The following is a 72089-nucleotide window of genomic DNA, read 5'->3' as shown; positions in this document are numbered from 1 at the left end:
ATTGACCTATCACATTTTAAAATTTTCTCATATAAGTCCTATTGACTAAATTCACATGCAATCGACTAAATCAAAGCTTGAAATTTTCACACATTCATGATTACATATTCTAGACAATAAACATCACATTCAAACCTTTCGGTGACTCGGTTTAGCGGTCCCGAAACCACTTCCCGACTAGGGTCAATTTTGGGCTGTCACAACTCTCCCTCACTTAAGAAATTTTCGTCCTCGAAAATCTTACCGGTAAATAGGTTTGGATATCGTTCTTTCATCGAGCTCTCGGGTTCCCAGGTTGCTTCCTCGATCCCGTGTTTGAGCCACAACACCTTAACCAACGGAACCCTTTTATTTCGCAACTCTTTCACTTCACGAGCTAGGATACGAATGGTTCTTCTTCATAGCTCAAGTTAGATTGAATTTCAACTTCTGAGGGATTAATCACATGTGACGGATCGGATCTATAACGTTGAAGCATTGAAACATGGAAGACATCGTGCATCCTTTCAAGTTCAGGGGGCAAAATCAATCTATATGCAACCGGCCCCACTCGTTCGGAAATTTCGTACGGCCCATTGAATCTCGGGCTCAACTTGCCTTTACGGCCAAATCTGAGTACCTTCTTCCAAGGTGACACTTTAAGAAACACTTTATCTCCCACCTGATATTAATGTCCTTTCGTTTTAAATCCGCATACGATTTTTGACGATCTGTGGCTACCTTCAGACTTTCGCGGATTACCTTTACTTTTTGTTCGGCATCTTTAATCAAATCAACTCCGAAAATTTTACTTTCACCAAGCTCGGTCCAAAACAATGGCGTACGGCATTTACGACCGTACAAAGCCTCATAAGGTGCCATCTTAATACTTGATTGAAAACTATTGTTGTAAGCGAATTCAATCAAAGGTAAATACCGTTCCCATGTACTACTGAACTCGAGGATGCAACATCTCAACATATCCCAAGTATCCGAATTATCCGCTCGGATTGACCATCGGTTTGGGGGTGAAAAGCGGTGCTAAAATGCAGCTTGGTACCCAAAGCTTCTTGCAATTTCTTCCAAAATCGTGAGGTGAATCTCGGATCTCTATCCGACACGATAGAAATGGTACTCCATGTAATCTCACAATCTGAGAGACATACAATTCGGCTAGTTTATCCAATGAAAGATCCGTACGCACGGGGATAAAGTGAGCCGACTTAGTTAGCCTATCAACAACAACCCAAATCGCATCCTTCTTACTTGCGACAATGGCAGTCCGGACACAAAGTCCATTGTGACTCGGTCCCATTTCCACTCGGGTATCATGATCGGCTGAAGTAACCCTGAAGGCACTTGATGTTCCGCTTTCACTTGTTGACATATTAAACATCTCGAAACAAAGTCGGAGATGTCTCGTTTCATACCATGCCACCAAAACCGAGTTTCAAGTCGTTGTACATTTTCGTGCTCCCCGGGTGAATTGACATTCGCTACAATGGGCTTCGTTCAGAATCATCGGAATGAGTTCCGAATTCCTTGGAACACACAAACGACTTCTAAACCTCAAACAACCATCATCATCAATCTGAAACTCCGATTCCTTTTTGGAACACACTCAGCTCGTTTTGCAACCAATTCATCATCGACTTTCTGAGCTTCACGAATTTGATGAGTCAATAATGGTTTGGCTTTTAATTCAGCTACTAACACATTGTCAGGTAGAACAGACAAGTGTACATTCATCGCTCGCAAAGCAAACAGTGATTTCTGGCTTAAGGCGTCCGCAACCACATTAGCCTTTCCCGGGTGGTAATCAATGCCAAGCTCGTAATCTTTCAACAACTCAAGCCAACGTCTTTGTCGCAGATTCAAGTCTCGTTGAGTCATCAAATATTTGAGACTTTTGTGATCCGAAAACACATGGCACTTCTCACCAAACAAATAATGTCGCCATATTTTCAATGCAAACACAATGGCGGCTAGTTCGAGATCATGGGTCGGATAATTTCTCTCGTGTGGCTTCAATTGTCTCGACGCATAGGCCACAACTCGACCTTCTTGCATCAATACGCAACCCAACCCAAGTAGGGATGCGTCACTATAAATGACAAACTCTTTACCCGATTCGGGTTGCACCAAAATTGGAGCTTCAGTCAAATGAGTTTTCAGTTGATCGAAGCTTTTCTGACATTTCTCCGTCCATTCGAACTTAACATCCTTTTGAAGTAGCTTCGTCATTGGTGTGGCTATCATCGAGAAACCTTTGACAAATCGTCGTAATAACCGGCGAGCCCTAGAAAGCTCCGACTTCGGTAACATTTCTCGGAGGCTTCCAGTTAAGTATGGCTGAAATTTTGCTCGGGTCAACTCGAATACCGATGCGGATACCACATGACCCAAGAAGCTAACCTCTCTTAACCAGAACTCACACTTACTGAACTTAGCATATAACTGCTTATCCCGTAAAATTTGCAACACTAGCCTCAGATGCTCAGCATGTTCGGTCTCATCTCTTGAATAGACCAAGATGTCATCAATAAACACAACTACGAACCGATCCAAATACGGCCTGAAGATCTAATTCATCAAATCCATAAACACCGCAGGGGCATTAGTGAGCCCAAACGGCATCACTAAGAACTCGTAGTGACCGTACCTCGTTCTGAAAGCAGTTTTGGGTACGTCCGAATCTCGAATCCGCAACTGATAATAACCCGATCTCAAATCTATCTTTGAAAACACCGATGCTCCCTTTAATTGATCGAACAGATCATCAATACGCGGTAACGGATACTTATTCTTTATCGTCACTTTATTCAGTTGACGATAGTCAATGCACAACCTCATGGTTCCGTCCTTCTTTTCACGAACAATACTGGTGCACCCCAAGGTGAGAAACTCGGTCGAGCGAAACCTCTATCCGTCAATTCTTGCAACTGAGCTTTCAACTCTTTTAACTCGGTTAGTGCCATACGATACGGAGCGATCGAAATTGGCGTAGTTCCAGGTACAAGCTCAATACCAAACTCTACCTCCCGAACAGGTGGCAAACCTGGTAACTCTTCAGGAAAAACATCCGGGTATTCACAAACCACCGGCACCGATTCGGGTTTCTTTTCTAACTCCTTGTCATCAAGTACATACGCGAGGTATGCTTCGCACCCTTTCCTTACATATTTCTGGGCCAACATTGATGATATTACAGCTGGCAACCCCCTTAAGTCCGCAGACTCAACTCGGATTATTTCGTTATTTGCGCACCTCAAATCGATAGTCTTGCTTTTGCAATTCACAACCGCATCATGCGCGGTTAACCAATCCAAACCAAGAATAACATCAAACTCGTCGAACGGAAAAGCATCAAATCGGCCGGAAAACAGGATTCTCGGATTATTAGAGGGCATCTCTTACACACTTTATCAACAAGTACGCATTGACCCAAAGGGTTTGATACTCGAATTACGAGCTCAGTAGACTCAACAGGTAGAGTCTTACTGGTTGCTAAGGTTTCGCATACATATGAATGAGTAGAACCAGGGTCAATCAATGCAATCACATTAGTATCAAAGAGAGTGAAGGTACCAGTGATGACGTCGGGAGGATGCCTCCTCTCGTGCGCGAATGGCATATGCTCTAGCAGGAGTACGGTTCTCGGCTCGATCGGCCGTATCAGAGGCCCCCCTCTGACTACCACCCCTGCCTCCTAAAATTCTCGGTGGTCTACCTCTAGATGTCATCCACTAGGTCTTGCACCTTGAATCTTATTCTTCTCATCCAGCTCCGTGCAATCTCTAATGAAGTGGTCCTTCGAACCGCATCCGTAACAGGCCCTGCTAGTAGACTTGCCCCAAATTCACCTAGGTGTCGTCTTCCACATTGGGACATTCAGGTTTCTCGTGACGATTATTGCCCACACTAGCTACCGAAGTAGCTCGGGAGCCCATCGATGGTCTTGCCCTGATGGAAATTCCCGCAGTCGCCCTCGACTTATTAATGTCCTCCCTGAACTTCTTTACAGCTGAGAACGGAGCTTTACCCGTCGATCTTTTACGATAATCTCTAGCTTCAAATTCAGCCTTCCTCTTCTCCTTTCCAAGTTCTTCCGCCTTGCAGGCTCGTTCGACTAGTGTTACGAATCTTTTATTTCCAAAATACCCATTAGTAGCTTTAAATCTTCATTCAATCCTTCCTCTAATCTTTTGCACATAGCAACCTCATCAGCTACACACTCCCGGGCATACCTACTGAGTCTTACGAATTCATGTTCGTATTCAGATACAGTCATACGGCCTTGCTTGAGTTCCAAGAACTCCTTACGCTTCTGATCAATGAACCGTTGGCTAATAAATTTCTTTCGGAATTCCATTTGAAAGAAGTCCCAAGTTACTCGCTCGTTCGGGACTACGGAAATCAAGGTCCTCCACCAATAGTAGGCTGAGTCTCGCAACAAAGATACAGCACATTTTAGACATTCGTCGGGTGTGCATGACAATTCATCGAACACCCGAATGGTGTTATCAAGCCAGAACTCGGCCCTTTCGGCATCATCAGTTACTATGGCCTTGAACTCCTCGGCCCCACGCTTCCTAATCAAGTCTACAGGTGGCCTACTCAGCCTCACAGGATCAGCGACTGATGGCATTACAGGCTCTTGGGGTGGATTATTCAAATTTGGGAATTGTTGGACAGCCGGGTTGGTTCGGGCATATTGCGCGACCCACTCATTCATCATGGTAAAGAAGGCTTGTTTAGCCCCCTCACCTTGATTATTCGCAGATGACTGAGGTTCAACAGGCGGCGTCCCTTGTGCAGGAGCAGCCGCTACGCTCTCAACGTCATCCGCTAGGGTTCTTTCTTCACCGGGGTCCATTTACTAATCAAAACAAAAAATTTCAACCGTCAGAAGTCATCAACATTTAAACATTAACATTCGGCATGTATAGCTAGACTCATACGCGCTATGGTAGTCCTAGAACCGACTAAACATAGCTCTGATACCAATCAAATGTAACACCCCGAACCCGAAACCGACACCGGAGTCGAACACGAGGTGTTAACTGACTTTAATCCCTTATAAATTTATTTTCCAGACACTGCCCAATCTGTGTACTAGTCGTTTTAGAAATCATATCTTGAGTTTCGTAACTCGAAAATCAGTTTCGTATTTTTCCCAGAAACTAGACTCATGTGCCCATCTATGTATTTTTTTCTAGAATTTTTGGTCAGGCCAATTAGTACAGTTTATTAGTCAAAGTCTTCCATGTTGCAGGGGTCGACTACACTGACCTTTTCCCATTACGACTTGGATATCTCCCTCCACGGGGCTTCAATACTGATGCCGTTTGTTTCTATGGAAACTAGACTCAGAGAGGAATCTGTACATATATGGTACGACCCCTAATTATCTCTGGTTAATTTATAATGAATTTCCAAAGTCGGAGCAGGGAATCTAGAAACCGTTCTGGCCCTGTCCCACAAAAATCTGATTATCTCTTAATATACTGCCCATATGATCTTTTCGTTACTTCCTCATGAAAACAGACTCATCGAGCTTCGATTACATAATTTATTCATCAATTAATTCCACTCCTATATTTTTAGTGATTTTTCAATCTCATGACACTGCTGCTGCCAGCATCTGTTACGAAAGTAACTAGGTCCATTTCATGCCTACCCTTGATCCAACTCAATCGAACATTCGTGCCATTTTCACATGGCTTAAAGTTTACATGCCAAATTTCAAACACAACGTAATAGCTTATACATGCCAAAATGTTCTTCTAAGCCAACTAAGAAGAAAGTACCAAAACTTGCTATCCGGTGTGATGACTTCGATGACGGCCTGACCCCGCAAAAATAGATGAGTCCAAGCAACCTATAATGGGTGACAAGGAAACACCGAGTGAGTTTATAACTCAGTAAGTCATAAGCAATGCACTACCATCCATCAATAACATTATCACAAGAGGAAACAAAATGGAACGAGGCAATTTCTTCCATCCATACCGAACCATACCATAGTTTCTCCAACCTATCGATTCAGTTTCATATCAATTCATGCATTCACATTCCATATACTCATCAATAGGACATTGAAGCATTTTCATAAATCAATTTATTTTCGTTACAATCAAACGACTAAACGGCCTTTCACCCATCCTACGATAAATTTTATGTACGTGACTTCAAGTATATTTGTCACATAGGTTCAAACTTACCGAGCTCAACACCAAGTATAAGCATAGCACCTATTAGCCATGTACTCAAGACACTTACCCGATCCGCTGTCCGCGATCGACTCAATAGTGTCGCACACATAGTGTCCATAATGATTCATGAATGTATATTGAGTCCGCACACTCAGTGCTATATAATCAACTCGCACACTTAGTGCTACGTAATCAAATCGCACACTTAGTGCTACATAGTCAAACTCGCACACTTAGTGCCGCATGGTCAATTCGCACACTTAGTGCATCATATTCATTTCGCACACTTAGTGCAACATAGTCAAATCGCACACTTAGTGCTGTACAATTTAATCCCGCGCACTTAGCGCCAATCTCATGGTCATAAATGGTTATACCCGCACGTTTAGTGCCGAGATCAACAACTCAGTACATCTTACCTCTTTTCTTTTCATTCAACAATTTCATCATCACATACGTACATGCATATATATATGTATATTTATTCATTCCATTCAGCATCAATACATAAACATTATGACCATTTGAAATAATACCAACTACATGCTTAATGACTTACCTTGTGTTGGGTAAGACGGTTCCAACTCGGCTACTCAGTGATCTTTTCTTTGCCTTTGCTTGATTCTCCTCCTTTAGCTCCTTGAGCTTAATCAATAATTCACTAGTTTAACCATCTTGTTAAACATTCATAATTCAATTACACATGCTTATGTATGTTTGTATATTCGGCAACCATCCTCACTAATTACTCATGTTGATGGCCGAATGGATGTATGTGTGTACAATGTCAACTATAGCATCATGTAATTCCACATATGACTACATTTCTTAAGTTCCACATCTTAATGCCCATTATACATAATCAAATTTAACATCATATATATATTTACTCATGTGGCCGAATATACATACTCCCATATAATATCAAGTACTCACTTTAAGTATATTGCCGAATATACTTAATCATACACACACCTAACCAAAATAATTTCTAAAATCTTTATATCATTTATAATACATCTAATTATCTTTTTTCACATTATCAACTCAAATCACATACATTATTTACTATAACATCTTTACATTCGGCATTGGTGTCAACCATAGTAGCCGATTCTTCCTACTTTGTACCCATGCATCTATTAATCCTTAGTTGGTTCAAACACTTCACACACTAGGATTCATCAAATTTTTAACAAGAAATAAAATCTCTAATCCTCAAACTACCATGGCCGAACCTTCATGGAGTTGCTAAGACTCCTCATTTCTACTTCTCACACACTCTCACATCCAAACCCTTTTATTAAACACCCAAAGTCAACCATCTCCTTACCTCATCACCAAAGACATCAAAATACCAACCAAGAACGTAACATTCATGGCCGAATGTCATCTCCATCATTTAACAAAGTTTGAACCATGGCTAGGTAGATTTTGAACTTACAACTTAAAATATACATGAATCTCAAAGAATAACATTAAACATACCTCAATCTAGTCACATGCATGGCCAAACTTCCTCCTAATCCTCTTCCTTAGGATTTTCGGTCAAAAGAGGTTGAAAAAGGATGAACAAAACCTTTCTTTTCCTTCCTTTAGCTCACGGCAATGGGGTGTATGCATGAGACCATTATTATTTTTTTTCTTTTTTTTCATCACCCTTCCTTTCATTATTTAATTATCATGCTTATTATTTTATTTTCCTTACCATACATCACTAACACAACATGTTGGTGACATGTTTCCACCCATAGCATGGCCGGCCACTACATATTAGGGAGGGGGAATTTGACATGCAAGTCCCCTTTTTCTTCCACATGCACTAATAGGTCCTCATGCATTGACCTATCACATTTTAAAATTTTCTCATATAAGTCCTATTGACTAAATTCACATGCAATCGACTAAATCAAAGCTTGAAATTTTCACACATTCATGATTACATATTCTAGACAATAAACATCACATTCAAACCTTTCGGTGACTCGGTTTAGCGGTCCCGAAACCACTTCCCGTCTAGGGTCAATTTTGGGCTGTCACATACCCCGTGTAATCTCACAATCTGAGAAACATACAACTCAGCTAGTCTATCCAATGAAAAATCTGTGCGTACGGGGATAAAGTGAGCCGACTTAGTCTGTCTATCAACAACAACCCAAATCGCATCTTTCTTACTTGCCGTCACTGGCAACCCAGACACAAATTCATCGTGACTCGATCCCATTTCCATTCAGGTATCATGATCGGCTGAAGTAAACCCGTAGGCACTTGATGTTCCGCCTTCACTTGCTGACATACTAAGCACTTCGAAACAAAATCGGAAATGTCTCGTTTCATACCATGCCACCAAAACTGACGTCTCAGATCGTTGTACATTTTCGTACTCCCCGGGTGAATTGACATTCGGCTACTATGAGCTTCGTTCAAAATCATCGAAATAAGTTTTGAATTTCTTGGAACACACAAACGACTTCTAAACCTCAAACAATCGTCGTCATCAATTTGAAACTCTGATTCCCTATCCGAAACACATTCAGCACGTTTTGCAACCAATTCATCATCGACTTTCTGAGCTTCACGAATTTGATGAATCAACAATGGTCTAGCCTCTAATTCTGCTACTAACACATTGTCGGATAGAACAGACAAGTGTACATTCATCGCTCGTAAAGTAAATAGTGATTTACGACTCAAAGCATCCGCAACCACATTAGCCTTTCCCGGGTGATAGTCAATGACCAGCTCATAATCTTTTAACAACTCAAGCCAACGTCTTTGTCGCAGATTCAAGTCCCTTTGAGTCATCAAATATTTGAGACTTTTGTGATCCGAATATACATGGCACTTCTCACCAAATAAGTAATGTCGCCATATTTTCAAAGCGAATACTATGGCAGCCAGTTCGAGATCATGGGTTGGATAATTTTTCTCATGTGGCTTCAGTTGCCTCGACGCATAAGCTACAACTCGACCTTCTTGCATCAATACACAACCCAACCCAAGTAAAGATGCATCACTGTAAATGACGAACTCCTTGCCTGATTCGGGCTGCACTAGTACTGGAGCTTCCGTCAAATGAGTTTTCAATTGATCAAAACTTTTCTGACACTTTTCTGTCCATTCAAACTTAACATCTTTCTGAAGTAGTTTCGTCATTGGTGTGGCTATCATCGAGAAACCTTTTACAAACCGTCGGTAGTAACCGGCAAGTCCCAAAAAGCTCCGAACCTCAGTAATATTTCTCGAAGGCTTCCAGTTAAGTATGGCTGAAATTTTGTTCGGATCAACTCGAATACCCGATGTGGATACCACATGACCCAAGAAGCTCACCTCTCTTAACCAGAACTCACACTTACTAAACTTAGCATATAACTGCTTATTTCGTAAAATCTGCAACACTAATCTCAGGTGCTCAGCATGCTCGGTTTCATCTTTTGAGTAGACCAAGATGTCATCAATAAACACAACTACAAACCGGTCCAGATACTGTCTGAAGACCCGATTCATCAGATCCATAAATACCGCAGGGGCATTAGTGAGCCCAAACGGCATCACTAAGAACTCATAGTGACCGTATCTCATTCTAAAAGCTATTTTGGGTATATCCGAATCTCAAATTCGCAACTGATAATAACCCGATCTCAAATCTATCTTTGAAAACACTAAGGCTCCCTTTAGTTGATCAAACAAATTGTCAATACGCGGTATCGGGTATTTATTCTTTATTGTCACCTTATTCAGCTGACGATAGTCGATGCACAACCTCATGGTTCCGTCCTTCTTTTTAACAAACAATACTGGTGCACCCCAAGGTGAGAAACTTGGTCGAGCGAAACCTCTATCCGTCAACTCTTGCAACTGAGCTTTCAATTCCTTTAATTCTGTTGGTGCCATACGATACGGAGCTATCGAAACTGGTGTAGTCCCAAGTACAAGTTCAATACCAAACTCTACCTCCCGAACAAGTGGTAAACCCGGTAATTCTTCGGGAAAAACATCCAGATATTCACAAACCACCGGCACAGATTCAGGCTTCTTTTCTAACTCTTTGTCATCAAGTACATACGTAAGGTATGCTTCGCACCCCTTTCTTACATATTTCTAAGCCAACATCGATGACATTACAGCTGGCGACCCATTCAAGTCGGTAGACTCAACTCGAATCATCTCGTTATTTGCACACCTCAAATCAATAGTTTTTCTTTTGCAATTTACAACTGCATCGTGAACGGTTAGCCAATCCATACCGAGGATAACATCAAATTCATCAAACGGCAAAAGCATCAAATTGGCCGGAAAGCAGTAACCTCGGATTTCTAAGGGACATTTCTTACACACTTTGTCGACAAGTACATAACAACCCAAGGGATTTGACACCCGAATTACGAACTCAGTAGACTCAACAGGTAAAGTCTTACTGGTTGCTAAGGTTTTACATATATATGAATGAGTAGAACCAGGGTCAATCAAAGCAATCACATTAGTATCAAAGAGAGTGAAAGTACCGGTAATAACATCAGGCGAAGAAGCATCCTCGCGTGCACGTATAGCATAAGCCCTAACAGGCGCACGAGCCTCAGATCTGGTTGTAGCATCTCTAGATCCTCTCTGACCGCCACTAGCATTGCCCGTGTTTCTAGACGGTCTACCCCGAGCAGTAGTAACACCTGGTTTCCCACTCTGATTCACATTTTGTTCAGACAGTCTCGGGCAATCCTTGATAAAATGGTCAGCTGATCCACATTTATAACAGGAGCGGTCATGGAATCTACAACTCCCCGAATGCCATTTACCACAATACTGGCACTCCGTTCTGTCTCGACGATCGTTTCGAACACTGGCGACCGAAGTGACTCGTGTACTCATAGGGGGTCGGTCACGATCTCATCTAGAAAAACCTGAAGTGTCTCTAAACCGGCCTAAGTCATCTCTAAATTTCTTCGATGACTATTGGAAGGGCTTTCCCAAAGATCTCTTACGAAACTCCTTTGCTCCCATATTAACTTTCCTTTTCTCCTTACTGAGCTCCTCGGCTTTGCAAGCTCGCTCGACAAGTACCACAAATTCTCGGATTTCTAAAATGCCAACATACAGCTTTATATCATCATTCAGTCCATCTTCAAAACGTTTACACATCACAGCTTCTGAAGAAATGCATTCTTGTGCGTACCGGCTAAGCCTCACAAATTTTTGTTCATAGTCGGTAACCGACATAGAACCTTGTTTAAGCTCAAGAAATTCCTTCCGTTTTGGTCAATGAATCTCTGACTGATATAATTCTTTCGAAACTCGGTTTGGAAAAACTCCCAAGTTACTTGCTCTCTGGGCACAATAGAAATCAACGTATTCCACCAATAGTAGGCAGAATCACGTAGCAAGGAGATAGTACACTTTAAGCATTCATCGGGTGTGCAAGATAGTTCATCAAGTACCCGAATAGTGTTATCCAACCAAAATTCAGCTTGCTCGGCATCATCGCTGTCCGTAGCTTTAAATTCAGTAGCCCCGTGTTTTCGGATTCTGTCAACTGGGGGCTTATTTGACCTTATTTGGTCAGTTACCGGAGGTATTGTAGGTGCGGGGGTGGTATTAGTCGGGAATGGAGGTTGTGGAACAGCCGTATTAGTTCGAATGTATTGGTTGAACCAATCATTCATCACGCTATAAAAAGCTTGTCTAGCTTCATCATTCGGATTACTAGCAATAGGTTGAGAGTCCGCCGGCGCTGTCCCTTGTGCGGGAGCAGGCGCTACACTCTCAAGATCATCAGCTACCGCTCGGTTGGGATCGGGATCCGTTACTATAAATAAACACATTTTCAATTGTCAGAAATCACCACACTATCAAATAATCACATAATGGCATGTATAGCTAGACCCAAACGTATTACGGTAGTTCTAGAATCGACTAAACCGTAGCTCTGATACCAATAAAATTGTAACGCCCCGTGTTCGAGACCGTTGCCGGAGTCGAACACGAGATGTTAACAGACTTGTTTCATTGTAAAACACAGTTCATTTAAAATTTCCAGACCAGCTGGCTAACTGCGTCACTGTCACCTTAAAAATCATATCTCGAGTTCCAAAACTCGAAAACCAGTTCCGTAAATTTTTTCTAAAACTAGACCCATAAGTCCATCTAAAAATTTTTTTCTAGAATTTTTGGTCAGGCCAATTAGTACATTTTATTAGTTAAAGTCTCCCCTGTTTCAGGGTTCGACTGCTCTGACCTTCATGCATTACGACTTATATATCTCCCTGTACAGGGCTTCAATACTTATTCCATTTGTTTCTAAGGAAACTAGACTCAAAAAGGAATCTATACATATATGGCATGACTTCTAATTATCTCTTGTTAATTTATAATGAATTTCCAAAGTCAGATCAGGGGATCCAGAAATCTCTGGCCCTGTTCCATGAAAACTTAAATATCTCTTAAAATACGACTCATATGATAGTTTCGTTTCTTCCATATGAAAGTAGATTCATCAAGGTTCGATTACATAATTTATTAACTATTTAATTCCATTCCTACTATTTTTAGTGATTTTTCAAATCCACACCACTGCTGCTGTCAGCATCTGTTTTTATGGTAGACTTTACCTATTTCATAGTTTCCATGATTCAACTAGCCCTTTAGCATATATAGCACAAAAATATGATCATGATTAACCATTCCAATGCCCAATCATTGCCAAGCATATCCACACCTCTCAATAACCATATACATACAAGATGATTATAACACTATGCTCAAAATATATAAGCCATTTTCGCATGGCTATCCAAATATATACAACACCAAAGTACTTGACTAATAACACAAGGGCAGTCCTATACATGCCATTTTCAGAGTTCAACCAAAAGTGTACCAAAAGGCATTGATAGTGTGGACGACTTCGACTTCGACCATCCCGAATCCGATAGCTGACGAACCAAAATCTATAAAACAGAGAATCAAAGAACGGAGTAAGCATTTAATGCTTAGTAAGTTTTGAATAATGAAATTAGTTTCGGCTAAGGTATAACATTCATATAGCTAAATGAATAACTTCATATATGCATATTTTCATAATCATACTTATTTTACCCTTCAACCAATATATTCATACACAAGGTATCAAACCTATCTAAAGGCCGAAAATTCGTTAATCAATTTAACGGATACTATTTAAAACGAATCGACTTTTCCGATGCATGTACGAAACATACCTTATCGTTTGGATTTTATGAGCGTATTAATTGAAATTATTACAGCAAGATCGCTCACTTCCAAACCCAAGCATCTTCGGAATTTAGCCGGATATAACTACTCGCACAAGGCCTTCGGGTCTTAGCCCGGATATGGTCACTAGCATAAATGCCTTCAGGACTTAGCCCGGATATAGTCGCTAGCACAAATGCCTTCGGGTCTTAGCCTGGATATAGCAACTTGCACAAATGCCTTCGGATCTTAGTCCGGATATAGTCACTAGCATAAAAGCTTTCGGGACTTAGCCCCGATATCATTCGAATAACCATGCACATATATCAATAAATCATGACACATCCATATTTCATTTTCATTACCAAAGCTCAAACACAAGACACTTATCACACTTACTAATTTCAGCTCAATAGCCACATACAAAGAGCACAATTTTAATTGGCTTTATAACATGATCTCTATACACATTCGGCTACCCGTCATAGGTATAAACTAATCACCTCAATATATAATTCAAGTAGAATCATTATATCACCGTCTACTTGTCATACTTATATGTCAAGACCTAATCGAATCATAATCTAAGTTTCATTACTCGAAAACTTACCTCGAATGTTGTCGAACGATTTCAACGTCTATTCGATCACCTTTTCCTTTCCTTTGTCGGATTTAGTTCCCCTTTGCTCTTGAGCTTAATTTAACAAATAAATTGATTTAATCATTTTGAACATCAAGGAGAAATTCAAGGTACTTAGCCCATGTATATTAGGCATTAGAGTCATATATGTATGAAATCATGAATCAAATTCAACCTACTAGCCAATATTCTCCTTTAGTCGATTTTCTAAGTCAAGCTAAAGCCATCAATATGCTTACCTATAGCCGAACATACAACATCAATCTATGTATTCATTCATGTGGCCGAATATGCATGTCTATGGTGAGGCCGATTGTACACTTAATACATTCTACAATTATGGTCACTTGTATTGACTAATTACCATTTTGTTTCAAGTTCAAAGCTCGGCTAAAACACATATATACACTAGTAATCACATACTAACATTTGCACTTCACCTTAATAGCTAACTTAGCAACCCTTAATTTAACATATAATTGTTCATAGCACAATTTAAGCATCCTCTCCATTCCATCAATTCAAAACACATACATCACTCAATAATATTCCAAGTCATATTCGGCCTTAGTACACACTTGTTAGCCGATTTTTTTCTCTATTTAGCAACTAATGCACATATGTGCTCATTTGCTAGACTCTACTTCACCTAACTACCATTTCTCATCCAAATAACATGAACAACATTTACTCATGACATCAAGCATTCTTTAATTCGGCTATCACTAGTATAAGCTCCTTACCTTAATATTAACCTAAGATGACCGAGTGCTATTTAACCCAAGTCATCAAGAGTTTTATTATTTAACACCTTAGATATCCATTACAAATCACTTAACCGGCCTTTGATCAAGACTTTAAACAAAATCTATGTTCGGTTATCACACACATGGTGTTATTAGTTTAAAGTTTTAACAAGATTAATTTCTTTCATCAACAATCTTTTTGTTTCTTTATCCATCAAAACTTAAGGGTAAGAAAGAAAAAAATCAAGTTCTTCTCACACATACCATAACCGAAAGTTCCATCCAACCCTCTAAATTCAACGTTTTAGTATGGCTAGGTAAGAAAAACATGATGATTAACCTGAACAAACTAAGATTTCAAAAGAAAGATTAACAAAATTTACTAACCTTCTCTTCATTCAAAAGGCCGAATGCCCCCCCTCTATTTCTTCTTCTTGTACGGTTAAGAAGAACAAGGTGATACCCTTTTTCTTTTCTTCACCCTTTCTTTCCTTATTTTAATACTAACTCTTTTATTTTATTCTTTCCAACATGAAACATTAACACACCATGCTTAAAATATGCTATGACCCATAGCATGGCCGGCCACTAGCTCAAATTTTGGGCAATTTGACATGCAAACCCATCATTTCTATAGCATGCATTAATAGGCCACTTTACATTTGCCTAGCACATTTCTAAATTTTCTCACATAAGTCCTATTTACTAAAATTCACCTACAATTAACAAAATTCAAATATGAAATTTTCACACATGCATATATACATATAATAAGCATCAAATATGACAGTTAATTATTTTTATGACTCAATTTTGTGGTCCCGAAACCACTTCCCGACTAGGGTCACATTAGGGCTGTCACAGCTATAATGCTTACTCCCTGCCTTTCCTTTTTCCTATAGTGTCGCAGATGTTAGCTCGAGTTGGAGGTCGCCGGAGGTTAAATCACACTATCAAACTATTGATCAATATATAAAGGTTTTAAAGTATTTTATGTCTTTGGCATGTATGGAGACTCGTTTAATTATTATTAAGTTGCTAGGAATTGGCTTAAAATACTTACCTATGTTATTTGAAGGTCTCTATTGTATAAAGTCATTTAATGTAGATAGTCTTGATTATGTTATTAATTAAATGAAGCAATTTACGAATGTGCATGCTTGCCTATGTGTGTAGTTGAATTAAAGCATGATATGGGCCTTGTAAGCTCTTTTTAAGGAACATCTTGAATGTGTTTGAAAAAGTTTTAAATTAGTGTGAAATTATGAATCGGTTTTTATACGATGATTAGTGATTAAGTCCGGTAATGCCTCGTACCCTGTTCCGACATCAAACATGGGTAAGGGGTGTTACATTTAGTGGTATCAGAGCCAGGTTTAGTCGGTTCTCAGGCTTACCTAGTCTGTGTAAGAGTTAAGCTATGCATGCCATATTACTACCTATGATAGTGTGATGCCTCCCGATCCCGATGAAATAGTTCTGTTGAGACAGAAGTGTTTTCCAACTGAGCTACCATCGACAGTGTAAAAAGGTGTTAAGTAAGTTCGTATAATTTGGTGGATATATTGGTGTACTTAAATTGATCTTGGCGACTTGTGATGATATGTGTGAGATCAAGTGTAAAATGAAATAGACATAAGTGGAGAAATATAGAAAAGTGAAAAGAAACGAAAGTTTACCTCGTTATAAACTCATCCATGTTCGTTTGACATTGACATGATATTATGTGCCAAACTTATTTGACTAAGTGAATGTGATAAATAGATTTACTCAAATTTGTGGAATGTATGTTTGAGTGCATTTGTTTTAAAATATGAATATGTGTGTAAGTCTGTCTAAAGTGAATTATATAATTGTGATAATATTAAGATGAAATGAGACTCGTAAAAGGTAAGAGTACTAGTTCATGATGTTTATGTGATAATGAATGAATCGTGAATAAGAATTTCTCTTGGAATATGAAAGATGAGATGAAGGGAAAGTTTATATTATGATAAGTGTACATGTTGATTGGCAATTATGTGATGCTATGAGTGTAACTTGTGAAATTAAATGAATGTTATGAGTAATTCTATTTGAGAATTATGAACTCATGTATAAGTGTATTTGTTTGTATAAGATGATGGGAGGGTTGTGTAAAATGAATATGCATGTTGAGTTATTTGAAGCAAATTATATATATATTGATGAGTGTTAAGTTTTATGCATGAATATATAAGAGGCAAGTTAGAAGTGTTACAGCCTCACCCCCTTCCAATAAGATTAATTGACAATGTGATAGCATTTGAGAATGGTTTAATAAATGAACTCAGTTGCAGAAAAGATGTCAGGTTAATATGAAGATTTTCTGAATTCTAAAATGTTACAGTTAAAGAAAGATTAGACTTAGTAAATTAACTCATCCAGGTATGATGCTTAAAGTATATGATTGCTGGATTTTTTTAAAAAATAAATTCTGATTGTGAATGAGATAATGTGGATTTAGTAATGTTAAAATTAGACAGAAGAATAATGATTGAGCTGTATTAATAGTTGAATGTAGAGTTTTTGGTTAAAAAAAGTGAAAGCAAATGTGAGAATTGGAAATAGTTTTCGATTAATATAGAGGTCATACCGAGTTGAAACTTAGTTATATTGGATTTCAATTTGATAGTAGGGTGATTTTGAAAGTACTGCTTTGAAGAAAATTTGTTTGGAGATGTTATTGTTATATTGGATTTCAATTTGTTTGGAAATAGTTTTCGATTAATATAGAGGTCATACCGAGTTGAAACTTAGTTATATTGGATTTCAATTAGCATGGGGGAAGTCATGGCTAGGGTTTTCAAGCTTTCCAAGCTCAACAGTAAGTCCGTTCTAGCCCCGTTTTTCAAGTTCTTTATGATTTTGGAATCCCGGTAACTTGATTAAGCTTATTCTAGCAATAATTTAAGCTAGGGTTCATATTTGGAAAAATACCCATAGGTGAAATGTGTTTATTTTGATTTTTTATGGTAGAATATGAAGGCTGAAATTATGTTAAACAACTTTTGCTAAGCGGTTTTAAGCAAAAATGAGTAAAACGGCTTAATCGGTAAAAGTTGTTATTGTTAATAACTATGTGTTAGAGTGAGAATTTGATGCTGCCATAGAAGGGAAAATGATCAGAATGTCATAAAACATAACAATAAGGGATGAAGTTTAATTCCCGAGCCTAGGGGCAAAAGTGTAAATATGCAAAACTTTAGGGGCAAAATTGTAATTTTTACAAAGTTTGAGTTAAGAATTTTTTTGAATAGTGCATTAATTAAATAAGTAAAATATGATGTTTTAGATCCCGAAAAATGAGATTTGAATCTAGAATGGGAGAAAAATAAAAAATCGGGAAAGTTCGTAAAATGGCCGTTTTAGTATCGAGGTAAGTTCATATGTATAATAAGCATTAATTTATGCATGTTTCAATGTAAAATTGATATATTTACTATGATTGCCGAGGTGTTGAAAGTAAGTATAATTATGATGATTTAAATGTTCAATATTAATTCGACATGGAAATGAGAAAGTATGTAAGTTTGTATGTAAATAATACATTATCTTTATTATGTTTTTGTATTTCAGCATATTTTATGTATTGTAGCTGATTTTTAAATCATAATTGACTATTGGAAGTATGGAATCAAGTATTAGAAAGAGAGAGAAATCCCGATTGAACCTTCGGAAAGATTGGATGATATAGATGGTATGTAGCTAGGTCACATGTATGGTGCTGAGTGCATATCATGTGTACAAGAGAGCTACGAGACATTATGATGTAGCTAGGTCGCATGGGTGATACTATGTGTACACCATGTAGACAAGAGAGCTACGGGATATATGTAGCTAGGTCGCATGCGTGGTTCCAGGTGAAGGACACCATGTAGACAAGAGAGCTACGAGATAAACTGGCTAAGCCACATGGGTGGTACTAAGTGTTCACCATGTGTACAAGAGAGCCAAAATTATGTGTACAATCGAGCTAGGTCACATGAGTGGTGCTAAGTGAAGGCCACTATGAGTACAAGAGAGCTTCAATTTTAAAGGTGGGCTGTGTGCGATACCATCACATATCTGTTATTATTCCGAAGCGTTCAACTTGGAAATTGATTAAATGAAATTGTGTATGACTTTGTGATGATAAGTGTAAGTATATACGTGTGTAACTTATGAGCAATATGCTCGATATGTGATTGGAAATTGGAAAGATTGTTATGCGAAAGTGATGAATACCGTTGAAGTGTGAAAGATCAAAATTGACAATAAAACTGTTCTGGATAGTTGCAGTGACGTGAATCTAAAAATTTACCAAAAATAGTAGAAATTGAATCAAAGACTTAATGAGATATCAAATTAGAGCTTAATGAGTTTATTTTCATATAACAGAAACAGAGCAAGCAAAGGAATTCTATATTATGAGATATTTAAGTTTTTGAGAGACTGGTTCAGAATGACTACGTGATCCCCTGTTCTGACTTGGAAAAATCATTAAAAATTTTAAAAAAATAATTAGGGGATATAATTTATATTCTTGAAATACTTTGAATTCTGTACTAGGATAAAATTGATTCGTAGTGAAGAGTGGTCAGAACAGTTGAGCAGTGAAACAGGGGTAACTTCAATGAATAAAATGTACTAATTGTCTAGACCAAAAATTATAAAAATTTTATGGTAAGAATATATGTGAATCTAGTTTCAAGGAAAATTAATGGTTTGTAATTTGGAGTTCTGTAGCTCCAGAAATAAATAATTTAGTTGCTAGTACTCTGCTAGACAGCTTATTTTGAACTTGTTTATGATTGTAATAGTGAAAGTATGTGTGTTTGTGATGGTAATATTCCGGGAACATATTGTGACTTTGTTTAAAATATGATAATGTATTGTTTATTAATATTTACATACTTACTTACTAAGCTATACTTCCTTTCCTTTTTCCTATAATGTCGCAGATGTTAGCTCGAGTTGGAGGTCGCTGGAGGTTAAATCACACTATCAAACTATTGATCGATATATAAAGATTTTAAATTATTTTAAGTCTTTGGCATGTATGGAGACTCGTTTAATTATTATTAAGTTGCTAGGAATTGGCTTAAAATACTGACCTATGTTATTTGAAGGTCTCTATTGTATAAAGTCATTTAATGTAGATAGTCTTGATTATGTTATTAATTAAATGAAGCAATTGACGAATGTGCATGCTTGCCTATGTGTCTAGTTGAATTAAAGCATGATATGGGCCTTGTAAGCTCTTTTTAAGGGACAGCTTGAATGTTTTTGAAAAAGTTTTAAATTAGTATGAAATTATGAATCGGTTTTTATACGATGATTAGTGATTAAGTCCGGTAATGCCTCGTACCCTGTTTCGGCGTCGAACACGGGTAAGGAGTGTTATAGCACAAGAGTAGAGATCACATTGGATAAGTAATCCCAACATTCGTCGATCATAAACACCTCTACATTATTCTCAGATCTCAGAACTACCCTCTTAGTAGCATAATCTAAACTGACTCGATGCGTCATGAGCTAGCCCATTCCCAAAATTAGATCAATTTCACCGAACGGTAGCTCTATCAAATTAGCCGGAAACACAACCCCTTGTACCTCCAACAGTAAATTCCTATACAGCCTATTCACCCAAATGGATTGACCCAACAGACTCAGTATAGAAATCTCATCAGACGTGCTCTCAACAGGAATCCCCAAATTTATAGATATAGAACTAGCTACATAGGAATGTGTTGACCTTATGTCTATCACTACAAAATAAGGAACATCAAAAATAAAAAATTACCCGTAATCACATTAGCGGCTTCTCCGTCCTCACGACATCTAACAACATAAACCAACGCAGGCTGTCTCACCTTAATCTGATTAGCACCTCTTCCCGGTGCTCTCTGTCATCTACCCATACCATTACCACCCCTGGCTGGACCACAACCCCTAGGCGGCTACTGAACTGTCCTCTAAGGCTGAACAAAACTCGAAGGTGGAGCTTGCATCTAACTAGAATGATGTAGACAATCTCTAATACAGTTCTCTATCAACCCACATCGTAGACACACTCCTAAACTCCTCAAACACTCGATCGGGTGGTGTCTACCACAGTCACTACACAGTTGAGCCACAGCAGCTGCAATGGGAACCCCAACTTTAGAAGGCTCATCAGATCTAGCCCACTTTTAGGCCTATTAACAGAACTAGCCTCTTACTCTTACTTCTCTCTAGGTCTCTATTCTAGCACTTAACACGCTTAACCTTTTCGGCGATCTTTACCTTGTCCTCCAAACGGCAAACTCCCGCTCCCTTTGCGGAGCTATCAGAACTCTCAAACTATCTCTTAGACTATAACACTCCAAACCCGGCCTAGACGTTATAACCGAATCTAGAATGTTATGAAAAAGGGTTAAAAATCCAACCTTATCATGTTAAAAACCTCGTATACTTTATTACTAAAAGAGTCCATATTTTAGAAAAACATATTATTATGCTCATTAATGAAAGCATAAATTGTTTGCTCTTTCAAGTAAAACGATAATTTGCAGCAGAAATTTAAGTCATTACATTTTGAAAACTGAGTTTGTGATCTCATAAATATTTGTTTTCATAAATTTTTTTGTTGAGCGTCGCAAGAAACTTAAATCAAATCCAAAGCATACAACAAAACCAAAAAGTCTAGAGAGTTCCATATTTACAAAACTTTCAAAATAAACCAAAAATTTAAATAAACTTTTTAAATAAATGAAATTTGGAAATGTGTGGACACCTCTGAGCCTTCGTCGCATCGACCCGCCTAACCTGAGGATTACCTGAATAGAACAGACAAACAAAAGGTGAGTTTTAAAAACTCAGTGTGTAACTAAATGGAAACATAATAATACTCATATTTTTCGCATAACAAAATAAATACTGGCATAAGCCCGTAACAGAATCAGATTAACAACAAAATCATACAGATATGCAAGGTCCTACCCCCATCCTCTACACACTAACTCTGACCATCCCAACACACCACGTCGGGTATAAAACACCCATCCAGGCCTACACACCACATAGTGTCCATACAACACTTATCAGAATAATTGCAGCCATGCTGCCAGACTAATGGCTAAATATCGCCTAACAGAATACTTCCTCCACATATACATATCCCACCCTAAACATATATACAGATATACAGAATAATCAATAATATGCATGCTTATACATAACAAACATAATACACGCATATGCGTGACAAAGTAGATCATACATATCTTGTCTCATTAATCTCGTACAAACCTTATTGAAGCCATTTTCAGTCTAACAGAATAATAGGTTTCATGCTTAAGGGTTTGTTTTGCCCATACTGACCCTACGGAAGGCCCATAATCTATCAGAATGATGCATACAAACCTAGGGAAAAATTCTAAAAATTTGGGCCCATATGCCCATGTGGCCGACACAGCTTGGCCTATAGCCCATACGCCAGTGTGGCCCACATGCCAAATTTGGCCTAATTCTTGTGACCCACACGGCTACACACACCCGTCACACGGTCGTGTGTCGCACACGGCCTACTACCCGGCCAGACACACACTCATGTGGCGTCGACAGGCCAGATTTTTGGCTTTCACCGAACATTATTTTCTTGCATTTTCGTTACACCCCAAGTTCATTTTTGAAGTGAAAGCAATTCCAATACCTCCAAAACCTAAAAACTCTATTCAAACAATCAATTCAAAGTATTGAAACACCATATTACCAAAACCCCAATTGACATACTCGAAAGTATTACTCAATCGAAAAGCTCAATCACTTACTGAAATAGATATGATAATCCAAACACACTACATGATGGAAAACAAGTTTTGGCCCCCTTGATTAACACCTACACGAGAGTTCACCCGAATCACACCCAAAGTATGAATTCATATTACAAAAATCGAAAGAACTCTTACCAACAATTACCCGGATAAACAGACCACCAAGAGAGAAAACATTTGAAAGCAAAACGAAGCAAAACCATAATAATTGCAAAAACAGTAAGGCACCAAAAGAAAAGAGAGAAGAGAAAAATACAAAGAAAAAAGGAAAAGAGCAGTAATGAACGTGAACAAGAGAATTGAGAATTTTTTTGGAGAAAAATAATAATAAAATTAAAAATTAAAATAATTAAATCACTAATATCTTAACTCCCACTATCCCATTAACTAAAAAATCCCCCCAAAATCGACCCACTAACTCTCACCCACCACCAAAAACTTTGAATCTAGTCGAACTTCTACTACACAACCGACACACACTCACAGAAGCAAAAATAACATCCTTGCCTCACATAGGGGTTCGAACATGAGACCTTAAGGCAAGCTAACACCTTACCACTTGAACCAGTAGGCTCATTTTGAAATGAGCTGACCGAAAATATAACATAAGCCCACCTAATAGGGGTAAGGCTAGGATCAAAATTAACAGAATTTTCCAAAAATGGGACTTGAACCCAAGACCTCTAACACACATACCAACCACTTAATCACTGAAGAAGATACTAACTTATGACAGAATTCACTAAAACAAATTTAAATAATTCAGGCCGTTAGATAGACCATCCTCAAAACGGACACATTTCTCATACTTAGTCACCACTATCCCACGAGCGTAATGACTTAATCTCAGAAACTCAGCCTCATACTCGGTCACAGTCCTATGCCCTTGAGTGAGGTTCATGAACTTGCGTCTACAAGCATCCACATAACTCGCCCTTACATATTTACTTTAGAAGGTGGTCTTAAAATATTCCCAGTTGATCCGATCTGGTTGAGTACCCTCTTCAACCATTAGCCACCACTGACATGCCTCATCACGAAGCAGAGATACTGCACCCTTCAATTTCTGCTTAGGAGTGCAGTAAAAATCATTCATTATTCTCTTGGTTGCCTCCAACCAGTATTCAGCCACAGTTGGGGCGACTCCATTTACACCTCTAAATAGCTTAACACCATTAGACCAGATTCATTCAGTTACTAATCCACAGCTCCTAGAACCAGAATGAGGCCCAACGACCCTCTCCAATACTCTAAGCATGGATTGGGACAATGCATCTTCCCAAGTTGAGCGACTTTTATACTCGATCTCAGTAGTAGGTGTAGACGGTGTCTCACTCGTATCTAGCTTAGGAATACGACCCATCAAGGACGACTCAGCTCGAGTCCTTCTAGGGTGCTTACTACACCCACAAGTACCATGGCCACGCATCCAAGAGCACACATCGTATTCACATTTTATCTACATTACGAAATTTTCTGAATCAGTTTCAGTATTTATTAGTAGTATTTTATGCTTCAAGTAATTATCAGATGTAGTTTAAAAAATTTCAGAAATTTTCAGTCTCTAATTAACTCAGTGCAATTTTAATCATTTCAAAATTTTCAAACTAAAGTATTTCTAAATTAGAAGTATTTACAGGATCAATGCAGGAACTCAGTATACCACATACTTACTTTTTAGATTCAAAAATAAATTGTAATCAGAAAAATAGTTTTTTGCATATACAATTTTGAACCCAAAATTTTCATAGCCCAAGTTTTGCAACCTGACTCTAATACCACTAAATGTAACTCCCCAAACCCAGCCTAGACGTTATAGTCGAATCCAAAAGTGTTATGAACAAAAAGTTATAAATCGGACTTCCTTTTTTTAAAATCATTGTAAACCATTGTTACTTAGTAAACCCGATTTGTTAGGAAAGTGTGTTGTTGTGCTTATTTAACTTAAAATCATTGTTTTTTTATGACTTTCAAATAAATAAAATATTTTGCAGTGAAGTTTCTTACAATGTTATAATTTGATAAATCAGTTTGTTTCCTTGAAAATAGTTATTTTCAGAAAAACTGTCGTTTTCATAAAAAAACGTTTTATCAATCGTGATGCTAGAAAATCAAAAATAAAAAAAAAATCCGAAACCAAAAATAGTCCCAAAAGTCCAGAGAGTCCAAATTATACAAAACTCTAAAAACATAATTTTAATTAAACAAATTATGTAAATAGAGTTTTACGAAAAAGTGGTCACATCCGAGCTCCCATCACATCGACCCGTCTAAGCCTATTGGTTACATGAAAGTAACAAAAAAATTAAGAGTGAGTTTTTATAACTTAGTGTGTAACGCATATGTAAACATAAATTCAGATTCAATCACATGGCAGAATAGATACATACATAAATCTTTTATAGAATCAGAATTATAACAGAATCATATAGATATACAGATATGCATAATCCTACCTCCATCCTCTACACACCAACTCCGACCATCCCAACACACCATGTGGGGTATAAAACACCCACCTAGCCCTATACACCGCATAGTGTTCATACGACACCTTTCATAATAATCGCAACAGTGTTGCCAGTATATTGGTGAGATATCACCTCACACAGAATACTTCATCCTTATAATACATAACATGTCCTATAGCCAGATACAGACATAATATCAGATGTAACAGAATAACAGATACCAGAACGTTATCACATGCATACTCGTATAACAGATACTCTTATACATAACATAACAGATCATACATACCATATTACATAATACTTATATAGATGTTATTTACATCAATTTCAATCTAACAAAGTAGCAGATTTCAAACTTTATGGCTTATACCACACATACCAACCCTACGGAAGGCTTAGAGTTGATCTAGACGACATGTACGAATCTATGGAAAAATTTTGAAATTTGGACCCATACGGCCCAAAATGGCCTAGGTTGTATGTCTCACACGGCTAGCCACACGACCGTTTAGAGTGGATAGGCCTCAATTTTGGCTTTCGCCGATAGCCCTTTTTTGAGTTTCTTGTTACACACCTGCTTCGATTTCATTACAACTGCACACCCGGAGTAATAGTACTTAAAAATCGACAATAAAACACCCAAAATCATTCTTTAATACCTCAATTTTAATCGAATAACTACTTGACTACAATGCACTCATAAGGAATTTCAACAAAAATGATTGCACTCGAACTATTTCAAACACTTACCTTTAATTGTGGACAGCACTCGCACAACTACTAACTCACCGGTAGATTATTCATTTCGTGAGCTTCACCTAAAACCAACCAATTGATTAACATTAACATAAAACCCACCACACCTCAACGCTATCGAAAAATAATGAAGAAAATTCTATAATACAAGAGAAGGAGAACAAGACTTACACCAACCAAATAGCAACCAATATAGTCGAACCCTTTACCGATTTGAACAGCAAGAACAAGGAAATAAAACACTTAAGACCAAAAATCAAAAAGAAATTTTCTTTTCAAGATCTCACGTGTAGAATGGAAAAAGAAAAAGAAAATAAAAATTGTGGGGAAACAAAAAGAACGTGAGGAAGAAAAGAAATTTTGAGAAACAAAATAAAATTAGAATTAAGAAAAATAATCCCAACTCTCCGCTAACAACCCAATCCCACCAAAACTGACATACTGATCCTCATCCAACTACCTCCGAATCTCAATTCCACCAAACCTCTACTATACAACTAGCAAACACACTTAGAGGCAAAAATGATTGGCCAATACTCACTCGGGGATTCAAACACAAGACTTTGGGGCAAGCTAACACTTACCACTTGAACTTGGAAGCTCATTCTAATATGAATTGCCCAAAAATATAATATAAGTTAAGCCATTAAGGAACAAGGTTAGGAACAAAAATTACAAAATTTCCAAAAGTGGGACTTGAACCAAAGATCTCAAACACACACATATATCACTTAACCACTAAAACAAATACTTATTTATGAAAAAATTCATAAAAAATAATAAATCAAGGCATTACACTGATCATCTTCACAAAAGATTAAGTTGTGCCAAAAGTCTCATTGCTTTATATACCTTTGTCGCCGCCCAATACTGCCTAACGTTGTTGCCGCCGGTTGCTTGATTTCTTTCCCTTTGGCCATTTGTTGCTATGATTTTTTCCCATAGCTGAACCTTGTTGATTATTTTACTTCCCCATTGTCACCAGCCTTTTTTTTTCTTCTACTCTTTGGTTTTTTTTTTTTGACATCACAGATCTAGTCGGGTAGTGTAAGTGCTGTATTTTCAATTTTCTTTTCATCAGACCTACGTCGTATACCTCTTTATTAATTAATGTAATGGCCAAATCTCTCATGTCCCATTCTTTATGTGTTATGACTAATTCAAGGTCCAGATCCAAACCATTCAAATCAATACTAGCTTTGGTAATTTGTTCGCAATATTGTCGTAAGCCAAATAGGGCAGTATCAAATCTCAACTCCAAATTTGAAAAGTCAATTTATCTCATTGCTTTGGCCAAACCCTTTTTTTATGATAAAGGGGCTGATTTATAATGGTTGATCTCTATTGGGTACAGATCTGAATAGGATCTAGTTAGATCTAAAGCGTAGGAGCTGGGGAAAAATGATAGGGTTCGAAATTGTGTAATTAGGTGTGGATCTTACCTTTGGGTGTTAATGGTTGTTAAAAATTAAGTATTATGCATGTTGACCAATTATTACATGTTGATTTGTGCTTGGTGGAATGACCTTGAGTTGGTTTAGGGGTTGTCGGTTAAGGTAAGTACTAATGGGTAATTGTCGAACAAATAAGAGCCTTATTGTGATTAAATAAATATGTAACTGCCGAAAGAAAATACTAAATGTTTGTTTTCTGTGTGGTATTATATGTTATTTTTTATTTAATGCATGAATAAGCATGCCACTAAATCTCACTGTGTTTATTGGACGCATGCATTGCATGCCACTGAAATGGGTAAACTGAAAGCATGTTAAGCATGCCACTATTATTGATATTGTTACTGTTTAGCATGATATGCTACATTATTGATGTCATATTTCATTGCATGGGTTTGGTATTGAAACGTGACAAAAAAAGTTTCACGGAGTATTGGTGGTTTATCTGCAATATTATTGTTTAGCAATATATATGCGTCCCGGAGTACTGGTGACTTATTGCAACTTATTGGTTGCTTGTCTATAAATTACTGACAATTTTAATTGCATACTGTTACTGGTGGTTTAACCACATCGAGCTTCAGCTCTTGCTGTTTTGGTGTTTGGGTGACGGGTTTTGGGGAACTTATGGTGTGTAATGGTGAATGGGTACGATCATTGCACTATTTCATTTGAGCATATTGTATACAAAATTTTGATATGTCATGATAAACTATATGAACTGTTATAATAATTGTATGCTTCGTTGACCGATTGTATGCCTATGCAATGCTTATTTTTGCTTAGACTTACATTGAACTTTTTAAGTTCATCCTAGTTTACTCATTACAGATAACCCGCAAGATTAGGATTAGATTCGACATATGGAGGTTTTATCTCGTATTTTCACTTAATAAAATGTTTTTAAATTTTATTTTATTTATTTTGGTTTTATTTTGGGACTATAAAATTCATCAAGTATGGACTTCGGTATGGCTTATTTTATTTCGGATTTTGCATGCATGAGATATTTGGATGAAAACGAGTAAACTTAATAACCGACCTAATATGACTTAAAACACGAATTTTTATACAAAAATCAAATGCAACACTATTTTCATTGCCTAACGGTAATACGAAGTTTTTAAAAGGTCTATTGACAAAATTAATTGAGTTTTTTTTATTAAACAAATTGACTTTCTAATAATTTGGAATTAAATCATAGACAACTTACACTGCAGCAAAATTGACTTTTAGCGGCGTTTTTTAAGGTCTTTAGCGGCGCTTTGAAACACTGCTAAAACTTTTAGCGGCGCCAAAAAACGCCGCTATATACGGCGCCACTAAAGTTTGCGGCGTTTATTTGAAAAAATACCGCTAAAGATCATGACCTTTAGCGGCGCTTTTTCCACAAACGCCGCTAAAGATCACGACCTTTAGCGGCGCTTTTCCTACAAACGCCGCTAAAGATCACGACCTTTAGCGGCGCTTTTCTCAAAAACGCTGCTAAAAGTCATGAAATTCAAAAAAAATATTACAAAATATTATAAAGGTCATGAAAAATATAAAAAATTTAAAATTCATTATTTCAATTTAATTTTAATTTATTCAAATAAATTGATTTCAATTTGATTCACTGTTTGTAAGTTAGAAAACTATATTCATCTAAACCTAACTAAATTTAATTTTTTTATTTTATAACTAATTTCTTTTACAAATATAAAAATAAAAAATATTTAAATTAGTAAAAAAATTAAAATACTTTATACAAATATATTTATATATTAAACGGTTGTGTAGCACAAGGAAACTTTGCTCGGGCACAATGTAAAGGAAACCTAGATCAGCTCCTTTGACATAGGGTCCAATATTGCCCTGCATATGACCATCCACAAGGGATTTTCCTTCAATTCATATAGTTTTGAAAACTCAACAAAATAAGTTTAAGTTGCAAGTCACATCATATTATTAGCATAAAGTTCTGAATATTTTATTACCTTGCCATTAAGTTGGAGAAGTTCGCCATCGACCCATTGCAGGTTACGGAAACCAAATTCTGCTATTCTTCCCTGACCTTTGTAACATGCAACCTGTATTTTAGAGTTTTCCCATCAATTAGAAGTCTCAAAAGTATGAATTAACGTACTCAATACGAGGTTCTAAATAAAGTCAAATGAATGAGATAGTAGAGATATTTCAGGCAAACCTTACACCAAATTCAATACATTGACATACATTGTTCATATTGAACACAATATATCAGATAGCATTGCTTCTCATAATGCAACCTAGGGAAGAAAATGAAAGAATTCAATAACAGGGTTCATGCCTTGGTCTGTATGAGCATTAGAGCATGCTTAATGGTTTACTGAAAACGTTCAATAGATAGATTGAATTAATCAAAAAATTTCTGGTAAGTAGCTTTTCATGGTCATAGGATGACAATCTATTTATTTCATTTCATGCAGCTTTAAAGTTCCCATTTGTAAATTATTGATCTTCTCGGTTTTCAACATTTGTAAATTACTAAATGTGACTTCCAGGTTAATAGGACCTGTTCATTTCTACAGTCATGAAATCACAGGTAATGTGCAGTACTGGTAATGCCCCTTAGATAGTAATCGAAGCATACAAACAGATAGAGACAAGCGAGAGTAATTACCACTCCTAACTCATCTGGATACAGCCCACGGTTTGAGAGCCGGCTTTCCCTTCCAATTTTGGCACGAAGAGTAACCTAAAGATGTAAAAGGCATACCGATTGCTCACATGCTAGAAATACAACTATCAATAGATTTATCTAAGATACAATAAAATGAAAAAAATCTGGCCAGCCGAAATATTGAGATCTCCGGTTAGCTTCACAGCTTCAACATATTCAAAGAACTCAACATCTGAAGATTCATCATCTGCATCACTCCAGCGACCATATTTACGCCTTAGCTGAACTATTTCAGTTCCATAAGGGCCAAATGCACCAACATAGAGGCCTACATTTCAATCAGCTGGTTTCAATAGATGATGCTTGGTATGTGGAGAGAAAATAAAATAACATCAATTAACACCACAGAGAAAGAGAAAGAGATCTTCTAAAGGTCCGGTTTTCTAATCTGGTTAGCAGTTCAATGTAGCTCTGCTGAGTTACAAACATTGTAGCAATAAACAGACAATGTAAAGAATTGACTCCATTAGGGGGAAAAAACATATCTCAAGAAATGTGTTCTTATGGAATCTATTTGACCATATAGCTTAAAAAAGCATATTAAAATCCATACAACTTACCAGTAAAGATTTATAGGGAGCTAAGCTTCAAATTTTAAGTTCCCTATCCTTTGAGGTAATAATTACCAAAAAATGGGAATACTGAAACATTTTATAATTATGCAAGGCCCCTTGATAAAAAGAAACTCATAATTCCCTACTATTCATTTAAAATATCATCATCTAGTTATCGTTATCGTCATTCACTCTTACAAATGTTAAATTTTCATTTCAGTGATTACTTTAAATATTAAAAGGGGAACATCTTTCCAACAGTTATACGATGCTAGCAAGTTACTATTATGTTCATTCATAAAATATTTTTCTCAAGAACCTAAATATCTCTGAGCTTTAAGTTCACAGTCTATTGTTTGTCTTTATAAAAGCAGTGCACTAGTGACAAGAAAGGAAGATTGCTGGGAAAAAGAACAACGGTAGAACCCAATGTAGCACCCCAAACCCGGCCCAGAAATTATGGCCGGATCCAGCATGCCACATCAAAAACGTAAAAAAAAATTCCATTCTAAGTCTAGAAAATCGTACTTGATGTTCAAAAGATTAATTCATTAAGGGTTAAAGTGAATGGAAGTTGTACACCAGGTAGGAAACCGGAAAAGAGGTGATGAGTCCATCGGACTGCTTAAGTACCAAGCTCCCTTCGGATCCAATCCTAGACATGCATACCGCCATTGCCACACCTTAACGTCATGGATATTTCTAAGAAACCGATTCGATTAAGTCATTTTTAGGCAAAGTGATTAATTTTGGAAAATACTTTCATTGCGGAAGATTTGCTTGTTGTCATGTTATTTTGAAATCAACTGTTGTTTTTGAAAACGCGCCCTAAAGCTATCCAATTTCAACAGTTAAAATAAGTATTACCTATCTTAGTAATACATATTAAAAACTATCAAAAATAAATAAGCGGCCTTATTACATTTAAAAGCCAAAAACCTCAAACGTAATTAAAAGGATGTCCAGTTCACCAGAAGAAAATCAAACTTTCAGAACGGGTGGCCACTCCGAATTCCCTCACAGCTCCAAGCCCACTATGGTTGGGGATTTCCTGCGTGGATGAAAATAAAAGGGGTGAGTTTGGGGAAACTCAGTGTGTAAGAAAAACCCATTCAAATCCCAAGTCAACTCAAGCCTATTGGGCCTAAGCCCATTCAGGTAACAGTGATACTGGGCCAGAGCCCTTTTCAGATTACAATAAACTGGGCCTTAGCCCCTTATTCAAATAACAGTATGGCCCATAGGCCCATTTCAAAATACATGCAACATCAGTAAACATATGCAAGCTCATTTGGGGAGACTACTCAACCCACCAACCACTACACTCCACCCGTACCAACCATACACTCCATGTGGGGAATAGCTCAACCCACCCAGCCCAACACTCCACAATTGCAGCCTCGCTGCTCAGTTAACAGTAAATTGAGGCAAAGCCTCCAGTACGTGGACAAGCCACTTTCAGTACTTCCTCCGTCAATATCCCAGTCCCATGCATCAGATAATAACATGGCATGCAGTAAATAACAACAGTCAAACATGCATTTAGGTCAATTTAACCCTAGGGGTATTTCGATAATTTTGCACCTAGGGGTATAACAGTAATTTTCCATACATAGGGGTATTATAGTAATTTATCTATTCTTAAGGTATTTCATGCATATTCCTACTTTTCACGTACTAACAGAATCACGTACCGAGGGTTCTTACCGAATTGGGTCCGTTGGCCCATCATTCCAATTTTGGCCCATTAAGCCCAAAAATATCGAGGGCACAGAAATCATGCACTTTGCAGTCCAAATTTTGCAACTTACCAAAAACATTAATCGATTTACCTCACGAACATTCGCACACTCGTAAATCTACAAAATACCGATTTTTGGCATTTCGGCATTTCGACTTTTGCCGATCCAGACTAAGAAAGAGGGTGTTAGTTACACACCTGTTTGCGACGATAAGCTGACGAGATCCACACACGAACTACCTACAATTGGATTACTAACACATTAATCTAACTATTCAAGTACGAACTACGTATTAACCCCTTACAATATTCAGCCAACCACACCTACAGATCAGAGTAAGCTTATAAGAAATCAATAAGCAACTCATTAACAAATTTTTGTCAGTGTTTACCACATAATCATAATTTCACTGCAAGCTGTCTTCCTGAGAAACAGTCACTAAATCATTTATAACTGGAGCTACGAAACTCCAAACCAAGTGTCGTTAATTTTACCTAAAAATAGATTCATATATCTTCTATCCATAAAATTTTCAGAATTTTTGGTTTAGCCAATCAATACCAGATTTTTCTTAAAGTTTCCCATGTTTCACTGTTTGACTAATCTGACCACTCTTCATTACGAATCAAATTGATCATTGTACAGAATTCAAAATATGTTCTCGTTTATTTCATTTGAAACTAGACTCATGAAGCTTTAATTACATAATTTATACAGCTTCTAACTCATCTCCCACAATTTATGGTGATTTTCCAAAGTCACATTACTGCTGCTGTCCCAAGCAGATTTATTACCAAATCACTCTTTCACACATACCTTGCATGCATGTTATTTAAACATGTATATCACCAATCAATCATCACATATCTATGATTTTACTAAAGTATAATCTCCATTTCATCATTTTAAAGCACAACATGTTAGCCGATTTTTCCCTTTAACATCTAAGGCACATGCATGCTCATTTGTTTGGCTCAACTTCACCTATCTTCCATTTTTCATCAAAAGAACATGAAACAACAACCATTTCCTACATTTTAATTCATGACTAAATGCTCACAACACAACTAAAAACCAAAATATGCTTCAAGAGTTAAGGTAGAATCAAGAAGAACTCATGAACATCAAGATAGAAGCAAACTACCATGAACTTACCTTCAATTTTCTTCCCCAAGTGACCAAACATTCAAGAGCTTTCTCCTCTCCTTTCTCTTCTCTAACTTTCGGCTATGATGAACAAAGATGGACAAAACTTTGTTCTTTTCACCTCTTTTTCTTTTAATAAAATTTCATATTTCATCCATTTAATTCTTTAATACAAAAGACATGAAATTCCCATCATGGAACATTTACCTAACCCATTATCATGAAACATTTACCTAACCCATTATCATGAAACATTTACCTAACCCATTATCATGGAACATTTACCTAACTCATTATCAATTTGTATCAATTTGTACCATAAATTATGGATATCAAGTGCACATTTTGTCTACAACAACATGATGGCTGGCCACTTCATGTAAAATGGGAGGTTTGTCATGAAAATCCTCTTATTTTGCACTCTTATTTATTTGGTCACTTCAATTTAGCCTATAGCATTTTCAAACATTTTCACATAGGTCCTATTTCATAATTGCACCCCTTTTTTCTTATGGAACAAAAAAATTAACTAAAATTGCCGGGTTCTATCTTAAGCTTGGGCCTTCTAGAGGCCCACTAACATAATTAAACCTATGCCAACATTCACAGTATTCCCAAAAATTAGGGCGTTACACCCAAACCATGAGCTACTCAATACTAGAAAACCAGGCAGCTATGGTACTGATGTGTTACTTGACTATTTTCAGTGGAGGCCATTTATTCACTATAAGGAACACTGCCCAAGAGTAAGTAGCAACCAAAGAAATTACCAGTCCACTTCCTGTAAGTCTAGACAACCGTGAAGCATCATGGTACCGCTCTTCATCTATGGCACTTTGCAGATAAACAACAGATTCCAATAAATGCCAAAGCATAACAGCACTGTTTATTTGAGAGGCTTACAATCTCTTACCTTCAACTGAGACATGATTTCAGCTGCACTGTCTTTTGAAGAAACCTCTGCAATAGCCAACTTTAACTTTGCAGCTTCTTCAAAGTCTTCCTTATCAATTGCATCCTTAAGTTGGAACTACAAGGTGGAGCATTCAATCAGGAAAAAAGAGAAGGATTCTTACATATATAACAATACATGTAACATGTATGGTTACATGTAAAAATATATGAAGTACCAAATGCAATTTAATTGTAAAGTACAAACCGAAAATGCAAACAAACCAAAGTTAAAGGCAAATTAGATGAGGTATATTCTACTAATTCACGCACTATACTCATAAGCAAAAAGTTTACCACTTGTAGCATTTCTTTTCATGCCTTTGTAATAAAAATAATGAAAACTTGAAAAAGAAGACGGAGAGTAATGAATACGACAAATAAGAAGTAAATAAAATAATTTACAATATGCAGGTGGAAAACCAGTCGTTTCCTGAATATTTACTCCCTATTTCCCCTTGTTTTACACCAAATATTTACCCCCTTCTCCTCTTCCCCTTCCACTCTATAATCTACACGTTTTATATCCAAAGCCACCTGAGAGTCTCATTTCAATTTATCCTACTGACACTAAGTGAGGTATAAAACCTAATAGCAACACAGAAGTCTAAAAATTCACTGTAAAAAACTTTCATGTTTATACACCTTCACTAAAGTGTAAGCTTCAAATCCCCTCTTCCTCTTCTTCCTTGGGTGAAAATAGAGAAAAGTGCACAAACTGCATGTAGTTCTATAACTACCAATTTTGGGGCAAGCTACCAATTTTTCATTTTGTAATATTTAGAAGTAGTTTATATGATAAAACGAACAAGGGGACTCAATTTGAACAAGAAACAACCAAATCAAGAGTAGATAGAAACATGATAAATGGATAGGTAAAGATGTAAGCTTCAATTATCTATAACTACGAATATTTGACAAATTAAAAACCAAGATAAAAAACACTTAGCAAAAAGGCTTACTTTGAGAACAGAAGTATAACTCTCAGCTTGTTCAATGACCATGAACAATACTATTTCAAAGAAAAAGTATCACATGAATCTGTCTATCAGAAATAAATATTGCAATGGAACTCACATAAGAAACTCTCCCAAGAAAACCAGTGTTTCCCCCAGAGCGTTGAGTGCCAGCAGACAAAAAGCCATTTGATCGCAAATTTTTCTGCAGCAGACACAAAAGTGCTGAGGTGTTGGATAGCCAATAAGGTAAGGTTTCATTTTTAGCTCCAACCTGCAAAAAAGGCCAGACAAATAAAGAATCATACAATTCCCAAATTAAATAAATATATATGTAATTATTTACATACATATATTCATCCAATTCTCGTGCATAATAACATATTCCACTAAGGAATGCTTAAAGATAACTACTCTTATACTACTTGTTGTTCATCACAAATTATATTTGAATATTTCTCAAGCATTTATAGTAACCAAACTCGTAAATTTCTACTCAACTTCAACTACAAACAAAGGTCAATAGAAACCAAAGAAGAGGCCCCACAACAAGGTTCAAAAAATTGGATATGAAATTATAAAATGCCATCACAAACAGAAAGATAACAGCATAAACAAGCTCAAGTTCACCACCTTAAACTTTCTGCTAATACAAGGAAAAACCCAGAAAATTTATGAAAATCAGAAAATCTTACATATATTATTGAACCGTAGAAACCCAGATAACAAAAGCAAGCAGAAGTCTTAACAAATGAATAAAAAGTTTACCAAATAAATATGAAATTAAAACCCCTTTTTTTTTGCCTCACAAACAGCTTGAACAATAAGATTTCTAAGCAAAATAAACATCAAGAACAATAAAATCAGTAAACTTACCCAATCAATTAAACGGCTAATGCAAATCCAAAATCCAAAATCCCGTTTGTTTACAGAGAGGATAAAAAGTAATTTCTCGGTAATCAAACAGAGAAAGAAAAGAAACAACTAGCTGAAAATTATATCAACCAAAGTAAATTAAAGAGAAGGAAAATATTTTTTTTATTTTTCATTTTAAAAAAGAGGATTAGGAAAACGGGGAAAAAACACTTTTTTTTAGGATGCCGATTTTAGGAGGGAAATTTGGGGATAAGAGGGCGCCACTTTTTTTATTGTATTTTTTTGTGGCGTTTTTATAAAAAAATGCTGCTATTGTATATTTTTTGTAGCGTTTTTCATAAAAACACCACTAACCTCTATTTTATATTTTATTTTTATTTTTGTATTTTATTTTTATTTATTATCAATGTTGTTATTTATTTATCAATATTTTTTTAAATCTAATATTTAAATATATCAAATGGTTTAGATTAAATATTTTTTAAAATAAAAGTATTAATTGGTTGTATAAAATTTTATCATTTAACAAATATCAAGTAAACCTTAAATCCTAAATCATTTAATATATATAAAGTTTATCTATTATCTCTTAAATAATTTAAACTATAATCATAATTTTAAAATATTAAAATTAAAATTATCTCTTTTACAATCATATAAGAAATTATTTAATATATAAATTAAAAACACTAATTAATCTAAACCATTAATCCCTAAACTCTAAACTCTAAAATCCTAAAATATAAACCATTAACCCTGAGCCCATAACCCATAACCTATAACCCCTAACCCTTAAACTATAATACATAAACCTTAAAATAGTAACTCATAAACCTTAAACCCTTAATCATATATCCTAAATTGTAAACCCTAAACTATAATGATTAATTGATTCAATATTTTTAAATTAATATTATCTTTTTTACAATTATATAAGAAAATATTTATCATATAAATTAAAAACATTAATTAACTAAACCCTAAACTCTTAATCCTTAATCCCTAGACCCTAAATCCTAAAATATAAACTCTTAATCCTAGACCCCTAACCCCTAAACCATAATCCCTAAACCTATAATCCATAAAAGTTAAAATAGTAACTCGTAAACCTTAAACCCTTAACCATATGCCCTAAATCATAAACCTTAAACTATAATGATAATTAATTCAATATTTTAAAATTAATACTATCTCTTTTACAATTATATAAGAAAATATTTAACATATGATGTACATCAACATCCATGTGATGTTTTTTTGGGGTTTAGTATTTTAGGGGTTATAGTTTAGGGTTTAAGATTTTTTAAAGTTTAGGAGTTTAGTGTTTTAAGGATTATAGATTAGTGTTTATGATTTTTTGGGGGTTTAGGGTTTAGGGGTTATATGACTTTTAGCGGCGTTTTACCAAAAGCGCCGCTAATGCTCTGGCTTTTAGCGGCGTTTTACCAAAAGCGCCGCTAATGCTCTGTTTTTAGCGGCGTTTTAACAAAAAACGCCGCTATTGCTCTATGTTTTTAGCGGCATTTTTGGTAAAACGCCGCTATTGCTCTATGTTTTATAATTTTTGTGGCGTTTTTTGATAAAACGCCGCTAAAGCCCTATTTTCTTGTAGTGTTAACAATCTAATGTTTTTATTAAACCCAAGGCAATCACGCTAAATTTTCTGGAAATTGATTAAAATAGCAATTTTTAAATCAAATGGATTTACTTGACCATTTCGATGGCAAATGTAACTTTTAGAATTCGACCGTAACGTTTAGACCGAATTTGGGAGATTACATTAATATGGATATAATTCTCGTCTTAACAAAAACTTTTATTTAGACAACTTCTTTTGGATGTAGTGTATATGCGTGTGTGATAAATACCTTTATCGTAGATATATAATACTAACTCTTTAATTTTATATTACCATATATTATGCCTCATAAAACTAGAAAGATATATTAAACAAAATTGTAAGCTTAGAAATTAGGATGGAGAACATATATTCTTTTTTTTTTCCTCTTCGATAACCGGCATATATTCAATTCATGGTTAAGTCAGAATATAAAATTAGCAGATCAGATCCCAGCCTTGTCACCTTCTACTTTTAGAATTATATAAAGTTAAAAGTGGATGCCACCACAAAACAAATATCTGAATGGATTAGGAATCAACATGGAAGATTGTTAAAATAAAAAATGACTGTTCCACTTAAATCATATTATTTGATATAACATGGAAGCCTCCTTTTAAAAAAAAAAAACATGGATGCTTTTGTCTTTTAAAATTAAATTAATTAAAATCCCATAATAAAATAATAATTCATGTTTATATTAATTAAACATTATGATTTATTTAATCCTTTAATTTTATAAAAAAAATTATTTTAATTCTTCATTTAATTTTTCATCTTTTTAACCTTTAAATTTACAATTTTTTTATCAAATCACTCAAAATCGATGAAAAAATTAACATTAATTAATTTTGTTGACGTAGCATATACGTGACGAAAAATAATGATACCTATTAATTATTATAAATTATTATAATACTCTATATTAATTGAACAATAATTTATTTTTTATTTTGTTATATTAAATGCTCCGAAAACAAAACAAAAAGTCCATCAAAGCTTTGAAATCGTAGTACACCAGCGTCATCTTCACAAAAGATAAGTTCTGGCAAAAGTCTCATTGCTGTATAGACCTTTGCCTTTCAGCATCTCAATTTCCTTATCCTGAAAGACAATATTCTATTTCCTTTTTTTTCCAACTTTTTTTTTGGGGGGGGGGTGTCGGGTGGGGGATGAAGTTTAATGAAAGATACATTAGATGTGGAATGGTTATTTTGTTGGAATCCAAAATATTTAATTATTGGGTTATTCTTAGAAAGGCATATTTATTACTCCAATTTTTTTAAAAATAAACATAATTTTTTTCGAAGTTTGAAACTATGAAACAGAAACTCAACAATCCTCCTACAATTTTACTTGTAAAAGAGCTTAGACGCAGGATATTTATTACAATTTTCCTTCTACAATATGATATAAAACACAAATTGTCTTGTATAGTTATTAATGTAATAATATGAGAAAAAAAGTTTGTTAGGGATAAATCCAATTAACAAATAAGTAAAATAATAAAAAATTTAAAAAGATTGAACACAAAATATTTACATGGAAAAACTCCTCTTAAGAGGCAAAAAATCACAAGTAAAAATAAATTTACTATGACAGCAAAAACAGAGAGTATAAATACAGAGATAAACTATACCCGAATAATAAGAACCCTCAAAATAGAAACACAAAATTCTTTGAAAGCTTGTAAAAGCTAATACCTAAATGTGTAATGAGTTATTTTTCTAGGGTGAGAAAAATGACTCATTTGTAGGCTAAATTCATAGGTCAAATAATGTTAAAATAACCTACACTAACCAGAGTAAGATTGGGACAAATGATCAGAATTTGACTAGAAGAAGAATACTGAGAGATTTGCATAACATGTCGCCTCGTCGTGACGTGGCTGCTACCTCGTCGAAATGCCCTTCATCGTGTCATCGGGACGAGACTTTTCTTCTCGTCAGGACATCAATGGTCGTGTTGTTGGACGACACTTCTTCCTCGCCAGGACATCAACTTTGTTTCAACCAAAAATGCGAGGCATACTCCACAAATCTCCACCTTGGCTCATATTTCCACACCGCCTTTTTTTTGTCAAAGACCGCCGTGGGCCTATCTCGAACTATGAAGGATATTAAATAAGTCAGTTGTGCTTATAAGCTAGAAGACTTCTAGTCTTCAACTTGTACAGTATCAAATCAAAACTGACTCAGGTCTAATTTCCATGAACGCAATGTCCTATCTTTTCAAAACCTGCATTCAAAATATAAACCTTCTTATAAGAAATAGTCATAACTTTTTCCCTCTCATGACCAAGTTGTATTCGCTTCAAACGAATTGACTTCGACTCCTTAATAGACAAGGGACATCCTGTTTCACCAATCATCGTTGATCCTTCCAGAACATAAAGATTGACCATCTTTTTACCTTTCATCAAAATAAGAGCCCCACGGGATATCTTAAGCTCGAATCTTTCACTTGTTGAAACCAACAAGAAATCATCACCCTTGTCATCGGCCAAATTAGCACTAGCTAAATATTCCTTATTGCTCCCAGCAGTCCTTTTATTTTGTAGTTTGGAATAATTTGTCTTGCCTTGACGTGACCTAACTTCTTACAATAGCGACATCTCTTTTCTCGCTTCCTTAATGCTACCAAAACCAAGGCATGCTTATCTGACTTGCTATCCAAACCAAACTAATTTTTTTAGTTTGTCTTTACTCAACAGATTACCCTTCACATCCTTGAATGAGAGACTATCCCTACCATAAATCAGGGTCTCCCTGAAAGACTTGTATGAAAGAAGTACAGAGCACAATAATAGTATAATCTGATCTTAATTGTCAATCTGAACCTCAAATTTTTTAAATCATTCAAAAAAGTAATAAATTAACTGATATAACCTCTAAGGTGCTCATCTTCGTTCATGTAGAACATGTACAACCATAGTTTCAATACTAATCGGTTAGTTAGAGACTTTGTGGCATAAAGGGTTTCTAACTTTTTCCACAGGATGTATGTTGTTTTCTCCATTAACACCTCCTTTAACACATTATTTATTATACATAATTGAATTAAGGATAGAACCTTTCTATCTTATCTCATTCTGATTGTTCTATATTGTTAAGTTTTTTCTCTGCAAGGGTCTTATCAAGAGCGCTTTGGGTCAAAATTATTGACATACGAACTTGCCACATATTAAAATTTGTGATGCCATCAAACTTCTCAATGTTGAACCTTGTTGTTGCCATCCCTGAACGGGTTGAATGCGAAAAATAAACTAGCTCTGATACCAATTTGTTGGGGATAAACTTGATTAAGCAATGAAGAAGTAAAATAACAAAGAAATTGAAAGGATCGAACACAAATATTTTGATGGAAAAACCCCTCCGAAGAGCATAAAAAACCACGGGCAAAAACAAATTTACTATAACAACAAAAACGAAAAGTATAAAGATGAAGATAAAACTAAACCCCGAAACCCAAAAAATAAAAACCTTCAAAACGTAAACACAAAATTCTTTGAAAGCTTGTAAAAGCTAATACCTAAATTTGTAATGGATTATTTTTCTAGGGTGAAAAAGGGCTTATTTATAGGCTAAATTCGTACGTCAAATAATTTTAAAATAACTTACACTAATCAGAGTTCGACTAGTACAAATAATTAAAATTTGATTGGAAGAAGAAAACCGAGAGAATTGCATAACAATTCGCCTTGTCGTGAGGCCCTTCATTGCGTCGTTGGGACGAGACGTCCCTTCTTGTTGGGATGTCGGTGGTCACATCATTGGGACGATGCCTCTTCCTTGTCGGGACATCAACTCTGTTTCAGCCAAAAATGCGAGGCATACTCCACAAAGTTTATTTAATATATATATTACAATGTTAGATATAAAATAAAGAATAGTTAGTAAAATTTTAAACTTGAAATTAGAAATATGCATAATAACTTTTGTAAAAAAATAACATCTCTTCAAAATAAGCAACAATTTTTCATTCTTTCTATTAAAAATAAGTCATAAGAGTATTTAAATATTACCAATTGAATTAATTTCTTATTAACTCATGATACATGCACGGATGAGGTGAAATTTATTAGATTCCATTCACCGAAACTGTCAATTTTCAACTCATATAGCCTAAAAAATAATACTTTTACTAAATAATGTATCAATGTAATATCAATATAAAATTATTTTAAACAGAAAAATTAGTATGAATTACTAACATATTTGATATTACAATTTATTGGCGAAAGCAGGTATATTGAGATTTTTTTTAAGGACTAGTAGTGAATTTTGTTTAGTACCATTTGAGTGTAGGATTTTTGTGTTTGGTAGTATGTTGTAATCCTATTATACTTGAAAGAGGTTGGTGGCTCCAACATCTTTCTTAGTTTACTTTATTTTACCTTAGAAAAAAAGAAGAATTTAAAATTTTTTTTTCCAAAATAAAAATTTGATATATATTTTTCCAAAACATTTTCTCAAGGGAACATCATCTAACATTAATTTAACTTAAACACGTATTCTTATGCTTCTTCTTTCTTTTCTTTTTTTTTTCTTTTTTTTTTTTAGTATTCTTATGCTTTCTTTTTTTATGCTTTCATGTTGGGGGGCTTTTACACATTCAAGATTCGAACACCCCTTGGTGACTATTTTAATAGTTATCGGTTATCCCACTAGTGTGACTTAATGAATGTGACATAATTTGATAAGGTTTAAAAAATGCTTTGTGAAAAATGATTTTGGAAACTTTAATTTAAGTTTGAGTATTTCAAAGCTATACACCATCTTTCTTTTAGTTTTGATTTTAACTGCTTTATGGAAAAAACACAATTAGCATCCCTTTCTTTTAATTCATCCTTGATTTTTTACGTTAAATAGAGTTTTTAAATTCAGTTGCTTTTCAAATTTTGATGTTCAATTTTTTCAATTCCTCCGTTTCCTGCTCGGTTAATTTTTTATGTTCGCTAGCTTTATGAATCTCCTTTATCCTATTTTCACTTTCGATAATTCTTTTTCTAGAACATTGTCAGCATCTACATTCTATTTCTTGAGAGCTCCCTTGATTTTTTGTAATTTTTCTGCCATTTGCCCTTTTAAACTGCCCAATCTCGACTATTTCCTTCTCGATTAATCTCTGACAATCTTTCTTTTTAAACCATGCATTAACGAACTTGAAAGTTCTTGGTCCCCAGTCGATTGTTTCATTTACCAACAAAACTGGTATGTGATCTGATATCATTCTATTTAGTCCTTACCATTGTAAGTCTTTCAATTGAACGAGCCATTCTTCCTCCAATAAAAATCTATCAAGTCTGCTATGTTTATTGTCCAGACAAATCCATGTGAACTTTCATCTAACATTAATTAAACTTAAACAAGTATTCTTATGCCTTCTTCTTCTTTTTTTTTTTGGGGGGGGGGGTGCTTTTACACATTCAAGACTCGAACACCCCTTGGTGACTATTTAAGCAGCTATCGGTTATCCCACTAGTGTGACGTAATGAATGTGACATAATTTGATAAGGTTTGAAAAATGCTTTGTGGAAAAATGATTTTGGAAACTTTTAAGTTTGAGTATTTCAATAAATATATAAAAATAATTTATTAATAACATATATATTATAAATTTTAAATATTTTTAAGTAATTAATATATGATTAAAATATGCTTTAAATTTTTGTATTTTTTTCACATTTGAAATTTAGTCCCTCAAATTTTCAAATTAAAAAATATAAGTTTGATTGTTAAAACAATTAAGATTGTTGTGTTAAATTTAGATTTTTTTATAATATCATTTTTTTATTACATATTTATTAAGTGAATATTTTTTTATTTCAAAATATTATTTCTATAAAATATTTAAATTTTTATATAAAATGTATTAGTAATATATTATAGTTTTTTTAAATTAAATTTTTTTAAAAAATTCAAATATGATAAAAATGGTGTATAACAATATCTCTATAACATCTAAAATTTTAATAAGCAAATAAAAATATTATAAAAACCTCATCTACCCATTATAGAATTAAAGATAATTATTCAAACAGTTTTCTTTAAACTATATTTCCTAACTTTATAGGCTTAAAGATTCTTATGAGGTAGGTAGAGTTTTGTAAATACAACTAACTGGAAACTGGTACTAGTTGGCAAATGAAAATTATTCCACCGATACTTAAAAATATATATTTTTAAATATATATAATTAGGATTAAAGGATTTTTGGAAATTAAAATTCATATGATGGGCAATTTTAAGTTAGGGGCGACTTATTATTATATTATTATATTTTTTAAGTAATACGTTGGTTAAATTTATTATTTATCTATTTATGTGATGTGAGTTATGGTTTCAGTCCGTAATAATTTTGTTTTTGTATTACAAATTATTATACAAAAATTATATAAATAAAAAAGTTCATTAATTTATCAAAAAAAAATGGACATTTAACTTTGTTGTTATAGATAATGCATGGGGTAAACTAGTATATAAGTGGGTGTATACTGCAATATTTGAAGCATAACGCAACCAAACCAAAAACACATACAAGTCTACCATGGCTAGTTTTCAAATATTGAAGAGAGTCCAAAAAAGCACAACGGGGAAGCTTTGGAACTCTTCCAGCCAAACTCTAACCCTGACTGACAAGAAAGTTTGGCAAGGCTCTCATTATACGGAATTCCCTGAAACCATTCAAGATGGAGATAATGGTGAGTTTACACATGATGCTGATGAGGGTGAATTTTCTGGTTCAATTGTTGGTCTTGTGTACAGGCGACGTGATGGAACCAGGTGGGTTATTGCCTGGAGCAACCCAATACTTGGAGAGAGCAAGGTATATATATATATCATTCAATTCATTCTTACTATGCATTACTTAATTAAAATGTGTTTGTATCATCGATTAATCTATGATTTGCTGCAGGTGTTTACTGATATCCAGCAACAACCTATTCACTGGGGGCAAATCAAAACCAATCTTGATAAAAGAGGAAAACAAAAATTTAAAGTTTCAAAGTTTGGGTACATTGCATCAGTTGAAATTGATCCCTTCACAGTGAAGGCATCATTTGAGTTAGAGCCATAACTGTGGTGGTAATTAAGGCTATCAAAACTAAATAATAATGTGCTGTCTTCTGAGTGCATTGCTTGTACTACTACTACTACTATACTAAATTTGATAGCCAGTAGATATAAAAGAAAGTGTGTCTTCAAATTAAGGCCTTCACTATCATATCAGTGCCATGCATGGCTGACTATTTGTAAAATGTTATTATGGAAAAATAAAACAGAAAGGCCTTGTGTAGCTTATCTTTTCACTCAATTTATAGTTTATGGTTTCTCCACCAACCGCATCCACCCATCAGAACTATTTGTTTAATTGAAGTTAAAAGTTGAGCAAGATTGCAAATAGAAAGGCCTATTACACATGTATGGTGTTGGGGTCTTGTTTTTCATTATCAATGCACTTCATGTGTAAACCAGTAAGATTGGGTCTATCAACTCTAGGTAAGGTTGTTGGCGTATATAGTTAAAATGTAAATGATTTGGTGATCACGTTATTTTTTGCTTCTACCGATTAAAATCATTTCAAATAAATTGCAACATAAAAATTTTCTTGTCAAAACAAAAAAAAAAACTCTTTTCTATAATAAAATTAAACTCAAGTTTCTTCATAATGTCCATTCATAGCAAAGTAGACCTCTATGAAAAAGTCATAACATATTTTTTTATAAATAAAAAAAGGTTAAATCATATTTTTTTTGCTGTAGAATAGAAGCAGTTTATGTTATTTTTCCATCTCTATTCAATTTTTATGCAATTTATATTGTAGTATATATAATTATAATTTAAAAAATCCATAGAAATATTTAAATAAAAACAACAAGATTATTTTATTTTAAAAAGAGATGTCTTTCACATTCAATTATAACTCTTCTAATATTGTTTTTTAAGAATATATTTTTATTATCGTTAATTTTAATATTTTTCATTGATTGTTTTAAATTTATTATTTATTATTATTTATTAAAAAGAAAAAGAAGGAATTTAAAAATAAAAATAAAAGTAAAAAAAGAAAGAGTCGAAAGATTTAAAAACGAGAAAAACGGTTTAAAGAAACAAAAGAAAAAATAGTAAGAAAAAATAATGCACGTTCTTACTCATTCTAAGGAACACCTAATCAAACTTAGACATAAGCATTATAGCACTAATCCAACATACATCAATTTAATATTCATAAACACATTTAAAATATATAAATTTATAACATCTAATGCTTCATATTAATATATAACTAAACAACTGATTGATAAAAAAAAAATTACAAGTTCAAAGACTAAAAGAGGTGAAAATTTAAATGGAGAATTAAAATAATTTTTTTGGTAAATTTGGAGGGCTAAAAAATTATTATGCCTTTTATTTTTGGTTATTTTTGAAATTCGTAGCACAATAAAAATGCAAGTTAACAAATACAAGTTCACATGGTAACTTTTCTATCCATTTTGGGGTAGTTTGATAAAAAAAATGCAAATTCAAAGGCTAAAATAGGCGAATGTAACACTCGATTTTTGGGGTTAGAAGTTTTCATATTTGTAGGTAGGGTCAGTGGTTAGATAAAGCATTTGAGTTTGTTTCCGTATTTTAATGTTAGAATTGACTTGTTGGTCTGGTGGTTAGTTGTGTGTTAATTTAGCTTGGGGTTTTAAGTTCAAGTTCTCAAGTGTGCTTTGAAGGAATTATTTTGGTTTAGCAGCACCCTAAGTTCAAGTTCTCAAGTGTGCTTTGAAAGAATTATTTTGGTTTAGCAGCACCCTTTTATTTTAAAAGGGTTAGATATTTACTTTTATTTTTTTATTTAATTTATTTTTATTTTGGTTGAAAAAAAAACAGAAAACAAAAGAGGCAAAAAGTTTTTTGACGTTCCTTCTCTTTATATCTTTTCTCTTCTTTCTCTCTCAATTTTTTTTCGCACAATTAATTTATTTGCTTAACCTCTTGGATTTTCCTATGGCATTGGGTTGTTTATATTTTTTGCCAACTTGAGCTTCGAGTTCGTATTGAGGTCGACAACGTGGGTCGATTGAGTTCTAGGCGTTTTGATCGCAAATCAGGTGTGGGTTCTGAACTCTTCTTTTTCGTTATTGAAATACTGAATTGATTTTGGGTAATTTGACATAATGAGCGTGTTCTGAACTGTATAACTCATTCCCATTAAATTCGGCAACCCTTTGCGTGTGATTTGGTAGTTGAGCAATTGAGGGTTTTATGGGCTTTAAATACCATGAATTCAGTTTATTATGGTGTGTTTCTGAAATACTTTGATTAAAGGTCGTTTTAGTGATTGAAAAATGAGACTTTCAATCAATTTAGTGTTTCAAACCCACACGGGCATGTTACCCCACACGAGTGGTTCACACGGCACTCTGGTGTGTGTGTTTAGGAATTAAAGATTTAGTGATTTGGTGTCGAATGGCTGTGTACCTAATTTGGGGATTTAAAGATCCCACACGAGCGTGTGTTTTGAACACACGACCGTGTTTGGTGGGCACACGGGCTTGTGAGACCCTCATACAGCCGTGTCTACCCTGTACTCCATTTTAGCACAAATAGACAGAGAGTTACATGACCTATTCACACGGCCATGTCCCTGGCTCACACGAGCGTGTGCCTCAGCTACACGACCATGTGCCTCCTCCCACGTCGGCATGTCGACCCCCACACGGCCTAGGCTTTTCCACACGACCAGAGCACACGGTTGTGTGGCCCTAAGCCACCAATTTTAGTTCTGTGTATTTTTTTATCAGAAAATGTGTCTGTGTATTCCGACCCTTGACTAGGATTTAGTGAGGGTAGTTAACAATCTAATCTGGACTTCAGATTATGTGTTATTTGTGACTGTTATGTGAGATATCTGATTCTAAACCCGGTTAGCTGGGTGTGTACATGCCTGTTTCTGTCTAACTGTCTGTCGATGTGTTCATTGTTTCTATGAGGTTATAAGCATACATGCATTTGCATAAAATAATTTTTTGGGTTGGTTGTGAAGAGAATGAAGACTGATTCTACTCTGATTTGACAGTTTAACTGCAACTTATTGGTACAGCAGTTTACCGCACTATACCGCATGTGTGACAGCTTTACTGCATACTATTATCTGATTTGGCAGTTTACACTCAACATGTCTTGTTAGCGGTTTACCCAATGCAGTGTACTACATATACGCCAGCCTTGCTGTGTATTATTATCTGAGTGACTTAGCCCACATACATGGTGTTTAAGGCTAGATGGGCCTTTCGAGGTCCTATGTGGTGTGTTTCATTGGATGACCTTAAACAACTCTTTTAGTGTGTGATTAGGGGAGGAGAGGTATTTTGGCTAGACGAGTGGGTTTTTTTTTATTACTTGATTGCATTCGTACGCATCTGTTTAAGTGACTAGGTGTAGATTATTTGTTTGTATTCTGTCTGACTGATTGACATTTGTGACTAAGTGTCTATGGGTGACATGGTGTGCTTGAATTGCTACATTTTGTTAGGACGTTGGTTTCAATTTTACTTTCTAATTTCGTGCATCTCTGTAAGTATGTTTCACTATCGAAATGTTTCCTGTAATTTTTTTTATTAGTCACGTCTCGAACTCACACTGAGCTTGTGTAGCTTACCTTCATAGTGTTTCCTCTTTCAGGTACTTACTCGCCCTTTCTGAAGTGTGGGCCTGATACACAAAGGCCTCAAACAGTCTCAATAAGGAAACATTTTTAAGAGTTTTCTTTTCGATTGCTATTTTGGTAAATGGTTTTGAAATGTAAACGGTTATAAGAACTGGGTACAATTTGAAATTGGGCTTTTTGTAAATGGTTTTCTTTTAAAATATCTGGATTTTATAACTGAGAATTTTACGTAACTTAAATACTACAACGTTTTTTCGGTTTGTTAAACTAAAATTTTTCTATGATTACTTCGGTGATCAATGTGACCTCTAAAATTCAGGCAAAACTTCTGGGTCGATTTTAGGGTGTTACATTTAATGATATCAGAGTCAGGCTTGTAAAAAACTCAGCCTGTGTTTTACATAACTGTGTGCGCATGATTCGTTTAAAAAAATTCAGAAAACCATACCACAGTGTTTTAAAATGACTCGTATTTGGAATAAGATTTTGTAAAAATAAAATGTCTGAGACTTCGATACTAGTCCGGGTGGAAATTCGCAACTGTAAGATTAGAACTGTCTCAATAGATATTTATGTTGTGACTGTTTGTGAAATGTAGATTACTTTAAGTTAGTTGAAGACGATATGGGTTCTGAAGGTAAGCGAGATCGTGAGGATCAATCTGGCGAGACTCTTAAAGAGTCGTTAACTTCTACTGAATGTGTGACTGTTCAAGAATCGGAAGTCAATGCGACTCTACCAACTTTGGGTAGCGATAACCTAAAGCTAGGTACTGAGGCATTAACTTGGATAGAGAGAGAAATGCTAGAGCAAGTGTTTAATGCTAGGTTAGAGAGGCTTGGAGAATTACTGCAAAGTAAGTGTGTTTATTGTGGGAAAAAAATAGATCGCAGTCCTCGGTCTGTGAAACATGTGAGAACACAATTGAGCGACAATAAAGGTTTTGTAGAGGGTACTGAGAGTGGTGTGAGCGCTTTATTTTGTGAGCACTATAAGAAACACTATCAGGGCAATTATTGGAAAAAGGCGGGAACATGTTTTCAAATGGGTCCGTAGAACATCAGATCTGGAAGTGTCCTTAATATCATCGAGACAGATATGGGTGTAGGTTACTTTGACATAGTGTGTTGTTGTTGAGGATGATTTGTTCGACTGTTCATTGGTTAACAATTGAGTGTGTGTGATGTTAATATGTGTACTTACTTCAGCAGTGAAGTGTTCTGGATGTGTGTTTGAGGTCTTAAGTTTGGTATGGTATTGCTCAGGTTTAGAGTGCGCAGCAGGAGCGTAGTGGGATAGCTTGTGTTAGACCACTGTTCTGTTAGTTAGAAATTTTGGGGACAAAATTCTTTGAGGAAGGGTGAGTTGTAACACCCTAATTTTTGGGGTTAAAAGTTTTGATATTTGTAGTTAAGGCCAATGGCTAGATCAAGAATTTGAGTTTGTTTCCGCATTTTAGTGTCAGAATTGGCCTTCTAATCTGGTGGTTTGTTGTGTGTTAGTTTAGCCTAGGGTCCCAGGTTCAAGTCCTTAGGTGTACTTTGAAGGAATTATATTGATTTAGCACTTTTTTGTTTTAAAAAGGTTAGATATTTACTTTTATTTGTTTTATTTAATTTATTTTTATTTTGGTTAAAAAAAAAAGAAAACAAAAGAGGTAGAAAGTTTTCTTATGTTCCTTCTCTTCATATCTTATCTTCATTTTCTCTCAATTTTTTTTGCACAGTTAATTTATTTACTTAACCTCTTAGATTTTCCTACGGCATTGGGTTGTTTATATTTTTCGTCAACTTGAGCTTCGAGTTTGTATTGAGTTTGTTAACATGGGTCGATCGAGTTCTAGGCATTTTGATCGCAAATCAGATATAGGTTTTGAACTCTTCTTTTTCGTTATTGAAATACTAAATTGATTCTAGGTAATTCAACATAATGAGCGTGTTCTAAACTGCATAACTCGGTACCGAATTGCTTTAAAATTCGACAACCCTTTTCATGTTATTTGGTAGTTGAGAAATTGAGGGTTTTGTGGGCTTTCAAATAGCATGAATTAGGTTTATTATGGTGTGTTTCTGAAATACTTTGATTAGAGGTCATTTTAGTGATAAAAAAATGAGACTTTCAGTCAATTTTGGTGTGGTTTTGTGACCACCCGGGTGGCCACACGGGCATGTGCCTTCACACAGGCTGTTCACATGGTCGTGTACAATTGGGATTTAGCGTTTTTGAGCTAATTTGTGTGCCACACGGCCGTGTGGCTGATTTGGGGAAATTAGTCGATTTTCATATGGCTGTGTCCCCTAGGCACACAGGCCTGTGTGTTTGGAAATTAGGGATTTATTGATTTGGTGCTACACGGCCATGTGGCTAATGGGGATTTAGAGATCCCACACTGGTGTTTGTTTTGGACACACTGTCGTGTCTGGTGAGCACACATGTGTGTGAGACCCTCACACGGCTGTGTTTGCGTTGTACTCTATTTTAGCACAAATAGATAGAGAGTTACATGGCCATGTCCTTGGCTTACACGGGCGTGTGCCTCAGCCACACGACCGTGTGCCTCCTCCCACATGGGCGCGTCGACCGCCACACGGCCTAGGCTTTTCCACACGGCCGTGTGGCCCTAAGCCACCAATTTTAGTTCTGTGTATGTTTTTTATCTGAAAATGTGTCTGCGTGTTCTAACCCTTAACTGGGATTTAGTGAGAGTAGTTAAGACTCTGATCTGGGCTTCGGCTTATGTGTCATTTGTGACTGTTGTGCGAGATATCTGATTCTGAACCTAGTTAGTTGGGTGTGTGCATGTCTATTTTTGTCTGACTGACTGTCGATGTGTTCATTGTTTCTGTGAGGTTGTAAGCATACATGCATTTGCATAAAGTAATTTTTGGGTTGGTTTTGAAGAGAAGGAACACTAATTCTAATCTGATCTTGCAGTTTAACTACAATTTACCAATACAACGATTTACCGCACTGTACCGCATGTACGTCTGCTTTGTTGCGTACTTTTATCTGATCTGGTAGTTTAAACTGCAACATGTCTGTATAGCGGTCTACCGCTATGCATTGTACTGCAAATACGCTAGCCTTGTTGCATATTATTATCTGAGTGGCTTAGACTACATACATGGTGTGTAGGGTTGGATGGGCCTTTCGAGGTCCTATGTGGTGTGTTTGGTTGGGTGAGTTTAAACAGCTCTTTTGGGGTGTGATCGGGGGATGGAGAGGTGTTTTGGCTGGACAGTTGGGGTTTTTTATTACTTGATTGCATTCATAAGCATCTGTTTATGTGACTGGTTGTAGATTATTTGTCTGTATTCTGTCTGACTGATTGACATTTATGACTGAGTGTCTGTAGGTGACATAGTATGTTTGAATTGCTACGTTCTGTTACGATGTTGGTTCCGAGTTTACTTTTTGATTTCGTGTATCTCTGTAAGCATGTTTCGCTATCGAAATGTTTCCTATAATTCTGTTATTAATCACATCTCGAACTCACACTAAGCTTGTGTAGCTCACCCTAATAGTGATTCCCCTTTCAGGTACTTACTCGTCCTTTCTAAAGCTTGGGCCCAGTACACGGAGGCCTCGGACAGTCTCGATAAGGAAACATGTTTAAAAGTATTCTTTTCGATTGCTATTTTGGTAAATGGTTTTGAAATGTAAACAGTTATAAGAACTGGGGTACAGTTTTAAATTGGCTTTTTGTAAATGGTTTTCTTTTGAAATATCAGGATTGTATAACTAAAAATTTTACGTAACTTCAATACTGTAATGTGTTTCGGTTTGTTAAACTAATTTTTTTTCTACAATCACTTCAGTGATCAATGTAACCTCCAAAATTTGGTCAAAACTTCTGGGTCGATTTTGGGGTGTTACAGCAAAAATTTAAATTGAGAGTTAAAATGATTTTTTTTTAATTTGGAGGGCCAAAAAATTTATTATATCTTCTATTTTTGGTTATTCTAAAATTTATAGCGCGATAAAAGTTTTCAATTTTGACCTTTGATTGATATGGAAATTTTATATTTGAATATTAATATATTTATATATTTTTTCAAATGTCTTAATTAATATAATAAATTGTCAAAGTGAACTCTGTTATTGAAATTATTTTGTTATAAAATATAAAAGGTTGTATGCATGTAACTTAAGCCATATTAATATTGATCAGTCTAATGGATGGTTAATATCTAACAAAATTACATGCACAACTTTGGTAATAAACATGTGACAATTATTAGGTTTTACATGTGAGTAATAAATAGAAGATCTATTGTCCGACATGTTATTATTGTTAGTGTTTGGTTACTATAATAAGATATCACTTACAACTTAATATTTTGTCCAAACATGAAATATTAAATGAGTGCCCAATATCTTGAGATGGTGTAACAACTTGATTTTTAGTGGTCTTGAAAAAGGCAGTTTCAGAACGACGTTTCTATAAATCAAGTTCATAAATATTAAAACACGATATTTATGGAGCTAGTATTATAGAATATTAAAGTTTGGTGTAACATCCCATTTTTCAGTGGTACCAAAACGGTGATTTTGAAACCCTGACTTTCGATAACCGAGTTAATAAATATTATTTTATAATATTTACGAGTTAATTATAGAATTAAATTAAGTCCCGGTCTAGTAATTTTTACGATTGAATAGTTAATTAAAGAAAAAAAGGGCTGAATCATAAAAGACATAATAGTACTATTTATTTTATTAGTTAATGCATGATCATTGTCGGTTTAAAGATTTAAAAGGTAAATTTAAACTTATTAAATGTTGTTATTATTTAGATAAATAATATTATTTAGATAAAATAATATTAAATTAAGTAATTAAAATAATAAACATTAGTTAAAATATACCCAAAGATATCATCTCCTTCTTATTTTCTATTGTTCCACCAAAACCACCATTGTTTGAGAACCAAAGCTTCATTCAAGCTAGAGACTAGATACTATTGCATGTAAGTGATTTCTTTACTCGATTTTAATAAATTTTATATTTTTGAGATAGTTGTAGTTTAATCTAGCTAACCCAGAGACTATTTCGTAAAACTGTTAAAGGTTTTGGGACTTGCCATTACGGAAATTTAGGTTTAATATGAAATTTAGGTTTTCATGTAGTTAAATGAAAGATTTACAAGTTTGGTTGTTACTTAGGACTATTTTGTAAAAGAATTTTTGTTGGTTTGAACTTAGGGGCTAATATGAAAATAAGTTAATCTTAGCATGAAAATTCTAAAAACTTTTAGTATTTGAAGGTTGGCTTGGGATTATTGTATAATCAATTTTAAGCAATGGGGATTAAATGTGAAAATTTTAATAGTTTTGGTTTTAGGGATTGAATAAAGTGTAAAAGTTTAGGGAAATTTTGTAAAATAAAATTAAAAGGTCATTTACATATAATTGAGCATGTTAACGTAATTGAATTTAAAAAAGTGAATTTAACTATTATATAGATCAAGGATTGAACTGTATAGAGGAAAATCGAGAAAAAGCAAAAATTACAAAATAGTCCCTACGAATTAACTCATTAGCTGAATATATTAGATAAGTTCATAGTGTATTGAAAAGAATTTATATATATTGGTTGTTGTTGAATTATGTTTATATATACATATGTTGGTGATATTATAAGTTGACATTGGAATACTATAAATAATTGCTAATGTGAGAAATGACTAAATTGGGAACTGTTAAATACAAGTGAAATATGATGCATACTTATTTCTGAATGGACATGATTTGTTTACAGTATGTGTATGGATAACATGGGAATGTTTTGATTTATAAGTGATACGAATTCTGTTAAAATGCTCATTTGAACATAGTAAACGATTTGGATACGATTGACATGTCAATAGGGTTAGAATGCCCGCTTGTACAAGATTGCACTTCAGTGCCTCTGTTTACACTTCAATGGCATGTATATAGGCTATCTTGGATTGATGGTTTTGAAGTTCTAAGTCAAAGTTGTAATTTACTTTTAACATTATCATGTAATGGGTTGAATTTAAAGATTACTATGGTATGCACATATGATAAATGTTGAAAGCATGTTTGGAAATGGTATGTTTGATCTTAGATTATGTGATTGTCTGGAAATGGTTAAACTTGGATGAAATATTAGGTATATGTGTTAGTTAATTATTGTATATATGCAATTATGTTCATAAGATGTTGTTTGGATATGGTAAACTTTAATAGGTACTAAAGTAATGGTATGATTGAATTTTGTGTATAGTTTACTTTGGTAAAAGTTAGATATGTTTTAAGTTGATAGAAAGGTATGGTTTAAAAAGTATTTATGGTAAAATGCACATTGGTGTTTAAATATATGCTTGTATAAATGGTTAGGTTGTATATTTTGAATCGGTTGTAATGGTGCCATATTGGTACAATGGTTAGACACTTAGGTTAGGTGATTTGAGTTGTGTTTTGGCACTTTTTTTAATGTATTTGAATAGTTTGAAGTATAATTCAATGATTGCTTGTAAGATAATGAACTTAAGGATGTATAACTTGATTAAAAAGGAACTTATAGTGATAAGTGCTAAAAGTAACATGTTTTAACCTCATTCTTAATGCGTTTTTTGGTGATTATCCAATGTTAATTGTGAATTTCATGCTCCTAATCCTTTAAATTCATGTTTTGATGCTTAATAGAGCACTTAGGAGCAAAAGGAGTGAAAACCAGAGCGTCAAAGCAAGCTGCAGGAGCCACACGGGTTAGATAATTCCACACAGCTTGGCCACACAGTCTTGTGACCTGAATAATGGAACAACAGATTTCACAGGATTTCACACCAACCAATGCAAAATTGTGATTTTTAGGTTTTTCAGGCATTCTAAAACATATATAGGACAGAAATAAGAAGATAAGAGTGAGTCGTCATATAATATTCAAGAAAACAACTCGAAAAACACCATTTAAGCCAACTTTGAAGTATATTTCCGTCAAGATTGAAGATTCTCAGTTGATTTCTTAGAAGATTATCTTGAGTTTCTTTATTTCTTTTAGTTATACTATCTTTGGGATGTTTTTATTTTCAAGCATGAACTAATTTTCTAAATACCTAGGGGAGATGAACCCTATGATGGATTCTGTCATTTGATTTTTATTTTACACAATAACTTAGTTTATTATTCTCAACTATTATTTCTTAATTCTTTGTTTAATATTTCTAGATTATTAATCCATGTTTGATATGCTTAATTCAGTTGTTTAATAGACCTTGTTTAAGAGTAGTTCTTGCGTAATTGAGTGGAGTTGCATGCAATCCTAGAAATAGTACAACATAAATCTATCGGATTAGAGTCAGATCTAATAAGGGAATCCATAGTACGAGTTAATATGATTATAAGGGTTTTAATTAGAAAGAGGTTTCAATTAATCAACCTAGAGTCAGTTGCTTTTATGCTCGGAAGAGATATTAGCATAATTTATAGATTTCTACTGATCAAGATACTAAATAAAGAAATTGCATAATTTAAATAGATAGTGACAAATAAAATCTGGGCAGATTCTTTCCTAGGTATTGTTTCACTTCTTGGTTGTTAATCGTTTATTTTCCTAATTTGTTCTTTTCCATTTTTGTTAGTTAATTAATTTAGTTAATTTTAGTTTTTAATCAATCACTTGAATTATTGGATTAAATAGTAGAAAGATGGTAATTACTAGTACTTTTAGTCTTCGTGGGAACAATATCGTTGCTCATCGTAGCTATACTATTAATTGATAAGTGCACTTGCATTAGTCAAGTTTTAGTTAGTTTCGTTACACATCATATAGGTACACATGCCTGCTACACGGGTGTGTGCCATACACAGGTAGATGGCACGACCATGTGGTTTGTTGATTAAGATGACAATTGGGTTCACACGACCATAGTGAGTTACACGGCCGGGCAACACGGTCGTGTGACCCTGGATTACACGACATTAGTCTATTACATGGTTTGGGGACACAACTATGTGGTTCAACTCTACAAAGCCTCAGCATGTCATACAACTTGGCCACATGACTATGTAATCCTTGTTTTGGATTTCTATCACATTTTCTGAAATGTTTCAAATTAGTCATTGTTTAGTTCTGAATTGTTTGAGAGCTTCTGCAAGCTTAATTTAACCTCGGTAATGTATGATTAACACATTTTTATTAAATGATTGGTGAATTATTATCGTTTAGTGAAATTTGAATTGATATAGCATGATTCTGTTTTGTTATATGTGGTAGCATCCTGTAACCCTAATTCAGTGACGAAGACAGGTGAGGGGTGTTACATTTGGTCTTTCAATTTTGTCTATTAATTGCTTAATTAGGGTGCAAGGAATAAATTGTAAAAGTCTTATTATTCTAGGTTTTTAATTAGTCAAAGATTTAGGGACTTAAATTGCAACTAGTCAAACGACCAAAATAGAAATTAAACCATTTTCTAATGTGTGTTAGTGGAAAACAATGAAAGATTCAAATAATTGAGTATAGTGAATGCATACCTAAACAAGATTCATACTACTTAAAGCACACTTTAAAATGCCTAACCATTCATAACCATTCATACTACTTAAGCACACTTTAAAATGGACCTAAACAACATCAAAACAAAATTAAACATGCTAAAAAACATACCAAAACAACCATCTTAAGTGCCTAACCAATGTTCCCTCATTGACACCACATTTAATTCATCCATCAACAACCAATATACCATTTATAGGTACCTCAAATAAAGTTCAAACATTCAAATAATTAAGTATAGTGAATGCATACTTATACTAATCCTTCCAAACCAATTATCAACCAAAGAGGCTCAATGAATAAAATTTGTTCATTAACTAATCAAGCACCTCAAGTATAATACCAAAATGACCAAATCATTAGAGCAACACTAAGTGAAAGCATATACATAACAACTCTAAACATTCATTTACAATCATTTAGGACATTATCTTAATATTGACATCCTAGGTACATGCCAAGACTCAAAAAGAAATACATCACCAACTTTGAGTATAGGATTTGTCGTGGATACTGAGACGTAGAACAATAAAAATTCAAACAGTAAGTAACTAATGATCTTAATAGATCCCATTTTCAACTATTAACCAGAATTTTACATTTCACAACATATAAGTCATCTCATGAATTATTATACCTTACCAAAATATATAACCTAACAAATGGCACTCGGTGCCTAACAGTTAGACTGTGCATAAGATTTTGCATCCAACACTAGTCGTTTAACTTGACAAGATTCTTGGTGTACCCAACACTAGTTGAACGAGTCAAAAAATTATTGTGCCTAGTACTAGTTGGGTAACCAACGATAGTTGTGCCCAGCACTAGTCGAACGAGTCGACAAATTATTGCGCCCAGCACTAGTCAGATAACCGATGCTAGTTGTGCCCAACACTAGTCGAACGAGTAGACAAATTATTGCACTCAGTGCTAGTCGAATAACTGATGATAGTTGTCATCCGCAATTCCATAAAATCATTTTTCATCACTCAATATCACATTTTATATTTAATACACATAATTCCATAACTCCCATTGAATTGAATTAACAAATACATTCATAAAATTCCATTCAATTGGATTAACAATGGCATTAGGGATATAATAAGACATAAAGTAGTAACTAGATTAACTAAAACAATTTTATAAAGTGCGATGTAACGCCCCAAATTTTTGTAATTTTGGCTTTTGGGATTGTTGAGGTTGGTAATTTCGAGACTTTTGTTTTGAATCATTTTGGCATAAAATATATGTGGTTTAAGAGGTTATGTGCTCTGGGGTGTGTTTGGGAGGTCCCAAGTTCGAGCCTTAACTTAGGCTAAGTTTTGGTTTTTATTTGAATTAAGCCTGACTTTTGGTTGATGGACTTATAAGAATTTATTGGTAGGAATTTAACAGAATGGGCCTGCTGGTCTAGTGGTTAATGGCAAGGGATTATGCCTAAGATCCTGAGTCCAAGTCGTGAGTGTGGCATTATTTTGCTGATAAGTCGTGCGGACGTTTAAGTTGGACTAAAACATTAAAGGGGGTGGTAGGGTTTATCAGGTGTTTGCCTAAACTTGTTTTCCTTTTTCTTTTTTCTCTCCCCGCCGTTTTCTTCTTTTCCCAAAACCCTTGCTACTGAAAGTTTATTTCTTTTACCCTTCTCCTCCATTTTTCTTTCTTTCGATTAGTTTTGGTGTGCTGCTAGTGGTTCCGTCGGCTCGGTAAGCATGGTTTTGTTAAATTGTGTAGTTTCTTTTAGAGATCGTTTAAGAGGGATTTAATTTGCTATTTAGGGGGCAATCAAGGTTCTGTGGATCACTAATCGGGGTTTTAAACAGCGAGTAATCACCGTTATTCGTTGAAGGTATGTAGATCTCTTGTTTCAGGATTTGTCTATTTTGAACTATTCGAATCAAGAGACTAAAAATTTGGCTTACGATTGACAATAATAGGTTCTGGAGTGTTCAGGATTGCATTAGGCTTCAATCGAAACCAGGTGTGTACTTCGATGGCACAAAAAACGGGTTTCGATGAAAGTCGAAACTGAAACTGTTGACGCCACACGGGTGTGTGGACTGCCCGTGTGGAGGCCGTGCGGCGATACACGGTAATGTGATAGACGAGCCAAGCCAAACGCGTGCAACACAGGCACAATGGACACGGGAGTGAGAGGCTGGCAAGGCCATGTGTGAGGCACGGGCTAGACCAATTGGGATGTATGAGCCACACGGGTGAACTACACAAGCGTATGGGAATCTGGACTAGGCCGTGTGATCCACACGGGCAAAGCCAATTTGGGCTGTGTGAGCCACATGGGCGTGTGGGCTCACACGGGTAGGCCACATGGACGTATAATCCCAATAATCTGATTTGTTTTGGAAGATTGCACGAGTTGCCCTAGTCGGCTGTGACCTGTTAAAGAGGTCGATAAGCGTTACTTAGGCCTTGTTCTGTGACATGATATTGAGATGTATGCCAACATGTTATACTTAGCATGTGTATAAATATTGATCTAATCTGAGTATAGTACGTACAATCTGTTTGCTATTGAAAGCATGCCATGACATTATTTATTTTACATTGCATTGGGTTGGGTTTGATATTGAAGAGAAGGAAGACTGAAAGGCTCTTTCACTGCTTATTTGGCAGCTTCGCTGCAATTATCGATATGTGTCGTTACACGGTACCTTATGGTGTGTAGGGTTGGATGGGCTAATTTATCCCCATACTTGGTGTGTAAGGCTGGGTGGGTTGATTTTATCCCCCGTAGTGTGTAGGGGTGGACGGAGATGGTGTGCAGGGTTGGTGGGCATGCACAGTACTGCTTGATATACATGTATATATGGGCTCAGGCCCGAATATATCTGATACTGTTCTGAGTAGGCTAAAGCTTACACTAATTATGTTAGGAGCTTAGGCTCAATTATGACTGCTCGACTGTTATTTATTTACATGCATGATTTGCTGTGGGGACGTACACACTAAGTTTGCGAAAACTCACCATTAATTTTGTTTGTCTGTCAGGTAATCCCCAGCAGTAGGTGGATCGGTGCAGCGGAGGGGCTCGACGATAACCACTGCTACATACACATTGGTTTTAAAGGTTTTTAGTTTTTATTATTTTAATTGCTATAGTTGGGAGTAATTATGTAATTTTTGGTTTTCGACTGTTTGGTTTAGGTTTGGAATTTTGGAACTGCAACTTTATTTGTTCTTAAGCTTCCACGAACAAGGAAATGTTTTCAAGCAAATTAATCATTATATGTTTTCTGAATTAAGTAAAAGGTGGTAACTGGAACGATTTTTGGGTAAACACGGTTTTAAATACCTTCTCATGTGACTTCGCCAGACTTGGCCATGACGTCTAGGTCGGGTTTAGGGTGTTACATGCGAGTTCAAGGAATACGAACTTACAAAATTACAATGGACGCTACAAATTGGAGATGTCTACTAATTGATCTTTTCCTTCCCACGATTGATATCAAACCTAATCTTCTCTTGATCTAAATTAACAATTTAATTTCCTTCCCACTAAATGTAACACCCCTAACCTAGCCTAAAAGTGTTGACCGAATTTGGAATGCCACATTGATCACTGAAGTGATCGTGAAAAAATCTTACAAAAACCAGTCACTCTTAATTCAATTTCTGAAAACATTAATATCAAGTATTTAAAACCGGAATAATAAAAAAATTAAGTCTTAAAGAAAAAATAGTACCACTGAATTAAAACTTTACATTTCAACTGAATAACAAAATAAAAATTTGAAATCACAAACTAATGGTTTATACTGCCTGAGTCATCTACATACCGAGCTTAGCATCCAAAATTCTGAAGTGTACCTGAAAGGGGGAACAGAAGAGGGGGTAAGCTATACGAGCTTAGTGTAAGATTAAACCATCTAGCTACCGAAGCAGAAACAGATACAGTAAACCTGACAACAGTTTAGCAGTGGACCATACTTACAGAGCGACTATAACAAAACAGACCATACGTAACTTTACAGTCATATGGCTTTGTTAGACCCAATAACGGTAATTCTCAATAGTCACAAACTGGGCCTAAGCCCTTTTCCAGAATCAGAATCGGTTGGGCCTTAGCCTATCACACAAGGTTCCTTTAGACACAAGTTTCTTTCAGTCAAATAATACAATCGAATTCTCAGTCAATCAGACGGTCAAATATTTCAGTCAAATAGTCAAATAGATGCAAATGAGTTATAAAATAACCCACCCATCCAACCAACACACCATCTCCTTCCAACCCTACACATCCTGTGGGGATTTAATCGACCCACCCATCCCTGCACTCTGAACAGGACCCTGAAAAGCCCGTCCAACCTTATACACCACAGAATGTCATCCTGGGTTGCCTGGCATTGATGATCATCAATATTGTCCTCGACCCTCAGGGTATTGGGACCGCTCACGACCGTTTGGGTATTAGGGCTATTAGTAAGCTGTATGGTGCCGTGCAGAAGACCGCGGTATAGACATGCAGTATAACTGCCAGATCAGATATGTTACACAACAACGCTAGCGTATAAGCTGTACTGTGCTATGTGGTGAACCGTGGTACAGATGTGCAGTATAACTGCCAAATTAGATAATGGTACGTAGCGTAGCTATCATACACGCGGTACAGTGCAAGGTGGTAAACCGTTATACCGTTATCAGTAATGTCCATAACCCTCAGGGTATTGGGACCGCCCATGACCCTCTGGGTATTAGGGGATATCAGAATGTAGATAAATTGCCAAATCGTAAATCTCCATTCTCTTCAACATCCCACCCAAAGAGGTTTATGCAGATGAATGTATGCAAATGTATGAATGCCGATGCACCAGTTCAGAACACAATCTCAGACAGACATTTAGAAACAATCACTTGCAATCAGTCAATCAGTTACAGAAACATGCACACTTGTGCACTCAGATTCGGTACCTGAAAAGTCACACTTCAATCAAAAAAATTAAATAAATCGAGGTCAGAACAGAATCCTAATCACCCTAAGTAATCTTATTCGAGAGGTTGGAACAAATCAATTTGTATTTCAGATCAAGTTGACGTAAATGTAGAATTTGGCGAGTTAGGGCCATATGATCATGTGCTCCGATCGTATAGAGCAGTCCAAGCTGTGTGGGGGTCCAAACGCTCGTGCAAGGAGTAGCACATAGCCGTGTAATGTAGGCATACACCCGTGTGGTGCAGAGGCATGGCCGTGGGAGTAGGCCATGTAACTCATTGTCCAAATCCACTAATTTTAGAACCAGAGTAGACACGGCCATGTGAAGGTGTCACACGCCCGTATGGCAATCAGACACGGCCGTGTGCCCCAAATCAACTACACGGCCGTGTGTCCTGAAACACACACCCGTGTGAGAACCCTAAACTCCCCAAAATAGTCACACGGTCGAATGGCCAGGCCATGTGACCCCAAAACTAAGAATCCCTAATTACCGAACTCACACGTCCATGTACCCATGCGACACGCTAGTGTGGTTTCCGACAAAAATCCCCAAATCGGCCACACGGCTGTGTGGCACCCAATTTGGCCTGAAACCCTAATTTTCCAAATCCACACGACCGTGTTCTTCGACACACGCTCGTGTGGTCGTCGAGGAAGACACGAAACCACCTCAAGTCAGCCTCGTTTTTACTATTTTTGCCACTGAAATGATCCCAAAACCTCACCCTATCGAAAAGGAGTGATTTCTCAGCACTCCTATCATCTAAAGGCTCAGAAACAAAGGATTAATGCAAAAAGCTGTAGGGAAAGGGACTCCCGAATCAAGATACTATCGATTGAAGTAGGAAAGGAAATAAAAATAGAAAGTAAAAGATCAGTTTCGAATCCCACACCTGTAAATTGTGATCTGAGATGGTGGCAGATGAGTGAAAATCCTGAAACCCCAAGTCAGAACCGAAGATTCCCCCAAAAAAAGGAAGAGGGAGAGGAGAAGAGCAGAGAAAAACGTCCAAAAATAACCAAAATAGAAATAAAAATAAAAATAATCACAATAATCTAATTTCTTAACACAAAATTTAATAATTATAAATACTTATACTTATTAACTAAAAAGGAATGAATCAAAAATAAAAGGGTTCTCTAAAACGCGTACCCCAAAGGTTGAACTCAAAACCTCAAGGTACATTAACACTCCACTTATCCACCAGACCAGTAGGCCCATTCTGTCACTAAAGCGCATAACTAATTACTTAAGTGCCACCACCTCACTGCCCCTATGCTCAAAACGCAAAACTTCTAGGCCCAAAATTCGGGGCGTTACAAAAAAGAACTAAACTTTACTAACCAATTTGAGCTTCTAGGATAAAATAAATGATCAAATGCTTCTTTTTCTCCCTCCAAAAATCGGCATGCAAGAACAATGAATCTTTTTAAAAAAAATTTTGTTTCTTCACTCCCCACTAAGTCATTTTTTTCTTTTCTTTAATAATTTCTTTTCATTTTCTATTTAATTATTCTAACATAATTTATTAAATGTTTCAATATACTTAATATATATCATATATACATTAACCTTGTCACACCGCAAAAACTGACCTAAAAATTTAGACTGAGTTCCAGATGTTACATTGACCACCGAAGTGATCCTAAAACAATTTACAAGAGAAATGTTTAAAACTCAGTCCGAATACAATTTGCTTAATTTGAGCTAAATCGTTTAACAATTTATATGCTCATTTTGTAATCAAATCAAATTTAAAAATTTTAAAAACTGGCGTTACGAAATGTATTTGCATCATAAAAATGGTATCATGCATTTAAAAGCAAAACATAAATTAGTACTGAATATTTGAACAATTTGCATTGTATCAAAGTAAAACCACAATCAAAACTTCAATCAAATTATCTCAAAAATCCCTATACCACAGTGCACTTATATCCATTTGCAAAAATAAATGTGCATAACTTGAATAATTTATAACAATATTAATTTGAAATAAAACCAATCAGAGAAACTCTGAGATCTCCGCTTTGTTGAATCTGAGGCCTAGCTACGTGAATTACCTAAAAGGAAGAGAAACTAAAGGGGAGTGAGCTACATCAGCTCAATGTAAGTCCAAAACAAAAGTAAATGGTAAAAGGCAAAGAGATAAACAAATATACAGACAACATACGAAAATCTCAAACCAACAGTCAAATATACGAAAAATTTCCAGTAACATATAAAACACGAATACAATGCTCCCAATACACATGTTATTTAATCGCATTAGATTACACAAATATCCCAACCTTTACACAATCAAATATATACCTTGATGCAAAATAAAGGCAACCAGTAAAAATCCCACCTCACCAACCAAACACCACTCCAACCACGCTACACTCCATATTTGGACCTTGGTAGGCCTATCCACCCTGCACACCATATAGGGTTCATATAGGCCCTTCCACCCTACACACCACAAATGTGGAACTAAGCTACTCGAGTAGAAGTATACAGCTAAGCTGGTATACATGTAATATAGTGTGGTAAACTGCTATACGTAAGTATTGCAGTTAAATTGCCCGAACCATCTTCCTTCTCTTCATTACCAAATCCCAAAATTTAATGCAAATACAAAAAAGTTCACTACATGCAATAATCATTGTAAGGCCCAATTTTGGTCCGGGGCCCAAACCAAAGACAAAATCAAATATTAATAAACCAGAAAAACAACAGTAAAGTCCATAATGTCCTAATACAATGGCCCAACAAGCCCAACCAAATACCTAACCCCACTTTACAACCCAAAACTAAAGCCCAAAATACAAAAAAAAAAAAACAACCAGCCCTATAACAGAATCGGCCCAATTGGCCCAAAAGGTTAACATTCACAGAAAACCTAGGGCTAGCAAGCTTGCACCGCTTCAGCAGCCTCCAGCACACAGCCTCGGTACCACCACGTACCTCCGTACTCTTGTACCTGCGAGCCAATACAAAAACAACAGCAACAAAGAGACGAAAAGAGAAAAACAGCACAACAAAGAAATTCTTTGTATTATTTCTTTCTTTTCTCAGCTATATAAAAGCCCTAGAAATCATTGTAAGTTTTTTTTTACAAACAATCAATAAAAAGAAACAAAGATTATTAATCAAAAATAGAATTGAGGATTAAAAGTTTTGCCCTTTCGTTTCTTTTCTTTCGTTATTGTTATTATTATTATTATTTTTCTTGTTCCCCCTTTTTTTCTTGAATCTATTTTAATAAAAAAAGGAAAAGCATAGTTTTAAAAAGAAAACTAAAAGGTTGTACCTGAGGAAGTCATCGCAGATGAAGGGTGGCCGAAAGTTGAAGGGACGAGGGCTCGTTTAGGGTTTTATATTTTGAATATTGGAATTTCAACGTCAAATCGGGTTTAGGGAGGTCAAAATGGCCGAAAGGCCTTTTTTATTAACTCCAGTTGCCGTATACATTGGCCACCGACGCCGGAGGCCAACGACCATGGTGGTTGGGCAATGGCCCTATTGGCCGGAGAAGAAGGGAGAAAGGAGAGAAAATGGGAAATATTTTAGTTTTTTTTTAGAATTAGGGTTGAAATGAGAGTTTTAAAAAAAATTTAGGTTTTTATAACAACAAGAAACGGCGTCGTTTTAATCAGCCCCCCAAATGCTCAAAACAGCGTAGTTTTGGGAGGTTCGACCAGATTACCCGACCCTTAACCTTGGGATCTGTGTGTTTCTGCAAAATGGGCTATTTTCCCTTTTAGCCCTTTCGCCTTTTTGGGTTGTTCCATTTTAGCCCTTTTTATTTTTTAATTTGGCCCTGTAATTTAGTTTGGCTTTCAATTAAGTCCACATTGAAGCTGCGCATTTTGGAGGGGGATTATTTCCCGTTTTGGCCCCTCCTTGTTATTCAAGCATTCATTCTGGTCCTTTTCTTTTTATTTTATTTCTGATTTGCCCAAATATTTTTATTTCATTTTCAATTTAGCACTTCTTTTGCTACTTTTGCTATTCTATTATTACATTAACTAATTTAATATATTATCACTGTTATTATTATATTTCCATATGTTTTCTTATTCAAACACTATTATTACTTATCTAATTTTTATTTATCTATTTATATTTATATTTATATTTATATTTATATATATGTATTAATATCATTATTTTTTATATTATTATTATTATAATCATTATTGCCTTTACTATTATTATTAATGCATTATTGTTGTTCTTTATCTTATTATTATTATCTTCTATTATTATTATTACTATTACTATTAGTTATTATTATTATCATATTATTAATCAGTTTTGCTTTATTATTACGACTATCGTTCTGTTCCTTTTATATTTATTTACTTAAATTTTATACACATTTATCTTATTTTGTTATTCATTTATATCCTTTTATATTTTTAAAACTTTAGAATTTTATTATATTATTATTAATATCATCATTATTAATAATATCATGATTTTTTTAATTTACGTTACATTATATTTATTTATTTATTTCTTCAACTCTTCTAAATAATTTAAGTACCTTTATTTATGTTCTTTTTTGTACTTTTATATTTTTCCATTATTATTATTATTATTTAATTACTTATATATTTAATTTCAATTTGCATCCATAATTTCATTTCTACTTTCACTTGTTTCCTTGTTTTCGATATTTTACAAATTACTTTCCCTTATATTTATTTGCGAAATTGTTTCTTTGTCTTCATTATTGGATTAGCATTACTCTTTATGCGCGAGTGTCGTTGATACTATTGTTGTCATCATTTTTATTTTTATTTTTGGTTCTTGTAAATGTTGAAGTAGTGTATATTATGCTATTCTTATGTGTTGTTATTAATATATTCGTTATTCCCCTTTGCTAACATGACATTTCATTCGTGCATCGTTTTAGAAATTTCATTAACCTATAAAAAAGAGAAAATTTAGAAAAAATCGGTGATATTTTGCATTTTGAAAATTCGAGAAAATCATGTCCTAACTTACGGGGTTTCGATTTTTCTCGTCGAACCTAAATAGCCAAATATCCATCCAAATTATGAAATATATGTTTTCGTAAAAAAAATAATAAAGGAAACATTCGGTGTTTAGAAATTCGAAAAAATTGCGCCCTAACGTACTGGGTTTCGATTTTTCTCGTTTGACCCAAATGACCGAATAACCTTTTAAAATTAAAACGCATGAGTTTTGAAAATCAAAAGACAAGCTTATTCTCGAGGGTTTAAAATGTCGTGTCCTAACGTACTGGATGTGACATTTTATTACTTCGGGACAAGAAAGTCTTTATCATCCGCTTCGATTTATCCAAACATTTTTTTTGTAAAATTGACATTAATAAAAAAAGGATGATCATATTTTTACACTCTTTATTGATTTTCAACTTTCGACATTAAGACATTAATTAATCAATTATGTACCAATTTTGGGCGTTACGAGGGTGCTAATCCTTCCTCGTACGTAACCGACTCCCGAACCTATTTTATCAAATTTCGTCGACCAAAATCGTTGTTTTAATAAGACAAAACATTTTATTAAAACAATAAAATTACGAGGTGATCTGATCACACCCAAAACAAAAAAAGATTGGTCGCGACTCCCATATTCGTTTCCATTTTCAAAATAAAATGTCGACCGTTTTTTCAAAAAAAAGAATGGTTTTGACAGCTTGGCGACTCCACTGGGGAGATAAATAAGAGAGTCAAGCTGCAAATTGATTATTTTCTGTCTTTTTGTCGAAAATTAGAAATCCGGTTTAAAATTACGATCCTCTCATTGCATTCCATTCTTCATTTTTTTGTGATCTTTACTTTATCAGTTCGAGTCTCGGGATATTTTCGAATATTGCATTGCATGTCCGCTCGATCTTACCCTTTTAAGTGGGAGTGAGAAGCTAGTCCTTCGTGAGGTTTTCACCTCCGTATAGGATGGTGAATTGCTTCCGGGATACATCCGTACCTATGTTTTCGTGAGATTTTTATCTTTGTATAGCCATAGGGATATATATTCCCCTGAACTGAACTCGATCTGTATGAGATGGATGAAGATCGAGGAATCTGCTGGTTCAGGTACCCTGTCTTTAGAACCAAACTGCATATAGCGAGCCTTGAGAGCCCACCTTAGGTATAACCACTCCAACCCTAGTGGTCACCTAAATAGTTTCTCTGTCTTGCACTCCATCATCATAGAAAAGAGATGTTGATTCACGTTTAGTTGCTAAATAGAGAGCTTGTCATGGAAAACAAATTTCTTGATAAAGTGGAATATAATACAACCGTCCGAATATGGTCTGAGTAAACACAACGAGAGAAAGCTGATAGTCCGTGGAGGAATATACGACTATGCTTTGTTGCCCAAGGATTTAAGCCTACAAAGATTATTTAGGAGCCATCAACTTTATTAAAGAAGCTAACGAGCAGCGCATCGTAGCCCGGGTCAAGCAAAAAGGAAATAATCTTTTGGACAATTCGCTATATTTGATTTTAACATCCAAATAAGAAGAAAAAGATCGATATCTTCACTTGGAGTACGAGGGCAAGGCCGCATATGTAATCTGCTTTATGTAAAGAAATTTGTTTTCTAGAAAAGTTGTTTTAATAGAATTGAGTCAGAATCAATGTCTCTTTTTGCATTCATCCCATGCATTAGCATTGCATCGCATCATATGTATTAAATTTCATAAAAGATCCCTAATTAGTTAAAAATTATTTCAGTTAACCTAAAAATCGACAAAAGTCCGCCAATTAAACATCGTTACGGTACTCACGCCAAGACAAAAGTTATGGATCAAGTATTGGAAAGCTTAGAACAGCTCCAAAGAGAAATGTAAGAGCAGTTGCAAACACAAATGCAAGAGCAATTGGCTAAAATCCAGCAAGATATGAAAGATCAAATGTTGGAATCCCAAAAGAATATGATGAACCAGCTAACACAATTGCTGACTAGCGGACCAGAGAAAGGAAAGAATCCCATGGTCAATACTGGGGACGACAATGAAGATCCTCTCTACCCCTCGGGTTTTACCCCGATAAATGTTCAAGCACAACCCGAGGTGTACCCACGAAGGCCATCTGTTACAAACAGGTCCCAATAGTTTCAGGTTGCTATTTTGGCGCTGATGAATTACCAAGCCGACTTAGGCTCTAATCCGGGGGATAACCTAACTAATCTCGTTGTCCCCGATCTCGATTATGTGGCAGAAACAAAAAAGGCATGAGTGGAGCTCTCAAAACAATTTGAAGATCGTTATAGGTGAGAGTGGAGCTCCTAAGTTAATACTTCAAGGGCCACGAAGAAGAAGGAAAATAAGGCGAATAATGCAAGTTGGTATAACAAGGACTATTCAAAGTTGATTATCGTAAACCAGCCAAGGACGACAACTACTAGTCATCAGATCCCCCAAGGCAAGAACTCAATCCAAGACCGAATTCAGAAAAACTCTAGTTTATGCCCATACCAATCATGTATAGGGCGTTGTACCAAAGTCTGTTTAATGCACATATAATATCCCCTTTCTACCTAGAACCTATGCCGCCCCCGTATCTCAAATGGTATGACGCAAAAGCCCAATGCGAGTACCACGTAAGGATCATAGGACACTCGATCGAGAACTGCACAGCATTCAAAAAGATAATCGATAGACTCATCAAAATGAGTATTGTAAAATTCGATGATCCATCTAGTGCAGAAAATTCGTTACCCAACCATACGGATAAGGGGGTAAATATGATAATCGAGAATATAGGGAAAAAAATCAAAATGAATATTACAGAAGTGAAAACCTCGCTGAGGGAGATTTGGAAGAAAATGGTAGAAAGAGGGTTAATCACACAAGACTCAGGGGACAGACCCGAAGGAGCAAGGAACTATTGTGAGTTCCATGACGAAGAGGGTCACGAGATTCAAAAATGCAGTGAATTCAAGGCTTTGGTACAAAGCCTGATAGGTAATAAGGAACTGGAATATTTTTTCGAGTATGCCAAAGACCCGGAAGGAATGTTTGGAAATTGGAACATCAATGCCATATCCGAAGAAGGAATTAGGGAAGAGAATGAATTTGGCATTTTCCCTTATGACCCTAGAAGTGTTCTGAACAATGGGACAGTGGAAATGATCCCTGTATTTCTTAGAGCCAATTTAGAGTAATATTCAAAACACGCTTGTTGACTTTAAGCCTAGAAGTAATAAGAATCCTTTTGTGAAATAGGCTTATATCCAAAATCTTTACTTCAATAAAATACATCTTTGCTATCATTTTGAGCAAATATTCTTTTATTCTTTCCATACAGATAATTATTCTTAGATTCTTTTATTTTTTGGACTTTCGTTCAAATATTCTTCATTCATGATCATACCATACAATTATTCTTAGATTCATTTATTCTTTGGAATATTCTTTCGTACCTACAATAGGTATCCATATATCAATAACATGAGCGACGCTGCTACTGACTTATAACATCCTTTTGAGTAAGATATGTGTCTAGAGGGATCTCAGGACTTTGAAGATGATAGAGATTGTAGCGTATCTCCTGATTTGTCAATAATGGTAGAAAAAGATTAGAAACAGATCCTACCTTACAAAGGGTCAATGGGTATCGTGAGCCTAAGAGAAGAGAAAGAGATGAAAATCGAAGCCTGTATCACCACAAAGACAAAGTGAGACGTAATTAAGTTATCCCAAGAATTCCAAGATGTTCTCGCATGATCATATCAAGATATGCCTGGGCTACTAAAACGAGTAGATGCTGTTAAGGCTAAGAAAATTTTAGAAGAGGGTGCCTGAAGAACACATGCTAATGGCTTTACAATGGCCAGACAAATCATGAGGTTTGGTACTGTTGGTCCACCATGGAAGGGGATCGTATCAGTTATGCCGTAAATGCCAAATTTATGGAGACAAGATTTATGTGCCTCTTTCATTTCTTCATAGTCTTTTTCTATGTAGGGCATGGATTTTATTGGGCCGATCTCGTCAAAAGCTTCTAGTAGACGTCATTTTTGTGGCCATCGATTACTTCACTAAATGGGTGAAAGTCGCTTCATATGCCAATGTTACAAAGTTGACAGTCATCAAATTCCATAAAAAAAGAGAGGGAAAGAAAGAAAAAGATCATGTACCGACAAGGAATGCTAGAAAGGATCATATCTAATAATACATAATAGCGTGATATCAAAAGTTTGGAGTCTGTTCAAGATCAGGCGCCATATCACCCCAAAATAAATGGTGTAGTAGAGGTAGCAAAAAAAACAAAAAATAATAATATAAAAAATGGGATCATCAGGAAAATGACTGAGACTTGTAAATATTGGCATAAGAAGTCACCATTTACCCTCTATGCTTATCGAACATCAGCCAAGACCTTCGCCAGGGCAATACCTTTCTCATGGGTTTACAGAATGGAAGCGATTCTACTTATTAAAGTCGAGATTCATTCTCTCCAAGTTTTGATTGATTCAAGAATTGGATGAAGTAGAATGGGTCCAATTTCAATATGATCAAGTGAACCTGATTGAAGAAAAGAGTTTTAAAGTATCCATCATGGTCAAATGTATCAAAAACAAATTATGCGAGTTTATGGTAAGAAGGCTTGACCCAGAGAATTCCATAAAGAAAGACTTAGTTTTAAAAATGATCCTTCATATACAAAAGGACTTTAGAGGAAAGTGGATGCCGAATTAGGAAGGACCTTATGTGGTAAAGGTCTTCTCTGGAAAAGCGTTGATTTTAACCGAGATGGATGGCAAGAACCTGCCTAATCCTATAAATTCAAATTCAGTCAAAAATATTTCAAAATAAAGAAAGAAATAAAAGAAAAGAAAAGAAAAGAAAAGAAGAAGGAAAAAGAGAAAAAGGAGAGGCCAAGGCGAAAACCCGTAAAGGGTGCCTTGAGACTAAAGGTGTTTTGAATTGAAAACCCGTAAACGGCAATTCAAATTTTGATAAAAAGTGGGGCATGCAATAGTCTTGCCATGCTTGAATTAACAGGGAGGAGGTATGCTACATCTTGGAGTATTGACGAAGTATTCTAGATCTCGTAAACACATGTCGAGCTCAAAATGGTCCTCAAAAAGTTCGTACAGAGAAGCTCAGGCTGCGATATTTGGGGCAC

The 72089-nt window shown here is 35.3% G+C and overlaps 1 protein-coding gene and 1 long non-coding RNA gene across 14 annotated transcripts; one reads left to right on the top strand and one right to left on the bottom strand.

Moving 5' to 3' along the window:
* Window positions 1–28854: 28854 nt before the first annotated feature.
* On the bottom strand, window positions 28855–36501 carry LOC107943685 (uncharacterized). 13 transcript variants are annotated; one of them, XR_005926554.1, is made up of 9 exons: window positions 36208–36466; window positions 35453–35605; window positions 34338–34454; window positions 34195–34258; window positions 32476–32517; window positions 31508–31587; window positions 29923–30250; window positions 29258–29548; window positions 28908–29135 (listed from the first exon to the last, which is right to left on the bottom strand). It is a non-coding gene; the product is annotated as an uncharacterized lncRNA (long non-coding RNA). The 13 variants fall into 13 exon arrangements; XR_005926558.1 differs by having other exon boundaries at window positions 29258–29350; XR_005926561.1 differs by lacking the exon at window positions 34195–34258 and having other exon boundaries at window positions 36208–36501.
* Window positions 36502–44049: 7548 nt separating this feature from the next.
* LOC121229078 (uncharacterized) lies at window positions 44050–45124 on the top strand. Its single transcript, XM_041112300.1, has 2 exons — window positions 44050–44653; window positions 44744–45124. Exons 1-2 carry the CDS (start codon window positions 44375–44377, stop codon window positions 44903–44905), a joined length of 441 nt encoding a protein of 146 aa, XP_040968234.1. The 5' UTR covers window positions 44050–44374; the 3' UTR covers window positions 44906–45124.
* Window positions 45125–72089: the final 26965 nt, after the last annotated feature.

This window comes from Gossypium hirsutum, chromosome A05 (assembly GCF_007990345.1).
Source record: "Gossypium hirsutum isolate 1008001.06 chromosome A05, Gossypium_hirsutum_v2.1, whole genome shotgun sequence".
NCBI lineage: Eukaryota > Viridiplantae > Streptophyta > Magnoliopsida > Malvales > Malvaceae > Gossypium > Gossypium hirsutum.
This window is presented reverse-complemented; position numbering and strand designations above follow the sequence as displayed.

Bases quoted from the DNA above. Each gene is read 5' to 3' on its own strand.
- LOC121229078 (XM_041112300.1), top strand. From the start codon at position 44,375: ATGGCTAGTTTTCAAATATTGAAGAGAGTCCAAAAAAGCACAACGGGG. The intron at 44,654-44,743 runs GTATATATATAT...GATTTGCTGCAG, and splicing joins CAATACTTGGAGAGAGCAAG to GTGTTTACTGATATCCAGCA.